The 62,779-nt window shown below is 40.5% G+C and overlaps 6 long non-coding RNA genes across 9 annotated transcripts; 4 read left to right on the top strand and 2 right to left on the bottom strand.

Moving 5' to 3' along the window:
- Positions 1-5,394: 5,394 nt before the first annotated feature.
- LOC110977237 (uncharacterized) lies at positions 5,395-15,049 on the bottom strand. 3 transcript variants are annotated; one of them, XR_015424099.1, is made up of 6 exons: positions 14,979-15,049; positions 14,233-14,415; positions 13,752-14,057; positions 8,014-8,084; positions 7,075-7,803; positions 5,395-6,958 (listed from the first exon to the last, which is right to left on the bottom strand). It is a non-coding gene; the product is annotated as an uncharacterized LOC110977237 (long non-coding RNA). The 3 variants fall into 3 exon arrangements; XR_015424098.1 differs by having other exon boundaries at positions 14,877-15,047; XR_015424093.1 differs by having other exon boundaries at positions 14,862-15,046.
- LOC147800124 (uncharacterized) lies at positions 8,504-13,757 on the top strand. Its single transcript, XR_015424121.1, has 3 exons — positions 8,504-9,940; positions 10,141-10,306; positions 11,062-13,757. It is a non-coding gene; the product is annotated as an uncharacterized LOC147800124 (long non-coding RNA).
- Positions 15,050-27,550: 12,501 nt separating the features above from the next.
- LOC110977176 (uncharacterized) lies at positions 27,551-29,046 on the top strand. The gene is made up of 3 exons (XR_015424109.1): positions 27,551-27,644; positions 27,764-27,859; positions 29,002-29,046. It is a non-coding gene; the product is annotated as an uncharacterized LOC110977176 (long non-coding RNA).
- A 5,484-nt stretch (positions 29,047-34,530) lies between these two features.
- LOC110977194 (uncharacterized) lies at positions 34,531-41,358 on the top strand. 2 transcript variants are annotated; one of them, XR_015424105.1, is made up of 5 exons: positions 34,531-35,388; positions 36,315-36,415; positions 37,897-37,967; positions 39,112-39,198; positions 41,258-41,358. It is a non-coding gene; the product is annotated as an uncharacterized LOC110977194 (long non-coding RNA). The 2 variants fall into 2 exon arrangements; XR_015424104.1 differs by lacking the exon at positions 39,112-39,198.
- Positions 41,359-42,851: 1,493 nt separating this feature from the next.
- On the top strand, positions 42,852-45,295 carry LOC147800123 (uncharacterized). The gene is made up of 2 exons (XR_015424106.1): positions 42,852-43,566; positions 44,980-45,295. It is a non-coding gene; the product is annotated as an uncharacterized LOC147800123 (long non-coding RNA).
- Positions 45,296-47,757: 2,462 nt separating this feature from the next.
- Positions 47,758-55,201, bottom strand: LOC147800122 (uncharacterized). The gene is made up of 2 exons (XR_015424100.1): positions 54,923-55,201; positions 47,758-48,732 (listed from the first exon to the last, which is right to left on the bottom strand). It is a non-coding gene; the product is annotated as an uncharacterized LOC147800122 (long non-coding RNA).
- Between the last annotated feature and the right edge of the window lie 7,578 nt (positions 55,202-62,779).

Genomic DNA, 62,779 nt, shown 5'->3' with positions numbered 1-62,779 from the left:
TGAAGTACTCGAAAATTTTGCTCGTTTGCATCTTATTTGCTCTTTGGCACTATCGTACGTGCATCTATTGCATGAGCCAACAACCAACTTCAGAAGACGAGGTAAAAACCTTTTGAGGAAGCGTGAGAAGTGAGACGGGGATGCAGTCGGAGCTGCCATGTTGGATTGCACGCCCACTTTGATTGAGCGGACAACACAAATGAGTGGTGCAGATGGTCGCTTCCGTGCACTATGAAAAAGAAATATACCCATTGAATTCAAAGATGAAAGGGCATGCTTGAGAGGCAGCATAGACCTGGAGGAGAAAGGTAAGATTTAGGAATGACAAAGCCAAGGAAATTCTGGTTTTAGGGGCATTTTTTGCCACCCTGTTGCAATAGCCTATCGCATTTAAGCCTAGGCCTACTGCATGGGTGATTTTACACAATGGTAGAAAGGCATTGTGTAAAATCACCGTTGCAGTATTTGCGATAAGGCTTGTGGTTTGGAAAACAATCTAGGCTAGGGCCTAGGCCCAGGCTCTGCAGGTGTGGTCATGATAGGCCTAGCAGCGTCCGCTGGCACACTTGTAGCTTTCCTCGAATTTCCTCATGCATTGTTGCTGATCCTCGTGTTTTAAAAACTTCAAATTAATGAAGTATGTACTTCACCATGGTTTCAATTTCAGTGCTCAAGTCATCAGCCTAATCCAAAAATTTTTTTTAAAAAGGGGGGCGCCTGGAAATTGAGCATATCTTCCGCGGAGTGTTCCTTAATTATTCCAAGGCGCATTTGAACAAATCTGGAAAATCTCACATTAACATAAAATAAATTCTTTAGGGTTGAGATATCAATTATTATTTCCTCATCTCACCATTTTCACATACTCAACTACAACTTAGTGTGCAAGATAGTTTTGTTCCTAGTTTTGGGTGCAGTTTATATTGTGCACTTTGAAAGAAAATTTGAAATCAGGCCAGTGTGAAATTTGAAAGGCTAAAAATTGCTCTTTCAAGGCAGTGTATTGTGACAAATAATGGCAGTGTGCCATGTTAGGGGCCTCAGCACATCAACAGTGGAAATGGAGAGAATTATGGGCCTGCCAGAGGCCTTTTTCGACCCTTTGTGTTGGACTGATGACATTTATTACCAGTCAGTCTTGTGTTGCATGTTTTTGGTTTTTTTAAATAATTTGATATGGTACATGTATTAAAAATTTTGAATTTCAGTTTACTAGGCCTAGGCCCTGCTTAGTGTTCATTTTGGAAGATATGACCGGCAATATTTCCAGCCAGTGCACAAACAGATCACGGCACAAATCCAGATATGTTTCCAAATCTAATGATTTAATGTACATAGAATATTTCCTCCTCAGGTTTTTCAGAGTGTAGCATGGAAAGCTTATTTGCTACAACTTAGCACGCTTCAGGGCACAGCCTACAGACTCTTGTATGAGAAATCTCTATCCACCTGGAGCGAGAATGCATGCGTGCATTCTCAACAGGTAAGGTTTCTTGTTCTCTTATTGCTACTTGTTCCCCTGGCTAATTTTGGGAGGTGTTTGTGCATTTTTCCACCTCATGTAACTCATCAAATCATACCAGGTCATCAGGCCATGTCAGGTTTCCTTACTTCTGATCTGATTGAGAGTTGCATAAAAAGATAAAAAATGTCATGCCAAATAAGGGAAAAAATGTTTCATCTTTATATATTGTCCTATAGTCTCTGAAAGTTCCAATGCCAAGAATGTCAGTCTTCTTTCCAAAGCGTTGTCAGATCTGTACTTTGGCAGTTTGCCAGCAGTGCAATGAATATTCCTCTAATCCAGTGCTTACAGTCAACCACATTTTTCGAACACACTCTCTTGTCTGCCAGGTATCTATGAACATCCCACTGCAAGTATATATTAGTACTTTGTCATTTATGGATTTTTTTTGTAATTACAGAACATTAATTTGTTAATAAGACACTGTTTAATTTCTTATTACTGATTATTAATTTCTTGCTCTGATTTATTTGTTCTGGACCCGTTATTATGTGTTATTAATTTGTTATTACTAATTAATGTGAGCATGTGATTAGAATGTGCATCTATAGCTTCACAGGTGGCAATATAAGTACCTATTTGCTGATCAACTGCCTAAACTTTCTCCAGTGCCATCTTGGAGCATTCCGAAGTTTGTCAACATAGTTGGGCATGCCCAACTTTGGTTGGAAAGAAACAATTTATGAGAAGAGAACACAGGCTAGTAACAAGTATTGTGAAATTGTACGCAAAATTTAAAAAGTGAACAGGTACCAAATAAGTGAAAAAGACAGACAGCAAGAAGAAATTGGAGAGCAAAATCTGTGGACTACAGTAATGTCAGTCATAAAAGAGCATCATGTCAGCCATTACCCTTCAAAACTCAAAACAGCCTAGTTCACAAAACAGCCATTGAGTCCTGCTAGCCATGTCATGAAAACATGTTAAAACCGTTCAAAACTTGAAACAGCCAATCTTAAAAGCAGTCTTATTGAATTACATGTTTATATAATTCTGCTGGATAACCTGCAATGCATTTGAGCATTTGATATTAATTTATACCCGTTGTACAAATTAGTGTCCATGAGGGATTCATTAATTGGAACATTGTTTTTTGTCCTCACAGTTGCATTTAAATCAATGTTTTTCTGGACAAATTTCACCTAAGGATCATGGGCCGGAAACTGGACGTGGACTGGAAGTTTCACAATTGAGGTAGGCTATATTGAAATTTCAATGTTCCCTTCCATCACCTGGTCACCATTGATGGTTTATACATGTACCTCTTGTATATGGCATGCTTGAGTAACTCTAGCCCCGTTGGAATCTTGGCTGAACTATATGAACACTAGCACTGGTGTTATACGTGGGCTAGAGTATCTGCAGCTTAGCCCTAGGACTACCTGTATGTAGAGCTATTAATATCCGGCCTCTCTAAGCTCAGGGAGGCAGAACAACGGGCCTCATACAGTCTAGGGTAATTACTGGAGTTTGGAGTTAAAATTTGGAGTTCAGCACTAATTGTCCTGGCGATTTATTGAGTGGCTACTCAATGTTATGCTGAAGAGAAAAAGACAGATCATCAAATTAAGGCCAGAGATCCAAGTGGGTTGCACAGCTTAGAGCACTTATTTGTTTGGAGCCCAAATTGTTTTTGATGCCATAAGCATTATGGGGCTGGAATCATTCAAGCTTATGTAATAACATTCCATTGACCTGGCCTAGGGAGGTTTGCAGGTAGAGCTTGGCTTTTTTTGGATAGCCATGCAGTGGATTACACTGGTGAATTCGCTCTATTTTCGTCAACCTAAGGAGTATACATGTATAGAGAGTAACACTCACCACTCAATGGAGCAGTCAATAATGAAGCAAATGATCTACTAAAAAGACCAAAACATTCAGAAGCCTTACCATTCTTTGAATGTTGTCAGAAATATTATTTAAAGAACTGAGAGTTAAGCTGCTATCTATTTTCTATGCCAAATCTGTATAGCTAAAATTTATTTTCATGATTTCCTGGTTTTTGCAGGTTTCCAGTAGTACAACAATTTAATGTGATTGTGAATTGAGAAAATTTTTCTCATTTATAACAATTCAATAAACCTACTAATACTGACGTTGTGTAACAATTTCAATCAAAAGCTGTCTTGACATAGCACGTAATTAATTTTTCATCAGTTACAGTTTTTTGTTTTAATTAAGGATGTGCCATTTTAAGGACGTGCAACCCTTTCTCATCAATTGGCCCTGCGATTAATTTGAAAATGAAAAATGGATGTGTGCTATTGAAAATTCCTCACATTGCCCCCCCTTATAATTTTTTTCAATGACTGCATCATAGTGGAAGCTTTTCATGTTATGTCTTAATAATTTACCCTTATTCTCAACTTTAATACCTCTTTATGTGTTGCTCAGGTTTTCCTGGTGAAAGGGAAAAACATTCCTGGATGTGAGGGGGCACTACAGTGCAAGTCAAAAGGTCCGACTCTTGAGTTTTGAAACAAGTACTCAATTAACTGGAGATTTACCATTGTTTTGATTTAAATAAGTTTTCTGATAAATTTGTGGACGTTTGCTTGATTTGGCGGGTCTTCTCCCAGTCGATACTTGTGGAAAAAACAATTGCCTACCTTTACCCTGCATGCATGCAGTAGTTGGTCAGAAAAGACTATGGAACATCACGGCACCAATTTTGAAAATTGAATTCCAACCAAAAAATAAAACCCCGAAAAGTTTTAGTGGAATGAAAACCAAAATGAACATACACCCAAGCCAACCTACCCTCATGTGGCAATGATAACGAAGCAGCCTGCCATGTCTTAAGCAGTGGCGCTTTGTTTTTTTGTTCATCTAGCATGATCATCAGGAGTCCGAAACTTCCAGCTGATCATCATGCATCCCTGATGATGAGGACTTTGTGGAGCTCCTGAGCCACTTCAACTCCACTGACTTCTTCCATTTCACCAAGAATGATGAGTAAGTCATGCTGAAAAGCTCAACTACATATATGTCCTAGTAGGGTGCTCAGACTGTGATGATGTACATGTGTCCTGTTCACTCAAAACAGTGAAGGACTCAAGGAGTGTAAATGCATCGGTTAATGCTTGCATATGGCATGGAATGGTACAGATTTCAACGGAATGCACGCACTTGTGATGTCTGTGTGCTAATATGCAAGCATGGGTGTATGGCAGCAAGCTGTGTAACTCTGTTTGACCCTGCTGTTTTGAGTATGTTTATTCACCAGAGAGTCCCACCCTTAAGTTTGTACATGCTCATGTACCATACATCTCATGATGGAGAAGGCATATGAATGTTTACGTAAGCATAATGTGTGGCACCCCTCCCAAAATCTTGGAGAGAGCATTTTGAGATGTTTGTTCATATAGTTGAACCGTTGTAAAGTCCAATCCTTTTTCATTGTGTAGCCAAAGACAATTTTCACCCACTGTATGAGGTGATCATGTGTTGCACTTGCTCATGAAATTTGTCCCTTTGTTTCAACATGAGCAGCTTTCGCCTACTGTGTCTTGGAAAGTTGTCCCTTGACCACAGAGATAGTGACATGAACAATTTTGCTCTGTGCTTGCCAAACTGGCCTTGGGCTCATGAACTGTTTAAAAAATACAATCCATATTTTGTCTAAGTAGGCAATACTTAAATTCTCTCTTTTGTTGGGCGGATTGATTGGCGTATGAGAAATTTGGGTTAAAGAAATAGAAAATTGTCATAAAAACCACCAGTTTTACTTTTTGGATAATTTTGGGATTCTGCCCCCTGGCCCCTTTCCTATGGTTAAATTGTGGATTGCATCACCAAGAATTAGTTGTGTTGTATTGAGCTGATCCATGAATGTCATATACAAACTTAAAGACAAGTGAAGATGCACCTTTCATTTTTAAACAGTTTATTAAACTGTAGAATTTACAAGACCGTGACTTTCATGTACCCAGTGTCTTGCAACTCATAACTGATACCTCTATTTAAGGTGATTCTCAAGTTTTGCTATCGTCATTCATGACCAAAGAATTCCATACCAACTTCCTGCATGTGAATTAAGGAATAATTTGAAATGACAAGGTGATCCGTAATTCTCAATACTTTGAAAACCATTTTGCATTTCAGTTTGTCTCTTTCAAAAAAATAAATTCCAGTTGATGTTGCCTAGGGATAATTTTATCCACTTGCAATTGCTGTACAGCCTCCATTCTCAGAAGTAAACTATCACTGTTGCTTGCTTGGGTTTATTTTAGGCAGCACTTTTGTATTTTTTGACAGAGGGTGCAGTGACGGTCAGCAGTGTGCAATCGTATTAATGTTGTCATCATTGTTCATGGATCTTTCAACATATAGACTAACCACTACATACTGATATACTAACTTTCTCAGGTACCAAGTTAAACCTTTCTAAAAGATTACATGTCGTGGTTTTCTTTAACAATAGCGCAAAAATTGTACTTTTTATTTTTCGTTTTTTATTTGTCAAAATTTGTTGAACCAAAGAATTGGATTCACTTTTCTATGGTACTGCACCACTTCTAGCAGCCAACAGATTTCCAATATTCCTAATGACTGATTCCAAGGTGGGGCGGTCATGTGGCATTCTAGCTTTGCAATGCTCTCCCTTGTTGTCTGCTGTTATGTGGACTAAGTATCTTAAACTGTGGATTTCTGCTTTAACTCCTTGCTGGCATACACCGTCTACGGTATCTGGGGCTATGTGTGGGAAGTTTTAATAACACCACGACTTCTTGAGTGAGTCAAACATAAATGTTGGTGGTGGTAGGTCGATCCTCGTAACGAGTCCCAGGTTGATAATTTTGGCAGTCCAGTTGTTGGACCTGCCTGGATCACGCCAAATCATGATGTTGCAATTATACAGGTCATTGTGGGACAATCCAGCCTCATGCAGGGCAAGCAGTCCTCTTGATATGTCCAGGCATATGTGGATGTAGTCCGTTGTAGTCAAGTCAGGCGGATTGAGCAGAAAAAAGTAGAGATCAGTACATGTGAAGTTTGTTCCACTGCTGATAAACTCAATGGCGGTGATGATGTTTTCTGGTCATTGAATTTCCCAAATGAATTCCCCAAAGGGTGGGGAATTCATGGTGATGTTGCACGGCAATCATGCATCTGATATCTTTGATCATTTTCCATACATGCTTCATTTGGGTCTTGTACTTTCCTAAGCCACTTGATGACCACCCACCGACTTCCTTCTCTTTAGAAGGATGTCACCAAATGCTCCAGTCCCAAGGCGACAGGCTGTCCTTGGTTAGTTACATCCTCCAAGTCATCATATTTTTGTATCGGGATGAAAGGTAACTCAGCTGGTAAGGGGGCTTGGAACCTCTGCACAGTGGGCTGTGTTAGCTGAGCCTGTACTGGAGGTGAGTCCCTTCCCTTTGCTTCTTTCCAATGACTGGTGGTTTTTGAATGGTTGCACGTCGTCTCCTGTAAGCAAACAAATGAAGAGAAATGGAAATATGCAGCCGTTTTTATGCCAAATTTCATGACGGTTCCTTTTGTTGCCGGAAGAAGCAGACATGTGAAGGTACAAACAGACTCACCTTTTAGCAAAAGTAAGTGGTGTGACTTGGACAGGTGCTGCTGACTGAACTGCCAGTGTAGTTGGATGGGAAAGCGTAACTGTAGCTAGCCTTGTTGGGGGAGCTCCCGGGAGGTGGGCAAGGTGCGGCTAGTGTTGGTGGAGGAATAGCATTAGCCCTGATGTGGTGTCCATGAAGGTGTCGGTGCAAGTGTTCGTGGTGTTGATGGCGGAACTACCTTTGATGGATTGTCTTGGGCAGGAGCGATGATAGGAAGAGGAACAGCTTGTTGATTTGATGGCAGGGTCAGGCCATGTGGACGCACCAGACTACCTGTCATCAGTTTGCTGGAGTGGATGGAGGTGGTGTCAGGGGTAGTGTGGGAAGAGGTGGACTTCATTGGTGGCACTTCTGATGAAGTTGCCAGGGCCACAGGCATGGGCACAGCTGGTAGAATCGATGAGAGGGATGGTACCGGTGAACATGCTAGATCACCTGTTGTCATTGGATGCTGGGATAGAGGCAGGTGGCGCAATTAGAGGTGTTGGGAGAGTTGGATAAGTTGCTCTGAAGACATCACCCCGGTGGTTGATTTGGTGGTCTACATGGTGTTGGTGGGTGTGTTGAGGTCAACACGGGGGTGAGACTGATGGCAGGAGTTGATGGTGGACTTGACGTTGATGACCGTAAAAGCTGCTGTCCCGCTTGTCTCATATCTCTTGCATCCACATTGGTTGCTTCCCACCATTACTGAGAAGTATAAAGTGATATACAAGTGTATGCAGATGGTACATATATATGAGGTCACTTTTCAGAATAATTTCCCGGAGCATCTAATGCACATGCAGTCCTTATCCATACCTGAATCGCTGATCCTTTTTGAAATGATATTTCGTTTTCCAGAAGTCTGCTTTGAAAAGAAAAGACGTACCACAATAACAGAGAATTTTGGAGACCTACCTAACAGCTTGTTGTTGGGCCATCATGGCGTGGAGCCTCTGCATAATTTCTTGTCTCAATGTCAAGCTTGGCTGAGAGAGTGTAAAAATATGAAATGGTGAAAGCAAACAACAACAGTGGCACAGATTAAAACCATAGCAAGTGGGGGGTGTAGAAATGTAATTGTGTGTGAGACAAATGCTTACGAAGTCTTTATCATAGGCGAGGATATGTCCCTGTTTATCTTGCTGTTGAGTGGCATCCGATTTAGGACAGGAAAACAATGACTGACGCTATATCCAGATGTGACTGTTGGACTTTGCAAATATTTGCAGTTAATTAGCAAAACTTGATAAAAATAATTAAAAAATGCGGCATTTACTTTCCCAAGAAGCATTGTGGTAACAGCAATGCGGTTGACGTAGCATTTTTCTTGACCAATTAGAGAACATCATTTGCAAACGTGACTCGATCGCCATTAAAACCAAAATGGCAGCCTTCACATATGGCATGGCCGATGCATTTCTGTCGTAATTTCATCATTTTTTGTCGGTTTTGAGCAATGGAGTGTGTGCTCCATGTCACCCTATGTCGGGAAAGTGATAAGATAACTGCATTTTCCATTTTGCTGCATTTTGCTGGAGGAAAGTGTTTGAGTGCATCAAAGAGTGGGTGGAGTTGGAAAACTGGCCCAGAATATGCTTTGGCCGTACAGTTGCGAAACAGGTAAGGCACGCATTGATTGATTCGATTAATTCATTAAGCTAGCACGGCCTGAAAATTTTCAACTCGAAATAACTTTAAATCATGAATAAATTATGCTTTGGAAAGAAAGCTTAAATGAAGGATCATCAAGAAAATGTGGGTAGTTTTTTCTAATAACATTACAGTCTTTAGTAGGCACATAGAGCAAGGAAACAAGGCCCAACAACATATCATTCAACCATGTCAACATCATGCCCCCAACATATCAAACATTCTTTGCACTCTCCATGCTAGTGTCTCCTCTTTTAAAGCTTATTTTCCATGTTTTATGGTTTTCATCATCTAAGCGGTTACCCTGTAATTTATCAAAGCGCATCCTTTTACTCAGAAAATTAAACTAGGTGATATTCAAGAACATATGTATCAACTATCATTATCAATATCAGATGTGTTCGTAAGTTATTCAACTATTTGTATGCATCTTTGGCCCTGTTTATAGTATTTACTAAAAATCTGACACTCATTCCATATCCATGCAGCAAAATTAGGGACCTAATTTGACTTCATCTTTGTTATGTCTAATTCCTACACGTGTACTCACTATGTTGACTGAAATGTACATGCAGGCTTTAATTTGCAGATGGTTGGGCCCTATTTAAACACTTTTAAGGGACTGCAGCAGAGAGTCTAAATCTCTCTTTTTTCTCACACAAACTCACTTCATTGGACATTTTCTAGCATCATCGACTGTTGCCAATGATTTTGAAATGTTTCAAAGTGACGGGCAATATACGTAGACATCCATGTTCTCACGCTCCAGGACTAAATGAAGAATTTTAGCGTGTAACTAGGTAAAAGAAAGCTTTTTTTATATTTTGATGATCCATAATACAGGTTCAGTCCTGAAACCGTACCCCCATTGTGTGAATTTCACCGACGGTGCTATGCACGGTTCATCAACAGTAGTTGAGTGCAGCATCCAAACGTCATGAGAAACAGTAGTCACAGACAGCCTGGTCCACTCCTGCTGAAAGTCATCCTGAACAGGATTCACCATCTACCTCATCCTCAGAGCCTCGACGTTTAGCTCGAAAAGTGGATACCTATGCCTCTTCCAGTTCAGCACATACAGTACATGTACTTCCTGCTTCATGTATAATTTGTAAGCAAACAACGCACTACATCAGGAGGAAAGGGAAACGTGCTGTTGACAGCCTCCGATGTGCTGAAACTGCGGATGCAGGTGAAAACTATATATCGATTTTAATATTGATCAAAATGTTATATCTGCAATGTGTGTTTGGGGAAAGGAGAGATCTGTAATACATGTAGGCTACCTTTCTCAATGAATAGTCCATTTTTTGGTATTCTTATTTTGTTTAAATTTTTGTTAATTTGCAACCCAAGTGCACATAAACTTGTTTCACATAAATTCGTTCTCAGGTAGTAAGCTTCGAAAAGCTGCTGAACTGAACAGAGATGAATCAATTCTTGTCCACATAAGGGGAAAAGACTGCGTTGCTGTGGAAATTCACTATCATGTTGACTGTTGCCACATGCACACCAAGTTTGTGTACAATCAGGAGCTAATGGAGAGAACGGATAAAGGGTCAGGATAATACCTATACTTCTGTTGATATTATATTTCCCTCTGTACTCAAACAGCACACTTATATGTGGACAGGTATGATCGACCATAATTATTTCCCCTACATGTACATACATTTGCTCGACCCTGTGACCCTTCCCTTCCACCAAAAATATTAATAGTATGAAGTTCTGAAAAATGGTACAACAAAGGCACCTTTATCTAATGGATCTCACAGGTACGGCAATTTTGCTTTCAACAAAATCCGAAATGTGGAGAGTTTTTTCTGGCATTTGATAAACTAGTGTATATTTCTTTACAATGTTTCAAATGCATTCATTGTGCTCATTACATATTTTTTCCATTTTAGTGGCAAACCCCATGATACTTCCTCCTTTGATCAATCATTCGCTGTATTTTGTGAGAGTTTTATTGAGCCAAGCATCATTCAGAAGGGTGGTGTCATGCGTTTGAATGAGCTACTGAGACTGTTCACTGAGATGGTGGAAACTTGTGAAGGAAAAGATACCTTGAATTACAGATGAAATTTTGCACTTCTAGTACCACTCTTTTAAAATTTGAGACAGACTCAGGCTTTATAAATGAAACAATGTTTTGCTTGAAAAGGTTAGCTGGGCCTATTTAACTGAACCAACAAAAATACAACTGCTTAAAAATTTCACTATAGTTTGTGGCATTTATGAAAATTTATTATTATTTATGGCACGAATGTAAAAGAGGTTTGGTTTTGATTCTCATTTCACTTTTATTTTCAGATCTCACCGACTGAAAGATTGTCTTCATTCTAAATACCCTCAGTTTATGTTTCATCGTCAAGTGAGTTTGTCTTTGTAGCAAAGGTTGATGTTGGCCCTTTGACTGAGAGCATGTAGTCATCTAGCTCAGAAAGTGAAGGCCCATCGGAAAGTGAAGCATCAAGTGTATAGAAAACACCGATTACACATCGCCCACAATCATCTCTACATCTTCTTTACTCAACAGCAATGACGTTAGGGATCGAGGAATTGAGGGCGAGGGGCAAAGTGGACCTGCCGTGGCCTCCGTTGGTGTCAGATGTCGATCTGACTGCAGCTGAGAAAACCGTACCTATTGCTCTATATAATGTGTTGGCATGGTCGCTAGGGTTTTCTGAAGAAGCAACATTGGAGAGCCTAGTGACCATCTCAAGTGACGTGCATGTAAAGTTACTATCGCTAGCACAAGATGCGATGTATTTATTATCACAAGGCAAGGCACCAACACCCAAGTCGTGCTGCTTAGGAATGGCGCTCCACCATCTCATCACTGGTTCCCAGAGGTTGATCGATATTATATCAGGACTGGGACACTAGCTGTGTGTCATATCATACACTCATCGCCCTGGTGACAGTTCTCGCTAAAGCTGTGCTGAAGCAAGGAACTGCATTCCTGCCAAAGGGTATCATTCCAAGTGTCTTTACGGTATTTGTGTGGGACAACATTGACATCAACCAAGAATCACCATCGGGTCATGGTACAACACATCACACTAATGGAATTGTTATACAGTATATGGTGTGCATCCAACCCAAACACAGCAACCCCAGGTCAGCCGCAAGGAAAAAGCATTGAAAAGGAATGAATCTGTCACTCTTGAGTATCATCGTCAGAAGCGCCAGGGCCCATCATTCACTTCGGCTAACTTAGAGGATTCTCATCTCAGATTTGACTCTGCCTCTTCCCAAAATGTTGACGTCATGTACTGTCTGTTGAAGTCCTACCATTGTGACAGTTTACCTGCATGGACAGGGTTCAATACCCAGCTTCGACACAATGATGATCTTGCCAAATCAACAATTGGATATCTTCCAGCAATTGAAGCTTCCTCAACAGACATGAACACAGTTTACACGGTTTTACGTCGAACGGTGGAGATGGCTGATACATTTACTCTTCATTTAGATGAGGTTGTTGTAGTGTTTGATCTTGCCATCTACATGAAGGCTCAAGAAATACGATGGAGCAATGACTTGTTCAAGAAAGGGCTGGTCATCAGATTAGGAGAATTCCACACAATCATGCACTTCATGGCAATCATCAGCAAACGGTTTCGAGATGCAGGGTTGTTTGACATTTTGGCAGAGTCTGGCATCGTTGCTCACGGTTCTGTTAACAGTGCACTTGAGGGAAAGCAGTACAACAGGGCCATTTACGCCCACAAGATAACAAATGAGGCACTGGGCAGGCTGCAGTATGGGTCATTCATTACTACACTGTCAGAAGATGAGTGAGCCGAAGTACCAAGATTCTTCATCTATGCTGGGGATGTCTTCCCATCTGAGGCGTTTGACCGCCTGATGAGCAGTGAAGAATTTCTGGAGGTACTTCAGATCTACGAGGCCTACGTCAAAAAGAAATGCAGTGAAAATGCGACATTTGCATTTTGGACCTCCTACCTGGCAATGGTAGAACTTCTTCAGTTTCTGCGCGCTACAAGGACACCTGACTAGAGTCTCCATCTCAGCGCATTACGCAGCATGATTTCCTGGTATTTTGCAGATGACTGTGTGCACATGCTCGCAATTTACCTGCGTACTGGCATGAAATGACAAACTTGCCAGAAACACACCCATTTGTCATGAACAGTATTGTCCAAGATAAATGGACTGTACTACAGAATAGCTATGGCTTCTCTGCTACTGCCTGTGACCAAACAAACAAACTTGTAACCGTGACACTAAATCATCAGGAGGGATCACCAAATTTTCCTTGAACAGGAATGCTATTTTTGTACTGCATTTATTTCCCCCCCAAATCCATCCAGGTGGTGTACTGTATCTTTATTACTTAACTTCAAAACTTGTTGCATAATGAATCCAAAAAAAGATGACATCAATTTAAAGATGTCTTTATCACTCAACAAAGGTTGGTTGAAGATTTGAGTTGGGTGTAGACATGAATATGTACTCATATTTGCCTTTTGTGTCTCCGTTGGGGAATGCATCTTTAATGTTTTTAATGTACATCATGTCTCATTTAGAAACTATGTGTCTTTAATAAAGTCAAAAACTACAGGCCAGAATCAATTATAAATACATTGTACATGTGATCTGAAGAAAAAAGAAATTGTTTGTTATTTCCCCCTTTTTAAAGCTAAAATCCTGAACTTTGGAGAGGGGACCATTAAGCACGAATATCTACAAAATTGTAGCTTTATGAAAATTCCAACAAGCAGATTTGAATTCCTCATATTAGAATCTATAAAATTCAGTCATTACTTTTTAGTTCTAAGAGGGGTGCCACGAAATTCATTTTCTGAGCATAATAATCGGGGACATATCCTCGCTGCTGTTATCTTTTAATGTATAGAAATTCAGCATCTCACATTGCTTACACTTGGAAAGCTGAATATATTTTGAATTTGGACGTGGCGATTGTTTTGTTTTAAAGGGAAAACTACATCAAAAATAAAGAATTTTTAAGGTACCTCTTGGTGTGAAAGTTGGCCACTTGTGTTCTGAGGAGCGGTGCTCCCACAGGTTCTAAGTGGAGAGCATGGATGGATCGCTGGATTAGCAGAGGTAGAAGGAACATTAGAGAGGCGGACCTTGGGCGAACCTGCGCCTCAGCGGATGTCTGTCGGGCGGCTGTCATTGCCTGCATCGACAGTGGCTCAGATGCATCTGATACCCCTCAAATGTGAAGATGTAAGCAAATTGTTCTCTGCATTTTTTAACCCACCGATGCTCAAATAGAATCCATCAGCTGTATATTTAGTGGCTTTGTCCACAACCTGGAAATACAAAAGATTCCGTCTTATTCAAGTCGGCAACAAAACAGTTTGTATTTGAAAGATGTCTTCTCCACGTTACTTGTATCCTGAATTTAAGGAGGGCTTAGCAAGAAGCCCTATTGCCCTTCTTGGAAAGCAATTATTTTAGCCTTAGACAAAGATTGTTGTTGCTCACCCTTGTAACATCCTGAAGACCATGGTTGGCCTCTGATGAGTGCACTGTACCTCTGGATCAGATGGGCGTGGCTGCACGAGAGTAGGGGTACAGAGGGTTGATCGCAAGAGGATCGAATCCTGTCTGTCCAGGGATGGGCGCACTTACCATACCGCCATTCGTGGCCAGCGGGCCTGAAGTTGTCTGTATTGTGTACAAAATACAGCTTTGGTTGTGTGTTTTGCATTGTTTCAAATACTAGACATGACAGGTAGCCTAAAACAGTCACATTAAGACAAAGGACTCCAAGGAATATGGTCAGGTCAGATGTTGTTTCAGTAATTTTTATAAAGTAAAGCTAAAGAAATCCAAAAGCCAAACATCGCGGTAAAAATTTATGCTTCCAAATAAAAATTCCAAATTAACGTAAAGATAGACATTAACTATATGTATGAATTCTTGAATTGAACTTTGAAATGTCTATCGCAAGTTAAAAATAGTTTATATCTGGAATAATCATACAATCTTTTTTAAATTGGCCGTATCTGAATGTTCTGATATATTTTCACTCTGTTGGTATGCCTGCGTGCCAGTTTTTTAAAACTCTTGAGGAGCAGCTTTTTGCTTTCTTTTTGCTATCACTTCAATACCGGTAATTAACCGACTTTAGATCCTCAGCTAATCTCAGAACTGCTATCATTGTCGCACTTTCTCATAAGAACGAAATTTCGCAGAAAATACCACTTTGGTCACATTCAAAAATGTACCGCAGAGCAAAATCCTTGTCTTACACACGCGTGCTCAATAAGAACAAAGGCGGGGTGAGTGTCACCGAACACCGCGTGGTAACAGGAGCTCTTTTGAAAACTCGTGCGTGTGATCATGACGTAACAATTTGGAAGGTTTGTGATGTCACGCACCAAGGGGTGAAACGTATGCACGCGTGTGCTTAATTAACACACAATCACTGCAAGACAGTTTTTTGCATACAGAAAGTTAGGCCAAGTTCATAGTTAGAGCATCTGTGATTTTAAACAACGGCTATAAAATGTGGCTCCAACCAGGATAATTAACTTTAAGAAGAGGGAGCTTGTTTTCAATACAATTTGAAATTAGGTCAGTTTTGAGAGACAGAATTCAATCGTGATGCTGGTAATGATGGGCAGAACACTCTAATCAGTTGCAACCATCTGCATAGGCATGAGATTGACGAACATAATTTGGAGCCCATCTCAGTAACAACTCTCATCTTACTCGGTAGTGGTAATACTTGTCCAAACAACACACGGGTCCGCCCAAGCGCGTAAGATCTTGTGATTCAACTGCGGATTGGACATTATTTTGCCGAATCAAGAATTCCGTCTATCAGTTTTCTTCTAATTGCAAAACTGGTCCCTGACGTTATCGAAATAACGAGCATCTTCAGAGTTAATTAAAATAACACTAGCTCCTGGTTTAAGAAGATTATTCAGAGAGCATTGAAAAGGTGTCCAAATCTGCAACTGCTACATCCTCACTAAAATCGGCATACAATTCTTGGTGAGCTTTATTCCTTGGCAACACGATGATGAGAAATTTTTTGCCAAGCCGCCCAACTCGCTTCTGAGCCAGCTGCTTAGCGCAATTGCCAATATAGAAAGATATTTTCATTCCGCGGGCCAAGGTACGGGGTGGGGGTGATACCAGGTCAAAATAAACGCTGCCCTTAGGTTGTACCCCAAAGTCGTGGTCACTAATGTGGAAAATATATTTCTGATCAAACTCAGAAATTTTCATATATTCATAAAACCTGAAGAGCTTTTTGAGATCTATCCGTATATCGAAGTTGACCTAGTTATATCCAGCATATACTTCCCCTGATAAGGATTTTTAAGTGTTTACTTTAATAAGGAAACAGTGATGGCTGAATACACGGTAGATGGGCTGTTGTCCTCTGTAGATGTAAGGCCAATATATTTTTAACCAAAATGCTAGAAAGCAAAAGTAAGTGGGAACCTTGCGTTCTACAATATTTAGCTAGCTTTCTAAAACCGCAAACACAATCTTCAGCTCATCTCAAGAAAACATTTTTGTAAAACTTGTAATTAGCACCTCTCTACTGGAAATCGCAGATTACTTTGATGCCACAGTATGGCACACGAGCGCTGGTTTCCGCCATACCCATGTTTCTCTGCACCTTTTTTGCGTTTTGTGATGGCTTGTGTGTGAGACAGAGGACATAATGAGCTAAAAAAGCAAGTGATTCGGAACCAGATTTGATTTTTACCGTTTTGCTTTGAAGAAATTCCTCATTTGAATGAATTTGCTGGCTAAAGAAATTAGTGTTTGTTGGTCGGAAGACCTAAGTATTATTTTAATATCAGAATGTGGGACGACCGCAAATAAAGTTCCATGACTGGCTGCCATTTTGTGTGACTAATACTTGGATTCCTCTAAAAGGTCATTGCAAACATTTCCCCTGAAAACTACATCAATTCGTCAGTTGCATGACAAAGTGACGTATAGTGTAATTCGACCACCAAAATTAGAAGCCATTACTGGCACAACGCTCGTGGACAGCTGGTACGCGCGCGTTACATGCCTCTTCCACCAATAGGGTGTCATGATTTGCCAAACGCACGCGCGCGTCAAGCTGAAGAATGTGCGTGTGAGTGCGGTGCCACCGCAGTTAGGGCTTCTTATCGGATTAGACTATGTGATGTTTATATGTTTTATGTGTTTTTGTGTACCGTCCATGGACTCTGTACACATGATGCGACGGTTCGTAGGGAAGCAGCTATCAACAATACATCAGTTCGTGATGCAACTGACGAGTTTTGTTTCTGATGAGTACATCAATGTTTAATACACCCTTTTAAATCGATTCCCCCCCCTCCACCAGATACTGTCATAGTCCAGGTGTCGTCTGTGACATCAATAGCGCCCATATAAAATTTGGCTTGGTGTATAATGGCCGAACTATTACCTAAAATACTTCCATAATGTTCAGTTGATGCTAAGTAATACACTTTTTTTCATTGAGTTTAACCCCCCATCCAAAAGTCGTCAGAGTAGAGCTTGAATGTAGACCAAGCTCGGCGAAATGTTGAAAACCAGTACTGTGATAGATGATTTTCTGAAACCGGTGTCACAGAGAAATTGGACTATATTTTAATACGACACTTTTCCTTGATATATTCTGGTGTCCCATACCAGTGTTGGGAGTTATTGTTTGGTGCGTCTGGCTTTGCGCAGTGTGGTTGGTAAGTCCATATTTCATAGAGGCCAAATTTCGTACCACATCGCCCCAGTCCGCGCTTTTTGAAGGTGAAGGATGGCTGCTGTTTTTCAAAATACATGTACTTGAGGCAGAATTTGAGCTTTTTTGCAGATAAATAGTCTCTAGATATACAAATGTGTTGTTTTGGGAAACTTGGGAAGAAATTGGAAGAGAGTTTTTATCTCCAAAAGTCATTGAAAGTCCTACCATAAACCTGCTCCTTGGGAAAGCGTCTTTGCATAACATCTCGTGTGACTTGACCCTGTTGGAATCAAAATGTTTCATTTATTATTAAAACTATCCTTTCTAGGTCATATTTGCGCTTTACCCATCCCTTCATCCTGCACTGTCATGCCTGCAAATCTGGCGCCAAACAAAGGCGCCCTCTATTGACCTAACTTCTAGCACTCACAATTCACCTAATCTAATAATCTATTTGTGTGATTCACAATAGAGCCTGAAATTGAAAGGTCACTCGGTAAGCTTCCGGAAACCTCGCGCTGTTCGCGTTTGGGGATTTTACATGGGGCCGTCCTATCACATTTGATTATTTTTTTTCCTACATGAAACACTCATGTAGGAATTTCCCCTTTGTCCTCGTCAAGTAATTATTGAGGAAAAGTCACCTGGAGATGGGTATAAAACGAATTTCGTCAACGACCTTTCACTTCCAGCAGTATCGTTCCTAGGTCCCCTTGTTTATGCACGTTTGTTTTCATTCCCTGTGCTTACGTGGAAACGAGATTGTACAACGTTGCAAAGATTTACCTACTTGCAGTCGATGGACTCTAGATTCAGTCGAGTTGACCTGGCACAGTTCTTGTCAGTAAGGGTGCACTGAACCAATTCAAGCTCCATTGAAAATAGTGTAAAATCAACCAAGTTTGGAGCCCCATGGCAGGCAACTGAAGTCCCTGAGGCCTCTCAAACAAAAAACAAAGTGTTGTTTGGTCCTTCAGGTTTCATTTGATTTTCTAATTTTTAGTAGGTTAACGAATGAATTTTTTAATTATCCGCCCAAAACAAACTCATACCCCCAAAAAGTGAATGTTGCCAAGCCCTCCCAGCGGCCATTTTCAAATGACATCCCTCACCTTCCTCGGGCTCTTCTGACTAATTTCAATCCCATTTTTGTCTGCTTTGCCCCCAGATGGGTGCCCCTGAATCTACAGAGATGATCCTGGGCCATATTGACACAATCCTACCATTTCTTGGCCCAAACAGACCCCTTCTTTTCGAAACAATCTCTGGGGGGTACTTTTTGTGCGCCTCGGCCTGGCGGAGAAATTTCCTTGAATTGGGACACTGCACCCGTAAGGGTTAGAAGCAGGTTATTGCTTAAGTTTATTTTAAATGACAAAATTGTTAAGTTATTTTGGTCTGTTTTTATTTTGGCTTTTACAGAAAGACTACCATGAAGTGTAATTCAGTAACTGTTCATCTGCGTACGATACCACCGAATTGCTCTGTTCTTCATGTATTTTAAATTTTCGGAAGTGATAGGTTGCGGTTTTTGGCAGGACATTTCTCTTTAAAGTCAGGTAATTTTTCAATTTCCATATATAAATTGATATGTAAGCAAATTTTTTACAAAAGGCCTTTTTACGAATAGAGCTCTTAAGAAGTAACTGAACGAAAAAAATTACAAATTCTAAAACTTTTGCACGTTATTTTTCTAATCGAAGGGTTCCGGAAGCGTGCCATGAGGGGTCAACTTTCAGGCTCTATAGGAGCAGAAAATAGCTGCCACAATATCCCAAAATACATCGAACTGAATTTGTTGAGAAATCGGCATTTTCGTTGGGTTGTATTGAATTTGTTGGAGGTAGAAGTTATAAATCAAGGTTTTGTTGGAATGGTTGGGGAGGAAAATTAGGAATTTGTATAAAAAAAATTACTTCCAAAATTGCCCCCAACATTCCATGCAGAGTGTAGGAAAAATTGTCATCGTTATCATTTTTCTCTTCATTGTTTTCTCGCCAATTTGTCAAGATGGTGCCGTATAGCTGGCCTTTGGTCATTAAAATTGAAGATATTAAATTGCGCTTGCAATGATTGTCATTAAAAGAGGAGTTCTTATTAAGGACCTCCATTGTTGTCCAGAAAATGGATGCACTTTTCCCCAGCCGATGATAAACAATGAACATGTAATGAATACAAGTTGTCAGACTGTAACAATCAAGGAAATTGCCATTCTCTCTCTGTGTTATTCATCAACAATGGAAAGGCATTAACAGAACGCTCGCAGTTTTGCATTCATGAAATTCATGACAGTGCATTTATCTTGAGGCGGGATCTTTATGGAAGATAACGTAATGGCCATTCTATCTTCAGCGGGCACGCGCGCACGTTGTGTTGTTTTATGCGCAGGATTACCGACTTCCAGCACTGCAGCAAGAATTGTAAGTTCACTTGTGTGATTTTTTTGGATTTTTAAAACAGCTAAGCGAAAGTCTGATTTGAAGGAAATGTACACAATATTAACGTGTAGGGGAAAAACATAAGGATCTCAGACAAAAAGTATAGCTTGCGTAATGTGACATTGCTTTTCAACTACATGCACGCCTCAAAGTGAAATCGATGGAAAAAATCAAGGCCTAACCTCAAATTCGCCTGTGGAAACATTTTGAAGATTGCGGCGTACCAATTGTTGCGGCTGAGAAGCTGTTCTTTTACTCATGCTTTTACAGGACATCGTGCTTTAAGGAATAAAACGTCACGGTTTGTAAAACTGATGATTAACTTTCCCCACCGGTGGTTTTTATGCGATTTTTTTGGTTTAAGAAGTATCAATCTTTATTAATATAATTCGTATAGGTTTTCCCGGCCAATTTCAGAAAATGTGTAAATGAATTAGTAATCGCAGCATTCGTTTTCGAGCAAAACAGAATGAACCTTCAAATCCCCGTTTCTGTTTAACAAATAAAATTCTATTTCGAGGAGGGTGTATTCAGTCGTATGGAGTCAGCGTTCAATTTCTTGAAATTGCACTGGTTTAGTATGTTGACATTCATTTTTGCGCGAATTTGAATGCACCCCTGTAATCCTGCATTCTTCTTCACTTCAAGCGATTTCCCCAGTGTGTTATTTGAGGTATGCCTCGTCAAGAATTGGAGTTCGTTTGTTAACAGAAGTTGCATAATAGAAGTGTTTAGTAGATTGGTTAAATGTTTGAATATTCATGATTGAAATAAACCATTCATGCTGCCATTGAAACCTATACCGACTATTGCAAGAAACCTACAAACACCGGCGCTGAGGGAAGCTTCCTTCTTGTGCTGCGTTTTAGTCATAGAAACCTTAATTTTTTTACCGTTTGACAACAAACACACTGTAAAATGAGTTACATGGCATTTATTATCAAAGTGGTGTCATGGTTTGTGTAACCTCGTAAATATTGTCTAATCAAATTGAACGTATATTTTATGATTTTCAAAAACAGCAAATGAAAATGAATACTCACTTCCGAAGGGGTAAAAAGAGATTTTCAGCAAATAAGGATGCTTTTTGTTGTAATTGGCAAGGAATACGTCAATCCGAAATCCCAGTCACGCATTTGTAACCTCTGTAATGAAATGTAATGCACATTGCTTTTTTCGAAGGATGGAAAACGAAGACGAATGTTTGTTATTGCGCAAATGGAACCAGGTTTTAAGTCGTTTTCAAATATACGCTAAATTGATTTTTTTTTCAAATTGGATCGTGCATTTTCCGAAGTGGGCAGGGAAAACTTATATTACATGAAATACACAATTCTAAACGGGGCGATGCCCTTTAAACATTGTGAAATCACCGTTGACCGAGAGGATGAATGGTAAATTAACAGAAATCAACCGATAAATCAACATTGATAGTGAAAGTCTTGTTAGTCTTTCAACCCTCAAGTCAGACTTTCTTCTGACCATTTTACAGCCTGGGCTGTGCGATCTTTAAGAAGTATGAAAAAGCCAAACAAAATGTGAGAACACCCATGTGTAACTGTGGAGTTTCAGTTCAGTCCCTTGCACGGTTTTGTCCTTGCAGTCACAGGTATAATTAATAGCCTCTTGCGTGTCAGTCTTTGTGATACAACAGCGATGTTATTATAAGTTGACATGTCATTTGAAGTTGAGGTCGTTTTCCTCCCAAGTTCTTGGGAAGCGCTTTATGGCGTTGCGGGAAGGGGGGGTGCTGAATCAGCTTGTGTGTATGTAACACTTCGCTTGTTGGTGTCTTCTCTAGCGAGATGACTTTGTTTTGGCTGCCACCTTGGCTTCACCAGACAGTAACTTTACTCCTCATGCTAGACGCCCTGTCGGGCGGGAAAGTTCACGGACAGTAAGTACGGTACTCAATGTGCCAATCTTGCAATTGTTTTTGAATTTTTTACACTGTAGGAAGTAGCAAGAATCAGTAAAACGGAATTACCATATACGAGCGACAAACTAAACGAGGTTTACTGCAGACAAATTGTCGAGCTCCATTTAACCGAATTTTAATGCAGTTCGGTATTATTGTTCAGTTTACTAAAAAATCTTTTCAATTTCATTTTCCAAACAGGCAATCGGGGAAATATTGCAATAAAACTTAACAGGACTTTTTTTTCAAATTAACCTTACAAAAGAGCATGCAAGTGCGACCATGCTGTGGGCCAAGATCATAATACTGGCCATCAGAATTTTCATTGTTCCACTGCAGAATTCACATAAATTGGCGGCCAACGTCATTGCCAATACCAAAGAAAGACTTGACAGATTCATTACGTCAAAGAAGATACATGTGATCCATTAAGGTGTGAATGCGAAAAAACACGCCACTAGGAATATGGAATAATGACAAAACATTGCAATAATTTTGGCATTAACACCACTAAATTACTTTTTTTTGGTTTTGAAGTATAGGCCTACATTTCCTATTTTAATATTCTTGATGGTTGTTCAACTTTGCAACAATTCCGTCTACGTCTTTAGCGTTAACATAGAGCTGGTTGCTCTTTTCTGTGAATGAATCGTAAAGCTCATGTGTCAGTACATGTACTACGCCATTGTACAAACCCCTTTTTCGTATTGCAACGTGAGAGAGACAATTTTTTGGCAGTAAATGATCGATTTTGATGTGTTGAATTTAACCAACAACCTTGGAGGTTTCAGTTTCTTACAGTTTTTGTTAAAAAAATGATTGAAAATCCGCGATTTTCATCATGTAAATCACATTGGACAAAAGAGTTTTTACCCGCATAGTGATTTAAACCAATAGGGGCCCAGCATTTGGGAGCCGCCCACTTGTCCAAGATGGCCGGGGAAGCAGATGTCGATTTCACATGTTTCTAGCAAATCTAACGATATTTATGCCACAACTGCGTGTATTGTACTTTGTAACTGGACTACGATGGAATGCATTTTGCATCATCAAAGCACGTCGGATTAAAAGGTATGTGCAAATTGGGTAACAGCCAAAGCACGTGCGTCCCGTGGCAGGAGACTGATGATGCATTCTATCAGGCGAAGCCACCGCAGTAGCGAAGAAACACGCGGAGTTATGGCTGTTAGATAAACCCCCGGAGACATGCATCGAGAGAGCCAAATCAAATCTGCCGTCAGGCAGATGAAGAGAAATCGCATTCAGCTCGGCCCACTGAACTGCCACCGCCACCGAACGCGAAACGCACAGGGTCGTAGCTGCAGTTGATAGCCTCTGAACCCGGCCCCTCAGGATCTAGGCCTACCGTAACTGCGACTGCAAGCAGAAGAACACTGCTTTCACCGCACCTTAACTTGTTTCATTTTTCCAGTTTGTTATCCTATTATTTTCATCCGTCTATTGTCATCCGTCTATGATAATAGTATTAAGATGAACATTCCATATGTCTATTTTGATAGTTCCTTATTAATGATAGACTGTGAACTTATTAAGCAACTTTATTGGTCTAAAATGCTATGAGCGGTAAAGTTGATTCATTTTTACAACGGGCTACTTGTTTGTTGATCTCAGCGTTATTCACCATTTACAAATGTAAACTACTTATTAAGTTCTCCAAAGATGTGGCAGTGGAAGCATACATTTACGTTCTTTATCATGAAAGTCCACTAATAGCACCCCCGTTTTTTGAATGGCACAGTTGTTGGGCAGGGTGGCACAGTATTTTTGAAGTAAAGGTTTACCTACTTTAACAACCTTTTGGTTTAAAGTTCCCTCAGATTTTGTGTTCGAAATGAGGAAACCTTTGCAATTTTCAATGCCCATTGACGAAGGGGTACACTGTTTCTGCCTTTTAATCTTGTTCATTGAAAACAGTGTGGCAAAAATCGTAATGGAGAGGGGCAATAAATGGTAATTGATTAGGACCAAATTGCCCTGAGAACTGATAACCTCTATTGGCCACTTGTCCTATTTCATTGCATCATGTTTTCTCATTTTCAGCCCCTTTAAACTCCTCACTGAACAATAACGATTGTACCTTTAATTGATATAGGTTACACTGCCTTTAATACGAGCTGCAGAATCAAGGACAAAGCAGTATTTTGATGCTGTATAGTTCCCCTTGTAATCTCAATGGCCTTTAGAGGATTAATGTGACTCTTGCCGGAGGGCATAGTTAACCCTTGTAATCTTCAAACTACAAAGAATTCAGGAATATTACTATTTAATTTTACCTTTAAGTCTGTGAAAAAACAACGCCCTGTCACTTGTCTACAGACTACAGTGATCAACAATTCGTAAAAAAGCTACATTCAAAAAGGTGTGCACCTTTAATAGGCCATAACTAAAAAAATGCAGGATTTGGGGAGTGCCAGTATAACACCATATTCTCCACCCTCAAAAATATATAAATCATCGAAATATTGATTCCCAAAGATGACCCACAAAGTCATTTTTAGAGGGAATTCAGGGGTCCGTACGGCGGCCTACATTGCTTTTGACTTCACTTGTCTTCATTTGATTAATAAATACCATTCTGCTGTCTACATAAAACTGTAGAGTAGAACTGTACGGAATCGACGTTTAAGATTACAAATTACTATGCGGTTTTTTTAATCCTTATTCAGACACTTAAAAACTCATGCAGGAATATTGCACAGTTACCTAACGGTCTGATTTGCTTGTATATTCATGCAATGGTCGTTGTTTTACTTCATTACGCCAAACACGGAAATCAATCACATACATCATAAATATCTTTTTCAGCATAGGTTATATGAATTCCGAACGGGTAGGGTTTTTCCTCACATTCACTGAATTTCTATTAATCGCACTCTCTGTTCAGGAATACATGCACCTCGGGACACTATTACGTACAGGAGACCACTGCGGTTTCGCAGCGATATACCACGTCTTGCGGTTTTTGGGGTTCGTCACGATGCACACGTTACAGGTGAGACGTTGGTGTTCAGTTGTGTTAACTCTCAACTCACTGAACTTCCTTGAAAAGGATTTTTCGACTCCCTATCCGAAAAAGTGGTATTACAAGGTGAAATGGACGTAAAACTCTCAACGATAAACTTTGGAATCGTCAACATCAAAATACAGGACATAAATAGTGTCCGCGCTGTCACTCCATCGATTCAGGATACGGGAAGAAGGTCTGTCTTGCAAGGTTGCTGTCAGAAACAAAATTGAAAATATAGATTCACCCTGGGGATCGGGAGAAAGTAAGGGATAAAATGTCACCCTGCAAACACGTGATTCCAACACCGATGTCCCTACATTATAGACTCCCAACTGTGCGCAGACTCCTGTCTTGTGATGCGCGTCATATTTCAATTTGCGGTGTATTAAGTCGTCCGCATTATACGGTCACTCTCGTCCCATCAATACGGTCATTATCGTAACAGACTCTCTCCGCTGATGACGGTTTAGAACTGAACTCTGGAAGTGCACGCGACTTGCTGAGATCTTGACATATTTGATTTCAGAATGACGACACATTGCAGACAAGCTGTCCACATTCCTAGTAGATTAATGACAACTGTATGAGATATTTAGATCCGTACCGTACATCCTGAAAATAGGAAGTCGACATCAAGAGATAACATTAGTTATCGTGCGAGTGGAACACGGAATATTAGCTTCAGGCAAATTAACTTGAATTCTCAGTTCTGATTGGTATTTCCATAGCAGCAAACTGTGATATATAACTGTACTGCACAGTTCATATCAAACCCCGTGTTATGCGCTGCTAACCCAGAGCATTGCGCTATTTTTACGCTAAAAGCAAACGCACATCTGCGTGACTGTAAATTCAAAAGTGATGGTTTGCCTCGTGTTGATCATCACGTGTTTAAATGCACGTACAGTAAGCACTGTTGTTACTGTTGTTATTGAAATAAGTTAAAACACAATAATTCCCAAGCTCCCTATAGAATTGTGGTACATCGGTGTTACTGTTTTTGTCTGTGCGCCGTATATTTGTTGTCTTCTTTTTATGTAAAGCGCACATAGGAATAATGTAGTGCGTCTGTGTCCCGTATACCACGAGGTTGCAGACGCTTACGTCAACGAGAGTATGCGGCGGCGCGCAAAAGTGCTGCGCGACAGTGAGACCGGGTGTTTGTTGGGGCACACTGCGCAAGTGTTTCGCGTAGTTCTCCCCCGCCCGAAATTCTTAAGTGCACATATTTTTCATGAAATCGGTCCTCTTACCCTCCGATAATCCATGTTTATCAGGCTTATGAACTTCCTAAAACATTGAGAAACCTTTTTGAAGGGTGTATTTTCTTTGTATTTTCCTATTGTAAATTCTCATTCTTTTGAAACTGATCATTGTATGAGTATGCGGTATGCCACCGAGTAACTTTTTTCTCAGAAGTGTTTTCAAAGAGCAAAAAATTTGAGGTTCAACATTTTAACATGAAAATAAACTAAACAGTGTCTTCTTTGGTTCACATCACAGGAACCCGCCTCCACTTGTCTGGAAAAGCTTTGGAAATTCTTAATGTTTAAAAAATTCACAATTCAGTAACTCTTAAAGGATTTCAAACAATTCTCATTCATTGAACCAATGTAAAGATGCACATAAAGTGACTCCGAAGAAAAATTCGCTGCGCCTTTTTTGTGTGTTCAGTATTTGTAGGTCTGCGGTATTTTTATTGTGCCATTTTTGGGCTGTACTATATATGTTTTCACAAGGTATCACACAGGTTACCGTAGCGCTCAGAGGACTGCATATGACTGTTGCCCAGGCTGGAGAAGAGATGGTACAAACCGCTGCCTAGTAGGTAAATTGAAAAACCACCCAAGGCTTGTGTAGCTTTAGAAACGAGAAGGCTGCTGAATACGGGCGATTCACAATAGTGCGCCACCAAGAGTTTGCAACACGTTGGCCAATCATAACGCGGAAATTTGTCGATCCTTTCCAAACGCGCATTGGGTCGACAAATTTCGCGCACTGTGATTGGCCAACGCGTTGCAAACTCTTGGTGGCGCATTATTGTGAAACGGCCGTATTGGACCGGTGAAGTAAGACTAGCTTCTTAGATGATCCATGGAGCATTTTCCCCCAAAGCCGTAGAAAAATAGAACGCTCCACGAATCACCAAGGGAGCTTTAAAGGCAGTGCCACACCAAGGATTTGTCTCTTTTTTGGGGGGGGTGGACCTGACTTTAACCCCAACACTCCTCAATCCTTCACCTGTTGGAGGATTGAGGAGTGTTTGGGTTAATCTCCTATAGCTCATGATGCATCCGTGTCAATCTGCACAAAATGTATATACCTACACAAACTGCAAACACATGGTGATACTTCACACTTTCAGTATATTGGGGAAAGGACAGGGTTCCTTGATGACTACGGGAAGACTTGAAACCATGAAGGATATCGGAAGTGTGCTGTGATGATGCAACCTGGCTTGCTGGGCGAATGAGGTTTTTGTTTAATTGTTTTTGTACCTGTAGCGATCTGTACGCCAAACTGCCACAATGGCGGATCGTGCGTGTCGCCCAATGTCTGCAGGTGTTCTGCCGGCTACAGGGGAAACACATGCAGTGAACGTAAGTTCGGAAGACCTAAAATTACTGACTAAATCTCAAGACATGTGCACGGTGAGACCATGGAAGTCTGTTGAGACTGACTAACGTAAGACTGCTGTTTGTTTTTGGGCAGCAATTTGTTCACAATCCTGCTATAATGGCGGATCGTGCGTGTCGCCCAATGTCTGCAGGTGTTCTACCGGCTACAGGGGAAACACATGCAGTGAACGTAAGTTCGGAAGACCTAAAATTACTGACTAAATCGCAAGACATGTGCACGGTGAGACCATGGAAGTGTGTTGAGACTGACAAACGTAAGACTGGTGTTTGTTTGGGATTTTTTGGCAGCGATTTGTTCACAGTCCTGCTATAATGGCGGATGGTGCGCGTCGCCCAATGTCTGTGGGTGCTCTGCCAGCTACACGGGGACTACCTGCAGTGAACGTAAGTTTTGGAGGGTGGGTACCAGTATTTTTGTTACTGGAGTCTCCGCAGTCTTAGTAGGCCCTATGTAAGTGATCGTGTCTTAATACATCACATTCTTCGTCCCCGAGCCAAATGAAAGCATATCATTTTCACACTGCAGCCATCTGTTCACCGTCTTGCGTGAACGGCGGGCAGTGTGTGTATCGGGCAATGTGTGCCATTGCTCTAGTGGTTATACGGGAAATACCTGCAGTTAACGAAAGTTAGAAGTTTTATCGTTGTCGATGCAGAAAGCGAACCGCCAAGTACACGAATACAGATGCGATAGTACAGACTAGTGATGGATGTAGCCTACCGGTACTGTATTTTGGTAACAACTCACAGCTATGCTGTCACAAATCTGTGATCTGGTCCAACAGGAGCACTGTGCTTGTTTACCATTGATTTCTATGGACTAGGGTTAATCGTGGATGAATCTTTAGACAATGTAAACAATCCTCTATTGTATTCTTTTACTTACCTTTTTCTTGACTTATGTACGGAAAAAAAGGCACAAAATAACGCAGTGCCTCATAATTCAATACAACTATAATGCAGTATCGGTAAGAAGGAATTTGTTCTGGCGACGATTTGTTCGAAGGCTCGTGTATAGCTAGAAAGGACCAGGTAGTGATGCAGTCGAGTACTTTTTGAAAACCAAGTTCTCTACCAAATATTTAACTAGTTAGGAGGAAACAAAGCTGAAGTACATTGGCATTTGATGGTACATGCATAAAGGTAAGATTACAAAGCAACATGATGACTTCAGACCATCACTGTTTGATTAAAATTAACTTTTTAGGAGAAAAGTACTCGGCCGAGTACTTTTCTCCTTAAAACTGAAATTTAACACAACTGGGAGTGTCTGAAGTCTAACATTTATTTTGTAATCTTACCTTTGAACATTTACCATCAAATGCCTGTGCACTCTGGCTTTATTCCCTCTTACCCAGTTCAGTATTTGCGGAGAACGTTGGTACTCGGAAAGTACTCGACTGCAACACTGGGACCAGGCCAATGATTTGAATATGTCCCTCAAATCAGTGATTAATTGTGGATTACTGTTATAATCCTGGCGTCTTTAGACAATGTTATCAATCCTTTGCTATATTCTTTTCCAGCCGTTTGTTCACTGTCTTGCGAAAACGGAGGAAATTGCGTGGCGCCCGATGTCTGCGATTGTCCTGCCGGATACGCAGGAAATACCTGCGCTGAACGTAAGCACAAATAGTTCCATAGCTCGGGTCTCAAAAGCAGTGCCTCATATTTCTTGTATCAATACAATCGTAATGCAATGTAGTCAAGAAGGACTTTTTTATTTTTTGCAGCGATTTGTTCGTCTCCTTGCCAGAACGGCGGGCTGTGTGTGGCGCCCAGTGTCTGCGAATGTCGCTGCGGTTTCCGTGGGATTACCTGCAACGAAGGTAGGTTTGAGTGGTGGACACAGGCACGGGTGTGGCTAGGATCTTTCCGGGGGGGACACTCCTCAGCAATAAACTTAAAACATTAATAGTGTAATAGAGTTAATTCAAGAAATCTGAGGATTTTCATCTCCTTTGCTCGTTTCCAGTTTCTGTCGCTCTTTTTTAATTCCCCTATTTTCAGGTTTCGTTTTTGCCGGGGGAGGGGAGAGCAATTGCCCCTTCCCTCTTGACGCCCATGGACGGGGGCGTGTTTATACACTGACTTATTCCTTTGCATAATTATTTGGAATCAATGTTGATTGCGCCGATGCTATGCTTTGTGTTAAAATAGTTGCAAAACACGGTTTGTCCAAGGCAAAACGTAAAGTAATACAGCAGATGTTATTCTATATCCTGTTTTAAGATCGGATTAAAGAAATAAAAACTCTTCAATTTGTCAAGCGTGATCCACAAAACTCTAACAGAAACTAATATCCCTTTGGCTAAGGAATGTTTGACAAAAACCTACCCTGTATTCATACTCCGTTTTCGCTGAACAGTAAAAAAGTCATGACTCCATAAGAGAAAAAAAAGGTCATGTTTTTACTGAAATAACAAAAGAGGCTGACGACACAAGCCTGTCACCTCGGGGCCTTTGTAGGAGGAGACCCACGACAGCATTTTAGCTAACTTTAGTGCCTCGGCCTAACGGTTTCGCGAGAATAGTTGACCGTTTCTTAATTAGCGGGCTCTAAAGCGTCCGTATATAGCATTTTGCAATAAAGTGCTTTTGAAAAGAGACATTAATAAAGTATTGAAATTTGCTAAGGCAGCTTTTTTAGGGGGGGGGAACTACCTCACATAAAATTATAATTGAAGTGAAGCGTCCAATATCTTGACGATCTGAAAAAAAGAGCTCAATTCTCGTCTACTTTAATTCATAACTTCCAGGCCTGTCCGCCTTGGACGTAGCCGGTGCAATGTGCCTCCGAGGTCACGTGATTGGAACCGTTCCGTCGCCCCAGCCAATCATGTGTGCTTTTGCCTGCCTCCGAAGCACTCGCTGTAAATCCGTGAATTACTACCCGGTTAAACGTTTGTGTGAGCTGAATAAGGAAAGTGCCGACGGTGCGGGCATCGGCGACTGGTTTTACGCTGTGGATTGTGTTTATTACGAGTCATAAAATGTATCGATCGGCTGGCGTGAAGTTTATAAGGCTTCGCAAGCTTAAATATTTCTGCTTGCTTTCATTCTTGTAATCAAACTTTCCAATTAGAAACTAGATAATAAAGAAATATCAAATTTAGTTTTATCGAAGATGCTTTTATGACTGATGTATAACTTTATGTATTGTTTCTGTGAATGAGGTGGCAGTTTCCAAATTTCCAGTCATGAGCCGTGAGGGGAACTGTCTGGTACACTTTGACCTTTGTTACAAAAATAGGAAAAGGTCACATGAATAATCATTGGCATAATAAAATGATATTGATATGAATAGGAATGAGCTGTAGGGGTGGAAAAATATGGCACAAAATTACCAAGGGATGGATAGGGATAGCATAGGGTCAGAAAGTTTAGTGTGACCGTTGGTATTGGATGAACATGAATATGAAATATCATAAGGTCATAAAATGTGGTACCCATTGACCTTTTCTGTGAAGTTATGGTTGGTCTGACTTAATCATTGGACACTAAACAAGAGAGGGCGGGCACATGCTAATGGTCTTGCGTTGGGCTTACTATGGTTACGGAGATTCTGATCAATACAGGAAGGAGAACGGGCTGGCCCTAGCTAAATTTCTTAATCTTTTGAACTAGTGTTTTTTTTACGTCCGGTTAGTCGGTTACCCTGTACATGTATACAGTTTTTTACAAATTCAAACTGAGCGGAGCATTACTGTTGATCTTTATCGTGAAGTAAATGTTAAATACACCATAATGTAAAATTTATGAATCCTCGTGAGAGGTATGACGACAGTTCGGATTTTTAACACATAGCAAAGAGGTAAATTTACCCATCGTGCTATGGAATAATATGCAGAAGTTCCCGGCCGGTATCCGACCCAAGAATTATCACTCGATAGTCATACGGGTCAGAAAGAACACAAAACCAATTCGGTAGACTTCACATACTGGTTTAAGTACTGTTTTTATTTCTCGTTTTTCATTATTGATTTTTACAGTTATCTAATTTTAAGAGCTACCGCAAGAGTGATTGCCAGAGCTTCATTATATTTTATATCAGACGCACTACATGTACTTATTTCTTTTTTTCCTTCGACATCATCCACAATCACCTCGTGAGTTTCATTATCCTTCAAATGTAGGTAACTTGACAGAAACTCCTTATAGTTGTCGAGAAAGTCGTGGGTTGAAATTACCCAAGAAATGTCTATGAAAGAGACTTTGGGGCGAATTTCTTATTGTAAACGCTCAGGTGGAGTACCCTGTAAAACATCCTAATCAGGATCCAATCCTGATACAAAATTATGCTCTCGCTTTATAATAATTACGCGCTTGTTTTTGTATGTGCCGCTTATCGACCTTATCCTTGTTGCTACATGATCGATCCGAAGTCAGAAAACAGTCTGACACAGATACCTACATATCGCTACGTCGCCCTTAGGAAAATATGTATTACAAGTTAGGGGTCGATTAGTGTATTGTGATTAGAAGGATTAGGAGAGAGAAAACTTTCACTTCATATACAGACAATAACAAATTTAATTGCTTTTTTTGAGAATCGTTTGTGTAATGATAGGATATAATCAGCACTAAAACCTTGAAGCCTTAGTCATTTTCCCCTAAAGTTATAAGACACAAACTTCGTAGTCGTAGGTGATAATCGAACGAACTTATCTCTAGCCACAAGCCTTTATCTGAGTTGGTATTGCACTTGTGTTTCCTGTACACCGTTCCACATAATTGATAAACTGTTGGGAAGGATCATTAAACTCAATTGAATGCAGTAAGATTCTTCTGGAGCAACACCACTTTTCTGTCCGACCATTATGTTAATTATAAACAAACGACGAGAGTGAATGTCGATAAGCTGTCTTATTTCATAAACAGATTAATTCCATCAATTTTGACGAGACTGGTCTTTGTATACAAACCAATGTAACCATAGAGAAATTGTCTTTGCTATATAGTTTAGGCTACCGCATTCATTGCCATCATTGAAAACGCAATTTCACGTGTCAGCGAAAACAAGAGAAATAACCCCATTACTCCAACTACACTGAGTGCACAGTCGGCAGTAGTGGTAAGTGTATCGGTACTCTTTACGTTAATGTTTACTGCTTGCAAGCGTTGATCCAGAGCCACATTCTCTTGGAAACCATGGGGGGGGGCGAGAATTTGTGTAGGCTATGTAACCTTTATAACCTTAAGGCTACGGTTAAATTTGGGGGGCTTTTGCATTGGAATGGGCCGGTCCCAAATCATCCTTCGTTGTATTTGAAAACAGCTGACTTGGGGGGCAGCTGGCTCTCGCTTGACTCTCCTTGGATCCACCATTAGCCCCTTTAAATTGGTAATATGGGGCTAGCGTAAATCAAGCGTATCTAGGCCTATCCTGTATGTCTCATCAGTGGCAAATGGAACGGCTTAACCCACAAGCTTTGCGCGTCTGTCGCTGTGACGTACTTCCTTCATGGAATTTTGTACAAGGGATAAGCCCTCGTGAGGGCGATGGCAATTCTTTTCTTCCTTTTACCGCCTGTGCTCTCTTTTTTGATTTTTTTTCTCTCGCTTGAGAAATGAGGGAGGAGAGAGCCACACCCTGACCCTGCCACACCAAAGTGTGAAGGCTGTAATTAAACGCTGGCATGGAGACCAAATAAAGGGTAGCCGTTATTTTGAAAGCAAGAGAGAAGGTAAGAAAAAAAATAGGAGCCTCGTTCTAATTGGTCAAGCTGACGTGATGCTGACAACGATATTTCAACTGAGCAAGTATTCCTGTGTCTGTCGTGGTGCAGGTAAGCAAATATAAAATTACCGTAAATTTGACAATTTTAATATTAGCTGAAATGATCTCCCGATAGTTGACATCTAACCATAGCAATGGAGGATGAAATCTTAAGGCAATAACATTCGTGACGGCATATATAGGGAGACCTAACTGCCGAACTACATGAAGCCAAAACCATCTAGTAATGCGTCATACATTCCCACATGTAAGGTTGTAAAAACCATTCGGTTCTGGCAGTACAGTGGGAGCCCTATAAACGCACATCTAACCCTGATAAAATCTGTGGCAGCAAAAAACCGACAATCTAAACCTCTTTCCAGCAGACGCGGGACGTAGTTCTAAACCAAAAAAGCCACTGAGAATTTAGGGCATAAACTTCCAGAACTTCGGGAACAAAACTTCCTTGTTCCATGACGTTGTAATGACCCCCCTCATAAAACCTGATTTCTGTCAACTTCGTGTGATTCGGACGAAGGGGAATTTTGAAGTCTTTATTTTGTGCTCCCCCCCAAAAAACCCCACATCTTAGACTTAAAAGAAACAGTTATAATTTTGGAAGCTTTTCTAAGGAAAACGTGAATATGTCTTCAGAACCTCTGAGAAAATGGCAATGAAATTTGTACCCCGTAGGCCTACATTTTTTAATTGGACGCTCCCTTTGTTGCCGCCATGGCAATTCATGTAGGCCTACGTGCGCGTGCATGGATAATTGTGAACATGTCAGTGAAAAGGTCCAGCATGTGGACTTCTCCTGCAAGAAGTGTGAAAAGGTCCATGTGCATTTTTTTTTCGGGGAGGCCCACACTATTAATACCACACTTGTTCTCTCTCAAACACTTATACACACCCAATATTGAGTCCTGTTGCAGTATCAAAAGTGTGTGGATCACCACGGTCTCCTCTTTACTCGGGTGAGACAAGAATGACTTTGGTTGGGGGAGGGCTAGTATTAAGGGCTAGGCTTGATAAAATATTGAAATGATAATCTGTGAATGGCCACTCGAGTCGTCCAGCCGAATGATATGAGTTTCCCTTGATAATGGTGCAGCTAGTTGGAAGTGTGGAGAGTGAAAGTTAAATGTGACTGCGACTTTGATTTAATTCACGACAGTCAATTACAGTTAAATCCTCTACCCAAGCCAAAACAGCTTTTAAATCAACGTAAGAGTTTCATTTTTTACATGCCTTGTGTCATTTAAAGCAGTGGGATGAAACTTCGGTTTTATTTAAAGTGTAGGCCTTGCTGCAATGAATTTTTCTTCGACACAATTTTTCTTCATTTGTTTTTTGTTTAATATATGAAAACTCTTACACGCTCTTGTAATGGTCAAATGCATCGAAAAGTGAACCTTTTTAAACAAACAAAATTATCCATGTTTTCCTGGAAAACTGAGGGCGCTGTTGCTGTAAATCATCTAGGAAAGCCACGGTTCAGTGCATAGGTATTTCTGTTCAAATTGTGAACCCAGGATTTACTAACTGAAAAATATTTCTGAAAGAGGGATTGATGGTCTCTTCCTGCTATGCTCACAACCAACAATAAATCAGCAAAGAAGAGAAAACTTTTACAAAAATGCAGGATTTTTTTGTGTACAAATCAATGTAACATTGAGGCTTCATGACATCACAGTTTTGCTCGTGAATATGGAAATCTCATTTGAATTAAAACCAAACAGGCATTAAAATACCGTTTGAAATAGTGAAACCAAAAAAAGTTGAAAATTAGGATCACTGAGGCACAAAGGCGGTTTGTAATCAAAAACATTGATTGCAGCTACCCTTTAACCTCTTGGTGGTCTAGTCGAGTCCATCACAAGTCCTTCCACAAGTCCAGTCACAAGCCTTTTGACAAGATCAGTCATACGTAGCGGGATGAACAATGAAACAGGAATGCTTTTGTAACCGTTCATTTGATGAATACCTTGTGACTTGACTCAAGACTGAATGACTTGTGCTGGACTTACAGGGACTGCAACACTGATAGCTCTACTGTTTACAAGCTTTGTATGCGTCATGTTGTTGCCTTCAAATTAACAATTTTGCGATTCTGTCATGTTCTTCAGTTCTTAAATTTACAAGGTATCACACACGACTGCTGCCTCGGCTGGAGAAGAGATGCATTGCCTCATAGGTAAGGTGAAAAACCACCCAAGTCTTGTGTAGTAAGACTCATGAAAACGTATGCCCGTAAGAACGTAACCGAAAACAGGGGAGTGCATTAATAGTGGTTGACTAGGGAGGGGAAGCCACCTTCAAAGAATGCTGAAGAGAGATCAAGATAGGTGACTGTTTTACACAGGCATACATGACGCTGAACTATGGTGGATGTGGGGATGATAGCTAATGCAATGGGTACGACCCTTTCTCGCGTCAAGATGATCGACGGAAATTGTACAAACGACGGTGCACCAGAAACACAGTCCTACTGTAAAATTTACAGTCTGTCCATGAAAGGACAGGGTGCCTGGAACTCGGGCTGAGAGACCACTGGAAGACCGAAATTTATGAACGATATCGGGAGTGTATAGTCAGACGCCGACGTTAGACTAACCCCCGTTTTGTATTTTTTGGCAGCGATTTTTTCGGATACCTACTACATGTACATGTATAATGGCGGATTGCGCGTCAGCCAATGTCCTTCAGTGTGCTGACGATTACACGGGGACTGCCTTACTGAACGTAAATTTGGGGAAACGTTCCAATGTTTTCTCACAGGGGAGCAGAAAAGCACTACCAAGCAAGAAGACCAATGATAGATGTCCTTCTTTTAAACGAAACTTCTAAAGGAGTCACTTTCATCCTAACCCACATAAGTACTTTGCAAATGTGCACCAATGATTTCACATCAAGAAGTAAAATTGAGTGTTTGTCACTGTCCTGCGAAAACGGAGGGCACTGCGTCGCCCGATGTCAGCGATTTTCTCAGTTACGCGGGGAATACCTGCGATGAACGCAAGTTGGGGAGAGACCAGGCCAATATTTCCACGAGCCGGGTCTTAAAGCCCGAGGTCTCATTTAGTGGTGTTGTTAATAAGTACTTCGTGGTATTTTGTCTAGGTTCTGCGATTTGTTTACTCCCTTGCGAGAACGGTGAGCAGTGTTGGTGCAAAATGTCTGCGAATGTCGCCGCGGTTTCAATGGGCCTCCGTGCAGCGATGGTAAGTTTAAATTTGGGGCCCATGACCATGGGCTTAGCCAGCTTTCTTTTAGAGGGGGTTGGGAAAACCACTCATCACCCTCAAACTGACAAACCAAGAGCCCAACTTTGAAGTATTCAAGCCAATTGGCTATTTTCATTTCACTTTCTCTCCCATTCCATTTTTCTCCCATTTCTTTTCCGGTACCCCTTGTTTCGTAGATTAATAGACCACATTCATGTGTCCACCATCTTGAATTGAAAAGGGGTTAACGTTTCATTTTGAGAATCTGAGGGTAAAAATTACAGCAACGAAATAAAAGTTCATTACAAATAAGTGTCAGTTTGAGTTCGGAATTATTTAAAATTTGTGATAAGTATCTATAAATGTTTTAAAAGTCACTTTTAAAAAATGAAATAGAGGCTTGGAACACCGAATAGTCTGGCATCAGCTCATTTTACATGAAACACGAATAAGGTAGATTCAGGGAACAAGGTCGAAATGGTTCCCCAATAAAACGACTACCAATCAGATCAACTGACGGGCGTGTCTTTATTGATATCCATATTGATGGTGCTGATACTGTGCTTAGTGTTGTATAAATTTACACAACGCATGGTTTCCAAGGAAACTACAAACTATAAGCCAACTGATAATTAGATGAATATCAATCTAACAGATCCTGTTTTAAAACACGCAGCGCCTTCACTGGAATTTCCATGCTGGTTTCACAAAATGGAAATAGAAATTTCATCCCCAGGGCCAAGGGACGTTCAAGAAAGGTCTACCTGCTATTTTACAGTTTTCAGAGACAAATATTACAGTAAACGAGCACCGGGACGCCATAAAACGGAAAAGGCATTTTACTTTTATTTAACAAAATTGTTAAAGACCATCGCTGCTCAATGACAGTGATGATCCGTGGACAACAGATACAGCGGCTCCCAACGACTCCCATGACTGCATTTTGGTTAATTGGGCGACATGGTCGAACGATTTCGTAAAAACTGTCGTCTTCATTCATTTGCGGGTCATGGAGCCTCTATGGACGGAGATTTTCAGCAAAGTGTTTTTGAGAGGAAACAGGACAAAAGTATCCAAGTTCGCTGAGGCTGTTTTGTTTTGGGGAAACCGTATCTCTTATAAACTGACAGTAATATGACGTCTTAATAACCTGAAGTGAACATAATCCATCTCATCATCTAAATCATCTCATCAAACATTAGTCGCTGAAATGTAATTCCAGACCTGTCTGTTCACGCTGCATGTAGCCAACGCAAAGTGCCTCTGAGTTCACGTGATCGGAACCGCCCTGTCGCCCAAACAAATGAAGTGTGCTTTAGCTTTTATCCAAACCATCCGCTGTAAATCTAGAAATTATTATCCTGTTTAGCGCTGTGGACTTTATTATCAGTCAGGAAAGCACCAATAGGCAAGCGTGTACATTGTATTTAGTCTGTGTAAAAATGGCGTTAGCAAACGAATTCTATTGTCTTTGACAGTTGACGACGCATCGTAGTCAGTTGTGCCTCCATCACAGCAATTGATGACATCAAGCCCCACAGCAAAAGTGGTAAGTACCGAATGTGACAAATTTGGGAGTGTTACACAGCTGAATTAAAATTGTGAAGAAAAATTACACTACTGTTGAAATGCCGGAAATGCCTTTGGATTTAATGCTATCTATATAATGTCTTGAACAATTGAAGACGTCTGCATGCTGATTGTTGCTGTTGGGAAACAAGCATTTATCTGTTTCTCTTTATCTCTGCTTTCCAGAGAGGAAAGCACGTTTTAGGGAGTTAGTAAAATACTGGTAGGCCTATTCAGTCCCATCCTTTACAGAACTAAAATTGCTCGGATTAAAACCACGGAAGAAGTTAAAGAAAAATACAACAAAATAGTATTCCTTCGATAGCCAAAGTCTTCAGGATCATTGATCTCGATTTATTTAGACGCGGCATCTTTAGATTCATGTTGGACATTCATACTAAAACCTTTGAATGATAAAAGTGGGATATCAGTCATGTGTTCCATCTTTGGCAATGTGACAGGGATTTTTCGGGAAACGGCAGTTGGCGTGGCGCTGGAATCTACATTTTTTCCATAAAAGTTGTTCCCTTGTTTTTTTTGTAAGACAGGCGCGTTCTTGAAATTGCAGAACCCACGTCAGTTAAAAACGAAGGAGATTTTACATGGAATATATAATTGTCTGCCACTGCCTGTGTTATTTTTTTAAGTTGGGAACAACAAGGGACGATAATTAGACCTTTTTACAGGTTCTACAAGCGGCATGTCGGGGCAAGATCAAGTATTTTTCAGGCCCTAGACATCACTCATGATCCTTAGACTGATCCATTGACTGTACCCCGCCCTGTAGCTGCTTAGTGCTGGAGCGTAGCATTTCATGCGCTAAGCTTGTGGAAGCTATGAACAGTATACATTTAGTTCGAAGCTCTCACACAATCGAAAATCTAAAGAGAGAAAGTTTTCTTGTGCGTGTCGGGGTGTTGGTGGTTTTGTTTTATGACATGGCAACCGTACTTTCGTAGGCCCTCAAACGTTGCGATTACCCTTGACTTCTTTGCTGGCTATGAACAGCGCCTGCTGTATGCCTATATTGGATAATCAGGCCTCGGGAAAAATCTGCACTCCCCCCTTAATCCGTTGGTGTGTAGCACTTTGTAGTCGGTATATTTCATATGTACCTCCTTCAGAGAGATGATGCTGCCAGCTTGGCTGCGTCGAATGGTAGCGTTTCTCGTCATTCTAGACGCCCTTTCCGAGAGCCAATTTCACAGACAGTGAGTATAATGTGGATATCAATTTTCACGCACAAGAAAGAAGTAAAATGCAAAAAACAAGGATCATGTGTTTGTTTCCAGTTTGTGTGAATTGTTTTAACACTATTGAACTGCTCACAGCAGACAAGTTGGAGACGTTGTTACTTTCGGTATGAAGAAATTACTACGAAACTAGCGTCAAATTTTAAAAGTATAGCCACTCAAGAATATCAAAGGCAGATTCAATGGATTTTTAAAATAAAGACCTCTAAATGCACCTTTGTGACTCATTTAGCCTCATTTTCTATTTAATGTTTCGCTGAAGAGTGTTTTGACGCATTTTGAGTTTTGTGCTAATGAGTATTGCCGTTATCAATGAACAAAACTGTGAAGTTATCCGAGGTACACCGGTGACTTTGTTTGAAAAAAAAAACTGAATTTTTTAGACTTTGCTTGACAATATTTTCTCTTCGGTGATTCACTGTTGTGAGGCTTACAGCAGTAAGCAAGCAATGATTCCTTTCTTTAGTGTTTTCCGGTGCATAAATTCTAAGTTGACAACTTGAACAGAAACACCTGTCCACTGAACCACGTCTTCCCTAGATGAAATCAGGGCAACAACGCCCTCAGTTGTCTAGGAAAGCATGGATAGTTTTAAATGTTTAAAAAGAGCATTTGTCAACGCATTTAATCAATTAGAAATGTCAAGTAGTTTTCATACACTCAGTGGAATAAAACTGCAGAATAATCATGTCTAAGCAAAATCTATCGCAGCAAAGTTTGACAAAGTTGCGAGCTAAGAACAGAATTATGAGCAAAGGCCAAAAAAATTAAAAAGATGCAAAAACAAAAATTAATGAAAAGATTTTCGACATCTTTGTTCCTGAATAGAGATGTACATCCAACATCAGTTCTGGTAAAAACACTAGATCTCAATTTGTGTGAAGCGCAGTTCAACGTAGCAAGTATCATTCTTGTCCAGGAAGTTCGATCTTACGACAATTCCGTCTCACGCATCCGGTTGATGTAGGCCCCCCCTAGTACTGAAAAGCGAAATTCGCCTTTGGTCATTCATCTTATTGACTCGATCATCCGATTTTTGTGATGAAAAATTGAACACTAATGTGTGCATTGTTTGTCAAATGTATGTCAGATCATTTGCCATCATTTTATTGAAAAACAAGTTTTTTTTCAAATAAACGTACCCAATCTTTTCCTCTTATAATTTGGGGTTTTCTATGGGATTTCTCAAAATTATATTGTCTTGCTGTGTACTGAACTTTACAAAATGTACAAGCACATTATCTGTGATCTGAATAGTTCCAAAATAATGTTTCTACAAAATGTTCTTTGTTTAGTTCATTGTAACTTGTATCGAAGTCAATCCGGAACATTGGACACTGTCAATATCCTCATTTTTTATCTACATCCTGGATACATATCTGAAGAGACATGCATCTTGTACTTGATTATTTAAATGGCAGGCTCGTTAACACCCGATAAATTCAATTATGTTTCCAGTTGCAATCTGACCGCAAGAGAGACAAAATTTCATCATATTAGACAGAATTGGTATGTTGTTTTCCTGAATTAGACGTGATGCAAATACGAAATCTCTTAGGATGGGAATTGTAAACAGTGATTTTTGTTTTTGAAAATCTACGGAGAAGAAGCAGTTAGAAAGATGAATTTCCTTCATTTCCAGTGCATGTGAAAAGCCTGAATCGAAGCACCTCTGCGTTCTATATAAAATGCAAGCGCGAAATTAACCTGAAACCCCTTGCGCCGATGAAAAATGAACACAAGTGATTAAATGCGCCGTGAACAGCAGTCGTGAAATGAAACTATTTTGACTGAGTGTTATGAAGTTGAGTGAAACTTATAAGTACATGTATATGTATGTATTTTCATGGTAAACTTTAAATTCAACAAATTCTTTGAATGCCTGTGTTAAGCGCCGATAATTTTCAGGTTTGGGGACATTTACCATGCATTGAGACTGACACAGGACTTTTCAATCTGTCATTGACAATTATTTATATATTGATTTACATATTAACATTTCCTATTTCCCACTCAGAAATATTTGCCCACGAAATTACTACGTACGACGAACAACATCAGCATCGGAGTATTATACGCAATCTTGCGGTTTTTGGGGTTGGTCCCGATGTGGACGTACCAGGTGAGAAAAGATTCTGTCAGATTATGTCTATTAGTGTGCAATTTAACCTTTGATCTAAAAAAAAGTGTTACCTTGCCTTATTTTTAGGTAAAACTGGTGTTCAGCAGAATGATCCGGACTTTGGGGTCGCAACTGGAGTTCATAAAGCTGCAGTTTAGTTCAGTGATACAAGACCATTCCGCAACCCTGCGCTGCAAAGGGCCTATTTTTTATGCTCGTTGCTCCAAGGTGATATCTTTGAGGTCACTTCCTTATAACACTTCCCAAATACACAATTCCTTCTACTGGCATTTAAATTGATCACAGGGTGTCCCCAAGTGCCTACAAATAAAAAACCCGCACAAGAAAAGGTGAGAGGGTCACGGTACCCTTTTTCCAGTCGGGGGGGGGTTCCACCACAGTCAACAACAATTTGACAACCCCCCCCCCAACACAGTGAAACTACTCAGACAGCTGTCTAGACAGCTCAGAGACACATCAGAGAGACGGACTCTTGATATAAGACAGGCCCAGATATTTACATACAATCCCTAAGGGACTTGGCCAGAGGCTGGCTCTGGAAAAGAATTATTCAGCTCAGGGGAAGTACGCATGTTGAAGGTGACTAAACTAGGCTGTTCAGCATCTACAGAGGTTCAAATTAACAGGAGGTTTTTGCATTTGGCCGAAAAAAATTTGACCCCCAGTATAGTAATTCTGCGCGCCGCAAAGATAATAAAGAGGTGGTCATGCATGTCTTTGCCAATCGGTCATTCCATGAGAAGTTCAAGTGTGGAGACCCGTTGATTCAGTGGTGTAAGTTTGGTGGGGGACCACTGCAACCTTGCTCCCAGGGTGTAACCCTCATGGCTATTAGCTGTCTCACCATGGGAAGGATCATTCGCGTTATTGCTCGACTATGTTGACGGAATAGTCTGGTGATTGTCATCAGTGTTGGCTTAGGTACGCCGTGTCTGGCATAAGACATTGAATTCTTTGGAAGTAGCAAATCTAAAATCTAATTTCTAAAGTTCTAAAATCTAAAGTTCTAATTTTTTTAAATCTGCAGCTGATATTCCAGTGCTATATCAGTGTAATCAAAATACACAAGTTTCAACACCAAGTGTAAGCATCAAACGCACAATAAAAATGCGTCATTTTCCTTTATAGCTATTGTTCCATCGAATTACACGAAAGAATATTGTGCGTGGATCACCCTGGTCTTTTATTTTGCCCTAGAATGTCCCAAAAGTGCAATGGTTTATATCGTTAACTTCGATTGTGCATTTTTGTCTTTGGACTTGGAACAGTGTATAATTATCAGTTGTTTGAGCTTGCTTCAGTGATGTACATGTACAACTCAACAACGTCCAGAAGCATGTTTCATTAAATACGGGCGATTCACAATAGTGCGCCTCCTAGAGTTTGCAACGCGTTGGCCTGTCACAGCGCGTGAAATCTGTCGACCCTTCCCAAATGCGCGTTGGGTCGATGGATTTCGTACATTGCGATTGGCCAACACGTTGCAAACTCTTGGAGGTGCACTATTATGAATGATCCATATTGAACTAAGAATGCTGGAAACAACATTAGTTTTGATCCCGCAAAAGGTTAATTGCACTGGCCTTATCAGCTTGGCTTGGTTCAACCCTTTTGATCAGTAAAGAACACAAAACTCTTTTTATCATTGTGAACATATTGGAAGGAAACGTGAACGAGAATAAGAAGTATAAGAAGCGCCCGTATTATATCTTTCAATTTTTGGGAGTCTTGAGTTTTTACCTTTGAAATCCATTCACTGGACAATCACATCAAAAGCACAAGTTGAAGCCGTGGTAGTGTGAACAATTATATTATACCTTTGAATGATCTGTCCAAACAAGATATTTTTGTGAGGAGCGTGTTTTATAGCCCAAAGGGGCGCAGTCCAGTACGCTACCTCACAATATTTGAAGGGAAATAAGCGAGGAACAAAAACATTATTTTTTGTCCTTTTTATTTTGCCTTACACCGTTTGAAGTAAGGACATGAAACCTCAACCTTGCCTACCTCTACAGACTCCACTGTCACCTATCATTTGTATTGATACCCTAAAATAACAATTCAGCACATTCTTCAACTCTTAACCTTTATTAGGTATCACATACGGTACCGCTCCGCTCCAAGGACGGCGTATGCCTGTTGTCTGGGCTGGAGAAGAGATGCCAGCAACCGCTGCCTGAGAGGTAAGGTGAAAACTACCTCAGGCTTATGCAGTGGGTTTAATGAAAAAAAAATTACCAAATGCCCATGAGGAATGGGAATGCATCCAAAAATAAGTGAGGGAATAAAGGGGGAAGGAATGCCGTTGCGCGGGACCTATCTTTAGTAATAAATTCTGAAGGGGAATGGAGTAAGGCGATTGCTTAGCGAACATACGTAGCACAGAACCATAAATGCATGCGTACTGGGCTGATAGCCGAGGTAAGGGGTTCTTTCCCGCGCCAATATATGGTACACATAGCAACACATTGGAAGTTCAAGACTACATGCGTACCAGCCTACGTGCACTGAGGCTTCCAGTACACTTTTAGCTGACCTGTAGGTTCGCTTTTCGCAAACTTGGTGTCAAAATGACTGCAAAGAATTACTTTATAAATAAATACATGGGCTAAGCTCTTGAAAAAAATGCACTGCACCGATACAGTAAAAAGATATTTACTCGATTTTCTGGCAGAGACTTGTTCACCTCGCACAAACGGCGGGCAGTGTGTGGCAGCGAATGTCTACGGTTTCCGTGGGATCGCCGGCAGCAAAGGTGGGCTTGAGTAGTTGGCACAGGCGTAGCTCTAGCCAGAGTTTTAGTATGTTAACGGTGGAGGGGTGTACATTTCAAGCAACACTGATTTTCGTCTCCTATCCTCTTTCTCGTGTCTGTCCCTTTTTTTGGGGGGGGACTGGGCAGGTGCCCTCTTTTCCCCTCTCGTGACACCCATAGACACGGGGTCTTTAGAAACCGACACAGGTGCCTTGAACGAATGACACCAATGTTTTACTTTGCCGTGCGTCTGTGTTGCAGTAGTCAAATAACACAATTTTTCAGGGTAATGTCATACAAAACAGATCTCTATTCCAGATCTGATTTGTTCAAAACAGAAAGCATTGGAAGTCCTGGTTCTATTAAACCAAAGCTGATAGTACCTCCCCATAATCAAGGGAAGTTCGATAAAGTCATAGCCACTATTTCATGCAGTTTTCAACGGATATGAAGATAATGAACGACATAACGCCCAAAGTATTTTTTGGCGTTAACACCAATCCCATAATGACTGTTGGCTTTGGTGCAGAAGAGAAACAATTCGTCCGACACCAGTTCAGCTACATTGAGTTACCTGGTCTAACGATTTTGCGATTACAGCATACTACCCTTTTCATTATTAATTTGCGGGCACTAGAGCCTCAGTACGTAGAACTTTGCAGCAGAGTAACTTTTGAGAAAAAGGTAGGAGCAAAGTTTTCAAGGTTGTATTCAGGAAAGCAGCACTTACGGCAGTAAAGCGCCATGAAAAAGCGCCAATTTAAAGTGAAAAAGTCTACTCTCAGCTACTTAAAACTCAGTTGCTAACATGGTATATTGGTGAACTCTTTATAATTTCCAGGCCTGTCCTCACTGTACGTAGCCGGTGAGAAGTGCCTCCCAGGTCACGTGATTGGAACCGTCCTGACGTCCCAGCCAATCACGTGTGCTTTTGCCTGCCTCCGAAACACCCGCTGTACATCCATGAATTACGACCCGGTTGAGCGTTTGTGTGAGCTGAATGGGATTAATGCCGACGGTGAGGTTGCCAGTAACTAGTTTGACGCTGTGGATTGTGATTTACCAGTACCAAAATGCGTCGATCGGCAGGCATGTAGCTCATAAGCTCTGTAAGTTGATCTAATTGTTTGTTTTCTTTCTTGAAATTGAAACTTTTTTAAGAAAGTGAAATTAAATGGAAAATGTTACATTCGATTGTGACGGTATATGTTCATACGATTGACATGTATTATTTTTGTGTGTAAGTCGGTGTATTCATTCATTATTCCAGTCATTGTAAATTAGCTGAGCAATATTAATATGCCACTGAGTTAATAGCTCTTCGTTGCTACGCAACAGTTGATCATTAAGGGATGCATGGGGAGGTTTAAACTCTGTTGGGCCGCTGAAATAAAAAAATCTCTCTCGTGGCAAATCTGAATTTATTCCTCCCGTCCGCTTTGCATGCCGACGAAGTTCACTTCAAAGTTATGTAACCTGAGTTACCTCACGATCGATTCTTTCAGGTGCAACAAAAATTGACTTGTTTCCCATGGTAACTCTGGAGGGTGTTTTATAATATTTGTAATTTCTCCCCATAAATTGGAGAAATTAGCCAAAATTGCTTTGCGTTAACTGGATCCACTCAGTCTGCCGATGTTGCCATGGTGAAGTGAGCGCCGCTATACTGCAACCAATTTCACGGTTCTGTGAAATGGCACAAAGGAAGTCGGCCATCGAAGTACGGTGTATATCATTTGCCCAAAACCACAACAATGCAAGTGTATTTTTCGTATTTTAAGGGACATTATAATATCGGCATTTTAAATACCTTCCCCTGGTTCTGGGGGCTAGAAACCGAAAGATTAAACTGTACTGCTTTAACAGTCACTGTCAACTACAACTGAAACCAGTACTGTAAAATGACCTTTGAAATCGACAGTATGACATACTGGGCACAAATCCTGATAAAAATTCCACTTCGTGGTTATGTGCGCTTGCACATCGTATGATTGTATTTATCCTCCCTACAACATAATTGACCCAAACTAAGTGACCAACTAGTTTGATTTTTTTGGAATTACTGCTATGCTGGCGAAAAAGAGGATCTGATTTCTACTTGCACATTTCTTAAAAAGCAAATTATTTGCAAATTATTTTGAATTGCCCTATGCCCTTGGTTCCCGAAATCGTGAGGCTATGCTCTCCTGAATATAAACACAAGTACGCTTTGAATAATAATATTTTGAGGAATTGTGTGCGATTCCAATCAAAAATGCTTTTGTGATTTGAGTAGATACGCATATAAAAGAAGTGTGATTTAACTAAATTTCTTACACTGGAGTTGGGTGAGAGAGTACTGAACCCTTTCGGATCTCGACTGTCTGACATTATTTTGTGACATTGCGCTGATAACAGAATTTCCCAAATACTCCTCGGCGTTACCATCTGTAGGTATCAACCACAGACACGTAGACAATAGCCAGATGATAATCACCCATTTCTCTTTATTGAATGCAAAAGTGGAGCAGTTGTGCAAGCTCCAAGAGGGCGCTCTGAAACCACTTTAGGGATCGATTAAACGTGGTGAGCAGAACTAAATGACCAGTGCCAAGTTCTCTTATGATTACAGCTGTGGTTGGGCAAATCCAATCAGTGTTGAGTATCAAAAACATGTTTCCGTTTTCCACATTTTCTCGGATCTTATCCCAGTCTAGTAGGTGATTTTTTTTCTAGTAGGATGTAAGTCTTATACTTACGATTGGATATGATACATGTATGTAGAATATGATATATGTAAGTCTTTAGCCTCTGTGACCTGCGTCAAAACAACTGGTTACAATTTGATCAACCCAAAATGCTAATTGTACAATGCAAACTGTGTGCAACTAACCGCGGCATGTGCCTCTATCTTTTTCACAAACCATTTCCCTTAAACATCGCAATGTTTGGTTGTTCATTCGCAAGTTGGACACACGACTCCGTGCAGTGTTTTGAAAGATGATACTTCACAGTGTGCGTTTGCTAGGGGAGATTAAAGTGTCCATCAAAGAAAGAAATAAAACATGTATAATTTCAGCTTTTGATAATTTCAGAAAAAAATTTAGTTTTCAAAATTGACGGTATTCAAGTGAAAAACTAAAACCTCAAAACTCTGAATGTGTAATATATGTTGCTCAATGCTATCTTCTACAATGTGATGCTGCGATTATTTATCTTAGATCATTTCCTTTACTTAGTTGGGCCATCAAATGTAAAGGTGTACAAATCAATACATTGTATATATCAACATTTTGAGGTGTTCAATTTCTGCTGACGCATTAGAGTCTTGGTATCGCACTATGCTTGTAATGTTAACATGTAATCTTGTACAAACAGCGACTTTAAAAAGACTACCTCATCAGAGGCTGATAGTGCTTAGTAATTCACAAATCTTTAGTCCATCAATCCTTTCCAGTGCATTTTCTCTCCAAAGAAATGCGGAGAAAAAAAGGTGTTCTATTGCTAAAGATGTTATTCTGACGGGAGAACGCCAACCCGTACCCGTCAAGTTACTGTTTCCAGGAAAAAAGAATTCTGCTTGACAGAAACACATTTTTGACTACTGCAAAGAATTCTCAGATTTAAAAACTATGAAGCGTTCTTTTACAAGTACTTTATTGCATTGAGAAGTATATATTTATTTCTAAGTTGCTTGGATACTTTTCTGATTTAGACCAAAAGAAAGTGATGTCGGCCCGAAGTAGTATTTGTGAAATTATTTAGAGTAGACTGAATAAAGGCCAGACTTTGCCAGTTTTCAATAAAAATGTATTAACCCTTTTCCCTTTTCTTGAATTCGGCTAATTTCACTGAAGGTGCCTCGGGGAATCCCCAAAGTGCACTATTCTTTTAATTGGGATTTTTCCCAGGTAAATGTTCACTAAATTTTTTTAAGGAAACTAAAGAAAACCCCCTCAAAGGAAACGTTACGAATTATGCACTACCAAATTCAGACAGAAAAAAACACTTTGAGGATTTTACCGAAGACCTATACACCCTTTCCCACAGTCGCGAGACTGCTCCCTGCCTTGTATTAATTAACCGGTCGGGTTTTAAAAATCTTTTTTAAATGCAACCAGTTCCCCGGGGACAGAGGCGGTGTTATGGGACCCATTCGGGCATGTTCGTCCAGGCGTCATAGGGCGTGGTTTATTTTTCCCAAGTACAACATGCCCGTTGTACAGTTTCTTTGAGTCGACTCTGTCCGACGTTGGTGGGGCACTGGGGTTGTATAGAATCCAGGGTTCCGGTTGTATTACTAAGTATGAAGCACCGCTTTATATATTTAAAATTCGAAAGCTCAACACGAAGTGCCGGTGGCCAGGGAGGTAAGGCCTGAAACTTCTGTTCCTGCGACCCGGGTTCGAATCCCAGAGGTTCTTTTTACATTTTAAACCTCTTTGCCGAGTCTCATAGATAAATATATAGGAAGAGCTTTAGTCTTTCGGGGACCCAAACAGCGGTGGTGGTAGAGGTGCTGCCCGCTGGTCAGAGGGCCCCAGGTTCGAGTCCGGCTCGGGACGACGGCCGAAGCAGGGAAACCTGCGGTAGGTCCGAGTTCCGTGGCGGGTGTCTAGGGAACAAGATAAAATAAAATAAAATAAAATGGAACTTTTACACTTTTTTACTATTAAAATCCAAGTAAAAAGAAGTAAAAGGGTCTCACAACTCCTCTGGATCAGGGGAGGGAATCGAACCCCGGACCTTACGCTTGAGCGTTAGGGTGCCTACCACTAGGCCAACACGCTCTCCTTACTTAAAGTGTTCGGATGTAATATATAAAGATTCTGGCCAGATTGCGCAATAAAAAAAAAATGAAGTCGCCGCGCACGCGCATAAAGAAAGATCTTGCGCAATGGTTTAAGTCAGCGTACATGCGAAGTTGTTTCGTGATCTAGCTGCATGTATCGTGATTTAGCTAAATGCAGCTAAGTTGGCGCGCATGCTCTCTTCTAGTGCTCATATTCTATGAACAATTGATGGCGCTCTCCTGGGCTTGAAAACTCAATTCTGGCAGAATTGTCTTGGTTGCAGCTTGCAGTTAAGATCGCGCGTACTGACGAGCTCACTCTATTAGTCTTGAATATCAGTGAAGTAAAAAAATCGCATATAGGTAGCGCTCGGTGGTGGGATTACGCGGCTAATGAATCCACGTCGGTTAGTAAAAATGTTTAGACTGTCAGGGCAGCGGCTCCTGCATGCAAAGCAAAAACAGCTAAAAGATTTGCGACAAATTTATCAACAAATCCGAGAGAACCGGAGAGATTGCTCAAATTGCCTCACACCTTATTTCAGAATCAACGTAATGCAATTTAGTTCCCAGACAAACAATTCCCAGCAGCTTTAAAATACAGTTCAGTTAACATGAAACACTTTATAACAACTTTTTGATTAATGTTAAGTGGAAAAAATGCCATAATTCTGCAAATGTACATTATGTACATTAACGATATCTTTTCCGCGCTGCGTCTTCTAAAATTGATTTACGCATGATACAATGCTTAAGTTGTTCAATCATGGGCTGAAATATTGTCAGTGTGCAGATATCAACCAAACCGAACAAAGTTTTCTGTTTTTCTTTATCCACAAGAAATATTTTTTAAAGTAGTTGGCATAACTACACTAGTTACGGAAAAACTGTTGCTAACCTTAAACGGTTGACCGATTGCGACACGTGTTTCATGTTTTCGAGCAAGCACAACTGCAGGTCATATGGTTCCGATGGGCGGGTACTTTCCCTGAGAAGTTTTCAAAACCAATAAAGTCGTCAAAGTTACCTTTAACTTCTGTATAGTCTTCTCACGCTGAAACGCTAGATAGTACGACTTCGTCGCAAAATAATTCACGCACCGTGTAAATGTAGGACAGTACTGTACGTAAGAAACATGCACGTCTTGCATTTAGCAGGGTACCCTTCCTCACACAAAGAAAAATGTATATAAAATGACTGGCAAAGTACCCTTGCGTCTGGATACCACGTTCCATTTGTTTACGCATATAATGCGGCACTGCATGAAGCAAGCTGTACACACAGGTTTGAATAACTTGTTGGCGCTTTGCTGACGCACGTTGGCGCTTGTTTTTGTTGACACTATGGCAAAACATATTGGCAGAGCGGGTGACCACGTGCACAGTTTTGCCACCATTGTTCTCTGCAGACAATGGACTGGTAAATACTACCAAGTTTAGAAGTTTTTTGTCATTATCAGTGACCACAAGAAAGGTTTAAATGGTCCCCGTACGATTCAACATGCACATGTTATCGCAGGGGAACCCGTAGCCTAGTCTCGGTTTTTACAACCAGGGCATTCCGATCCGAAAACTCCAACTGCACGAGACCGGATTATTTCATGACAAAAACGCAAAAAGAATCACGCAGATAAACCTGTATTACGGATGCTATGATCAACGGAGTGGATAAGAACAGGGCATTTTGAGCATGTCTTCAAAACGCCACTCGCATCCTATGTCTATACATGTGAATTCTATATGTGCACCCAAAGTGCATGTACGCGTTGCTGTGTATGTTTACTTCTGTTAGAGAATGACGTTTCAGGTCACTTGCACCATATGTTCCTTCCTCCATGCTTGCCCACAGGTATTACAAGTTAATCTTGCCCCAGAACTGGTTTTACTGTTTTGACCGGTGCACCGTGCAGGCGACATGGGCTGGCGATCACAGCCGAATAGCACTACCAGTAGAGGGCGCTATATTCACAAGAGACGAAGAGAGCAGTCTACTTAATTAAGTGGGAATTTCTGGCCAGCTCATTAGCATTGAAAATGCCCCCACAGTATCTTTTGGAAAAGGACTGTGTTTGGCCCCTAAAATTGTGAGATTGTGTAAATCGTTGCCAGGATCAACTCCCTGGGTCTCTGGGCTTTCTTCTGAGAGCAGAATAGCTAAACAATACGGTTGAAAAATGATCGTAGGTGCCCGTGAAAATTGAGGGTTGCCACTCAAGCAGACTTCCAAAAGAAATCACTTTTTTTCGGGGTGATTTTGTTTTGCAGGAATAATAAAACAATTAATTGGTTAACCAACAAAAACATTGAAAAAAAATTGAAAGATATAGGAGCAGATAATAATCTGTGTTTTGGAAACCTCAGGGGTGTTGGTATGCATGTTATTGGGCCCTGAACTGTGCGGATTTTGCACAGTTTTTCAATGGGGCTTGAATAACTGGATTGCGCCCGAACTGCCAGAAAACCGGTCTTGTAGAATCAGTAGGAAGTTATTAACTGCGAATGTCCCATTTTCAGGGTCATTTACGTACGTAATGAGGGTCATGAGAATTATTCGTGCCAGGCAAGCAGCTGCTTCATTTCATGAAACGTACGTCTTATTTTCACTTTCGGAATTAAAAATACCCGATCAAAATATATTCATGGCAGGATCAGGTCTTTTCCAAACGTAATTTTGTGAAAGTGATATCGACAAATAGTTCCAGAGCTGATTATTGTGTAAAGCTCTTTTCGTGTGAGGTAGTTTGTTTGCGTTCTGGTACATTTTGGCAGACTCGAAACGAAGAATTCGAAGTTTTTTCAAAGTTTCAAAAGTAGGCCGTGGTGGAAAAGGTGTAAGGGGTTTCAGATTTGTTAAAAGTGTTCGCTGAATTTTTCCTCTTCCCGACTGTATGCATTCGATCTATCGACCTAACTCACAACAGATTACGTTAATTCACGCATTAATCGTATGCCTTGCATATTCAGTGCATCGGGAATGAACGACACAAAAGTACATTAAGTTCACATGAAGTTTATTATTGAAATTGGGGTCTATTTGCCCCTACAACATTGCCAGGTGATGTTGAAACTCACGGTATATATCCCCACCGTAGCGAGTAATATACATGTACATGGGAACCCCATGTACTGTACATGTACACATGCATAATGAACATGGACGTCGTTACGGTCTCATTCATCCACGTACATGTATTTGCATAACAGGCCGTTGGTCGCAGTGTACATATACATGTACAATGCATGGTACTTGGCTGGATCGGTTCTGTACATGTAAAATACACTGCACAGCAGTGTCTACAATAACTCAATCCGAAAAAAGAAATCTAGCTCGATGGAATTGACTGAATTGTGTAGTTTAGATTCTGGTCCCTCGTGCGCAAGTATGTCATTGTTCTGGGAAAACTTTAAAAATGAGAAATTTATTGAAAAAAAAAACCAAGATGTGTTTTGCCACTATGCATTGAAACACCGGCTGAACGTTTTCTTGTGTATTGCATCCATTGACATTCCACACCAAATTGAACAGAAAAATGTGAAAGATGTGGCATAGGTGTGTGTTTCATCAGGCAAATAACGAAAGGTCCAAATGTCCATGGCTTTCAAGGAAACGAATGTGAAGGATTATTAGTATGTAACGTTTCAACTTAAAAAATGTGAGAATTACTGCTTGCTAAAGTGAAGTTGCATGCCTGCTATCCAACATAATCATGATAGCTAGTAAGTCATAAAAGAGCCTTTATGTATGAAGAAAAGGGAAATTGGACAAGTCACAATGGATGCAATAGGAATTACTTTGAGAAGTAATGGAAATGAAATAAGTTTCCCATTCCATGAACGAACTTTAAATTGAATATATAGCCTTTGTGGATAATTTCCAAATTACTATCAGCCGGATACTGGTATAGGGGCTTTCTCTCATCGAAGCTGTGAGTGTGAGCTACCAAATATGGAAAGTCCATTTTGCTATTGAAAACTTGCCAGTGCCATCCTTCTCACAGAGAGCTGAAGATCGTCAGTGGGTCCAAGTGGAAGAGATTGACTTGGGCAAGAGATTCCAATTCATCAAACAGGTCTTTCTGAATGGGCAACTCTGTGTCCACAATGCCGTCATCAACTTGACGTTGGCCATGGATGGCAATCTTCAGTTGCTGGACAGTCTGGAATGCTTCTCCACAAAGCAGTTGGGATCAATAGTTTCCTCAGCTGGCCGGCATTCATCATAAATGCAAAGTTTCATTCTGTGCTTGTGTTAATGAACCTCAAACCTTGAAAGAAAGTTGGAGTCCTTCACAACCACATAGTAAGGTCTGGCTGTTGACCAAGACTTCTTTGGTACCCGATCTATTGGCAAGGACGGACCACCATACAGCAACGCGTAATCCACTCTTTGTTAAGTTTGTCAGAGCCTCAAACTTTCAAAGTTGCTTTCACTAGTGCCAGTAGCATCAGTTTCAGCCAAGAAATCTGTGAAATGGAAATAAGCCATCAATCAATATTAATACAGTACATGTAAGACATTCAGCAAGTTCATCTTCGAAATCAGAAATGAAGAGAACGGAAATATGGAAGGGCTGCGTAGCACCGTGATCAGAATATCGTCAAGAATATTTCAGAGCACTGATTTGATATCTTATTCTTTATGAAAGAGAAGGGGTTCTGCAGTTATCGTGGTTATGTAGAAGCAAACAGTACGAGTAAATCGAACGACAAAACTTACCTCTTCTTGGTACTGCTATATGAGCAAGCACATGCCAAGTGTACACATGCGTACGTCCACAGGGTACGCCCTTCTACATGGGATGAACTGATCAGACTGGCATGCTCAGTAAAAACAGGCCAAAAGTGGCACCAAAATGTAATCTGGTAGATACATGTATAGGCCTTGAAACAGGAGAGATGTCTCCTTGTCATCTAGGATTGGAGAGTACTAAATCAATTGAAGCACACGCAAATTGAAATGTAAAAACTTCAGAATTCCCATATATTGTCGGATCGACAAAACGTTGGTGAAAATGAGGGTCGTGGATATGTCTGGTACCAGTCACAGCCACTGCACACTGCATACACAAACGCTGCAGTTGCTATAGGTAGACCGGATTGTAACGAATGGCAGGTCAATCCTCCCTATGTCAATGTCTGATTTGCCAAAAAGTGCCCCTTCATCTCCTAAACAAATGAAAATGGTTGTTACATGAAAGGAAGCTTATTCCTTTAAGTTTTAATTTCTATTAACTTAAATTTCCAATGACCAAATTTCATTTAAGAAGTATTCCCAAACCGTCAAAAATCAATGGTGCATGTAGACCTCGCTTAGTTTTCCATTTTTCAACGAAAGATTAATAATTATTGGACTCAAACTACCAAGTTACATTCACTGGAAAGAGGAAACCTGCATTTGGTGATGCCTGATGAGGAAATAAGTTACAGCAAATTTGACATACGTGAACTCTCTGCATACTGACATGAGATTGCTCAGAATGCTTTGATTCAAATCAGTCTCCCTACATTAAATGGTGCTTCACAGTCGCCAGTGAGTAATAAATGTTCCTGAGTTCTTCACATGGTCAGTTACTCAGCATGTTCAGACTGTGTAGGGAAAAAATCCTAAGTATTGAACCCTGCGCAGTAGCTGTGCAACATCACACCACGGTCAACACAGTCATGACATCAACGGTAGAGAAACTGAGACAATAAGAGTCATTTGTCAAAAGTTGAAATGAGAGAGAGCATTTCCTGCAGAAGTCACATTGGATGTCATAGTTCAACGTGTTCAATGCGACAGTAATGTACTGTCAGTCTTTCTGACTGTACATGCAACACAATGCCAAAATATAAACGTACTTGTACACACATACGTACATGTATGTACATCATGTATGCAGTATACAGACTACAGTAATTTTCCATGGGAATGGGGGTTTGGCGTAAAACGCACAATCGGAAATCTCGCTATTTGGGCCAACAGCAGACAAACTATTGTTAGAGAGGCTTCTATAAATGATTTTGATGCTTACCACCACTGTCACCATGTTTCAAGCACAAGTAGAGCATAAATAATGATAAAAGTTTTACACAAGTCACGTACATGTAACTTGTAGGTCGTGTTAGAAGCAGCCATGTTTCTACAAGTGACAGTATGTGTAGAGCGCCCTCTGCAGGCAGGCTAAAAGGTGCAAGACTGACACTTGGGACCAAAAACGGTGTTCTTTTTGGCCAAGAAAAGGGTTAAGCAAACCCGGATGCGGACTATCAGACAACACTATTTGCTTTGTTAATAGAAGTTCCTAATTTGCCTGGTGTCAGCCTTTTTAGTATGTGGCTTGGGAGAGCTCTGTAACTCTCGCATGCCATTTTTCTGATAATGGCCAAATAATTTGGTCGTGGTCGACCCATGTGATCCGTACTGATGAGCGTAATGGCGGCTTCCCCGAACAAGTCTTGTACATTTTGACCGATGCAATTATCTTCTGTCTATCAAAACATGTTCAAACATAGCAGTGATTTACTTCTTGAAATTTCTTGCTACAGACCGTTTAATGCTTCGGGCGAATGGCATGCAAAAATAATTTACGGCACAGAACTTAGCATGCGAAATTCATTTGAATTGACATGTGTTCATCTTATTCGAATTCGCAGAACGAATATCTGACTCGGCGTCACAAATTCCAGTTCCTATTTACACCAAGCACACATATGAATCTTGTCACGTGGCCCCAAAATGCTTCCCTTAGCGCTGATAATGGTAATGTTTTCTTAATTTGACCAATGCGCGCGTAACAGTCAGTACAAAATTGTTTGTCAAGCAAACTATAGGCCTAACATTGGTGAAACTTTAATAGCAGCACTGTCAGGCAAAAGACTCTTTTCTTCTGCACAATCAAAAGCCCACAACCACTTAGTAATACCGTTGAAAATCATGGTCCATTAACTATTAAACGAAATACGTCTTATGATATTCAAATTAATGACATCACAATCTGTAATGAATACTTAATTAAATCAAGAACACACGACAAACTTTTGAAACAAACAAAGCCGGGGAAATAAAAGTATCCATTTAAAATAAAACACAAGCGACTGACAGCATCTTGAAAAAATGTTTTTGTTTAGAGCAGTTCGTTTACTGGTCAGCAACCAATTACTGGCGCCCTCTACTGAAAAAAATTCTATTGCCTCCTTTTAAGCTACAAAACAAAGAATAATGCGCTGACACTATTTGCATGACTGACAACACCAGAGGAAAGCCAGAACACTTTCAACTTTCCCAAGTAAATTTTGGTTGTTGACGGTGAAAATTGAGAATTATGCATGGTTTTGGGTGTGGGCGGCTCGGGCAAACGGCAAATAACAGAACCAAGGGTGGATCACACCAAGGGAGCAATTTGTTTTGGTGGGTGCATGACATTTGGAATGGTTTATAACCTTTTGCGGCCCTTGTGAGGAGCGAGTCTGCATTTTGTCATTGGAAGGAAGACAAATGAAATACACAAAAACCCATCTTTCTCTCATTATTTTAAAGGGAGGAATTTCCCCTTCCCTTTTTGGATCGCCATGCATGCCATCTGTCAAAGCTATTCCATTGATGTCTATTTTACGCTTCCGTATAATGAAGGGGTAAATGTCAATGAATTCATGCCGAGATGGGGGTCATTAGCGCTTACAATGTAATAACCATTTCACCATCAGCAAACGGTGTTGTCGCATCGTTGTTTATTGCGTTTCAGTCTCGGACTTGATGATTACGCCTACCACAGCGAGACTGGTAAGTACAGTGGAGTGACAAAGGAATGAATCAATAGTGTCTTGATGTATATGGGAAATACATTCGATTACAAAATTTCCCATAAGGCAACAATCTTATTTTACCCTAATCTGTGTAATAAATAAGGATTAAAAAGCATACCTTACTGACAGGAAAATACAACCTGAAAATAATGAATCATCGCCTGTAGAGACATCTGCTTGCCGATTTAGGCTGTTGAAAAACCTCCTTTTTCCCTCTGATCCTATCAACAACAACTAATCTCAACTGAGTCTCGCTGTTTCCTTGATTTGATGGTTAAAAGCCACGGTTTGTAATCCGATGAGTAACTGGTAATGGCTATTATAGTATTGTATTTTATTCAAAATGTCTGTCTCATAGACAACTAAAATTGAGTGGAAATTCAGTAAAACATCCTTTTTTTTTGAACGTTTTTTTTTTGAGCGTGCTTACGACCTTTTGCCGGGCACACGACGAAGTATTTTTAGGCCCTCGGTATGGACTCTACTTCGCCTTAATACTGAAACGTAGTAGTTCTTGTTGATGGTTAAATGATGGAAGCTAACATTCGCGATCGAGTAAGCTCTGAACAATCTACTTTAAAGCTTTCCCAAAATCAAAATATAAGGCTCGGAACTTTTCTTGTTTTTGTCTGAATGTTGGTTTTTCTGTTCTGTTGGTTTTCTGTCCTGTGGCATACCTACGGCAATTTTCTAGCCCCTCGAACCTGTTGCAAACCCATGAATTTTCGTTGACCCTTCATAAGTACACTGAAAAATCTGGCCCCGGGGCTAGTGCTCCTCCACCCCTAAATTCGTCGAAGTTGTAACACTCTGTAGTCGGTATGCTTTGTTGATGTCTCCTCTAGCGAGATGACTGTCTTGTGGCCGGCAGCTTTGTTACATCGAACGTTATCATATTTCGTCCTGCTGGACGCCCTATCAAACAATCAAGTGCATGGGCAGTAAGTATAATGTGCTTTATTTTTACAAACTAGGAGGTAGAAAGAAGCAGTAAATCAATTCACTTTTACGTTGGCTTTTGTGATATATTTAACACTTGACACGCCCTCGGACGAGTGAGCGTGCCTCAAGCTGAGGCACAATCACGTGATTTGTATCACATGACAACAATCCAACGCAGCAGCAGGCCCACACGTCCTGACTTTGTAAGTTGGACCCTTTTAGAGGGGGGTTTACTCACCGGGTCAGTCTGGTATTGATTTGGTTTGGTAAGATACCCACTCCCTGGCGCTCCTGTGTGTTTGTGTACAAAAATGCCCCTCCCCATAGTGACAGTGCAGAAGGCCACTGATTTCAATGCCCTTGATGACTGCCTGAGCCAGGGATTAAATGCTTTGTGGCTCTCCATACAGTGTAAACAAGTATGGAGCAAGGTTTATTGCCGTTCTCGCATTTCCTGGGAGGATAAGTGCATGGGAGTATCAATCCCCCTTGTGAATGAGTCGTGCCAGGCTTGTCACTGTAGTGTTTGGATAGACCTAGATGGCCCAGCCGCTACAGTCAGATTTCTTGTTTCTGGTTGGGATACCCTTTTCCATTGTATTTATTTGACAAAATATTTATGGAAGGAGGACACAGAGGCAGAAAAAATACTATGTATAGTGCCTAATTACCTAATTGCCAGTGTGACTCACAGTGAGCCAAGCTCCCACTTGGACGTACAATGCAACAGCCTCTTCGCAGAGATTTTTACTGCTGAAAAGTTGTATAAGTTGGCACTGTCAATAATTACTTCAAAATTTTTACCCAAATTAGCTTCAGAGTAATCTACTTCAATTTGAATTCGAATGCAGCTTAAGTTCATTGTTAAAAGAAAACTCAAATTAAGTTTTCAAGCCCGCACTACGGAAAAGTGTAGTTTCAAATATAAGCGTACACTCATTTAAATGACACGAATTCATAACTGGACAGTTTTTCTACGGGATTTCAAATACACTAACCACCACTATTTACAATTAACAAGAGAGGAAATTTTTAGTTAAGAAACCGATATCTAAGGAATTAATTACACAGATAACGGAATTATGGGAAAGAAATCAGAAACTTAAGGGATTTAGAGCATGGTTGCAAAACAGCATGCCGAAGAAATAAAATATAAAAAAGTGCAGTTGTTTTTACGAACGCTTTTGTTTTTAGGGGAAAGAAAACAGGTGTTTTTACCTCCACCGACGAATACGATTTATGAAATTACATGTTAACAAATGCCATTGCGTACAGTCATGTCTTGCTTACGTAACGTGCACATAACTATTTATAACTATTTTGAATGCGGGCGATGAAATCGAGGTGTGCAACACAGACTGACTATACATGTAAAATGCTGTTGAACCAAAAGGTCCATCTCTAGTGAGGATGCAGTGGCGTATTTTTGTGTCCTAAAGGTGCCCAGCCGTGAACATCCAGCCGGGGGTGGGGACATTATGCTTGCTGTTCTTGAAACAGGCGTAAATACTCTATATTTGTCTTACCTACGTTCCTTCCCCTGTAATAAGAAGTTGTTTTTCTAATCGTAGTCTGCTTTTTAGAGCTTTTTATACAGGTTTCCCGTCTGATTAATTATTCAACACTTTTCTCGATACAAGGACACTTGAAGTTGGTCGCACAATTTCTGTAAGCCAAAATGTGGAATTCGATTCCAAATCAGCACCACAAGATAACGCTTTCCTAAAGGTGTAGTTCTCGACTGTAATTGAAATTACTGGCGCGGTCATTCAGTATTTGTAATGAAACGTTTATCTCAGCAGTTTATGGAAAATTGTTTCTCTTATTGTTCTGAAATGTCGTCCAATCTATTTTTTTTTATTTCTTAAAAGCAGAGGGTATTCTTTAAAATGATGTTATCTTATACTGTCCTCTGAACTGTACAACTTTATGCTCATAGGTTCCTGTGAAATGTGTATGTTTTTCCTTCATTATGACAGACATCGAAAACAATCTTAATAAACACCGGACATTGTTATTGCCAAAATATCCTTATCCTTCGGTCTCCCTCTAGGCAATATATTAATTTTTGAATACATTGCTCTTTGAATACACAAGCATCGTCCCTGTGGAATTTCTAAGCGACTGGTGCATTAAACATGAATGGCTGGAAGACAAATTGGCTTTTTCAGTTGCACTCTGACCAACCTCGAGAGACCCATTAATTAACCTGAAATTAGAACGAATAGGAATATTGTATCTGTAACGAGACTGCCAGCAAAAATGAGATCTAAAGGCCATTTTAGGCCTAAATTTGCCGCGAAAGTAAACACGAACGCGACTTCGTGAAGTCATGTCAAATACCTGCGCTTCGAATTAGCGAAAGTGTTGTGCACATTTCAACTAGCTGGAGCGAAATTTCACTTTGAATTTCTCGTGACGTCAAACTCGTTTTTCCCTATTCGCCTATATATCGTATGAAACGAGATGACATTTAGGGTTTAAATTAGAAACCGTGGTGGATGCTAAAGAAGGAGTGCCCTGGTGGGCGGGGGTAGTTTTATACCGATAAAAGTAATTTTTTATAACTTTTTATTTCCTTCATTTCCAGTGCACATAAAATGACACGAAATCTAGCATAACGTCCATAGAAATTCCATACACATAATTCTCAAAATATTTGTTCCCCCGAAAAAAATTGCCTCCCTCGTGAAACATTTGGTCCTTGACCTGCCCTTGATTCGAAATCGAACACTGCATTTAAGGTTATTGAAAATGATGGGGATAAGATTGGAGTACCTTTCCACTGAAAGATTAATTTAAGTGTGAAATTGAACTCACCCCCTTCCACCAACACATACAGATTCTCAGTGTTTGTCTGGATGTTTGTTAAAGGGCAAATCTGAATGTCTTTAAAAGAATTGAGCGCCATGAAAAATGGTCGCGAAAATTAGCTAAACCGCTTTGATACACACACATCCAAAAATTAATTGATTCGTAATTCTAAGGAAGATTAGCTGGACACTTATGTACATAGTTTCACGTTAAAGTTTAACCCTAACAGTCCTCAATCCTCGAACAGGTAAAGGATTTGGGACTGTTAGGGTTAATATAAAAACAAAAAAAAAACAAACACACAAAAAACATTGCCACAGTACTTTATACTCCTGTGCAGCGGAGGGTTAAAATTAAAAGCTTTCTTTTCGCCGATAAATTTCAGTTTGGGGGAAATTTACCACGGGATTTCTCTTTCTCGGTGACCAATCACAACTAGTCATTCATCTGATTTACATTTTGCAATCTTCAACTTCCCATTCAGAAATATATGCCCACGTAATTACTATGTCCGCGAGACAACATCAGGATCGGAGTATTACACGGAATCTTGCGGGGTTTGGGGTTGGGCCCGATGCAGACGTACCAGGTAAGAACCTATAATGCCACATATTAGTGTGCAAATTAGGTAGTGGACTGTAGAGATAATTACAACTAGGGATTGAACTTTGGACACCATTCGTTTCCGTACCAGGACATTTTGAGGTACACTCAATCCTTAACAGCTGGCGCAAGAGCCTTGCTGACACGTGATCCCAGTACCAGCTTATTGTCTCTTGGAGTTCAAAACGCCTTAGTTTGGTTCAGTGACGTGTGGAATCATTCTTGCATGGGTGTCCAGCGACCCCTTTTCAATGTGGTCGTCGTGCATCTCTTTGAGAGACAGTCATGTGAGAAATGAGTGAGGTGACCAGTTGATTCAATAATTTGAATCTGACGGGGCACCTACACTGTAACCTTGTTCTAAGGATGTAGCCCTCACAGCCACCAGCTCTCTGAGGCTCCCTCACCTTGATGGAGTACCATTTGTAAATAAACAAATACTGGATACTTTTGATAACAAAAGCTAAACTTCAAAAGTCTCATCCATCTAATTTGCAAAATTCTGTCGGTGTAATCAAAGTTCAAACATTTATACGTTGGAATTGTCAACAAGTAACAAACACACAAACACACGACTGGGCCCCTCCCTAGCTGCTGTTGTATCAAACAGGGACAATGAATTGCGTGCGGGTCACCAGAGTTTCTTCTTAATTTTATTTAGTTCATAATTAAGAACAAGTGATGGCTTGAATCGCGCGTTGATTGGGCTATCGCTCTGCTGATTTTCCCTCAATAAATCCAGCAATACGGAAATAAAATGAGTTGAGATCGGAAGTTGAATGTGACTTTAATAGAGGCAACGAGAAAAACAAGCACCATTAAATCTATCCTACCAAGCCCAAATTGTCGTAATACCAACATGACAGTTTCATTTTGAAGTTCGATTTCTCCATGCTGCACTTATGTTCGCTATGTACACACGACGTCCATTCATTCCTCGGTGAGGATGCAGCTTTGGGTAAAAAGCATTGCACAATTGGTTTCTGCACATAAATAAATCTCATTCTGCTTGAATGACAACGAGGTACAAAAAGGTCAAAGGAACATACAGCAGAGGTAACTGACTTAAAAATACAAGCACGTTTTGTGAATGGGAGACTTGGAGACGCTTGTGTCAGCGGACATACCAGTACTTTCACAGTATTGCGCTTGCTCAGAAGTAAGCACGCATACTCAGAACAACGTGCGCATGCTCAAAACTGGTAAAAAGGGCTGGCCCTTATGTTTGCTGCCAGAAAGTGTCTCAAAGTCTCCCATTGGGTGATAATACTTTAAAGTATAGTTAAGGAAATAAAATCAGAGCATGCCTGGCGATTACACGCCCAACTGTATGATATGTAATTGACTAGCAGAGTCTGGAATTGGCAGTTGTAACTCACAGGATATCATTTCCCACGGAGCGGTTATTTTTGCTTTTCATCAGGTTTTTCTAGTAGTAGAAAATGAAGCAAAGACAACCACCATGTTTTTTTTCGAACTGCTCCTTATGCCTTTCCAAGCAAGGACATAAACCTTCAGCCTTGCCTACTTCTGCGGACTCCAGCTGTCCAACCTTTTACAAGCTTGATGCCCTCAGATGATTCATTCTGAGATTCAGTCATGCCCATTCTTCAACTCTTAACGTTTACAAGGTATCACACAAGGTACCGCTCCGCTCTAAGGACGGCTTATGACTGTTGCCCGGGCTGGAGGAGAGATGGCAGCAACCGCTGCCTCACAGGTAAGGC

Source organism: Acanthaster planci, linkage group LG02, assembly GCF_054643075.1.
Source record: "Acanthaster planci isolate LZ-2023a linkage group LG02, COTS_SCS, whole genome shotgun sequence".
In the NCBI taxonomy this organism is placed as follows: domain Eukaryota; kingdom Metazoa; phylum Echinodermata; class Asteroidea; order Valvatida; family Acanthasteridae; genus Acanthaster; species Acanthaster planci.
This window is presented reverse-complemented; position numbering and strand designations above follow the sequence as displayed.